The sequence below is a fragment of the Ovis aries genome, chromosome 1 (genome assembly GCF_016772045.2).
Source record: "Ovis aries strain OAR_USU_Benz2616 breed Rambouillet chromosome 1, ARS-UI_Ramb_v3.0, whole genome shotgun sequence".
Lineage (NCBI taxonomy): Eukaryota > Metazoa > Chordata > Mammalia > Artiodactyla > Bovidae > Ovis > Ovis aries.
In genome coordinates this window covers 96889982-96961268 of record NC_056054.1, presented here as the reverse complement: position 1 = coordinate 96961268, position 71287 = coordinate 96889982, and the positions used below count along the sequence as shown (strand labels likewise).

Sequence of the window (71287 nt, the reverse complement as noted above, 5' to 3'; positions counted from 1 at the left end):
TGCAGCCAGGTTCTTTACTGTCTGAACTACCAGGGAAGCCCCACCTTAGATTAGCCCATGAAATAAATGCCGCACAAAGAGCTTGGATAAGTACCCTGCACTTATTCTGTGCTATTTATTTCACACATGACTTTCAGCTTTCTAATTTTCTTTTCCAGCCATCTCATGAGACAGGGATTCCGATTTCCACTTTACAGGCAAGGACATCCAGGCTCAGAGGAATAGTCTTAAGTCATACTTCCAATGAAGGCTCCAGCCTGCCCACCTGCCTTCAAGCCTTGCTTGCTGTCCCATCACCCACTTGCAGGACTGCAGAGCAGTTCAGGATCAGTCAATTTAAATGAAATGGGCAGTGGAGGCCAGAGAACAGTGAGAGAGAAATCCAGAGTGAAAAATCTCCTGCATTGCAGTAGATTCTTTACCACTGAGCCACGAGGGGAGCCAGCCAGACAGCCTGGGTTCAAATCCAGTTTTGCCATTTTCCAGGTGTGGGACCTTGAACAAGTTAATTAACTTCTGCTACATCTGGTCCGTATGTTTGTGTCCCCTCAGATCCACTGTTGAAATCCTAATGTGATGTGTTAGGAGTTAGGGGCCTTTGGGAGGTTATTAGATAGTGAAGGTGGAGACCTCATAGACTGAATTTTCTTCTTAGGTTACAACTTGATAAAACCATCTGCGCTCCTTTAAGCCTCTTTGAGATTAGCTCCACCCCAGCCCCTTCCACTCCCAAAAGGCCACAGAGTGGGAGAAAGGCAGAGGAGTTAGCTGGAGGGCAGAATTTTCTGATTGTGTCTCCACCTCTGCCCTGCCTGTCCCTTCCTCTTCCTCTCTTTCAAGGCTGACTTCAGCAGACTGGCTCAAAGGCCAAGTGAGGAAAGACCGCTCACCCGTTAGTCTGCAGGGATGCAGAGTGACGAGCAGAGGGCGCTGTAGATGCCTCAGCGGGATCCCCTAGCTCCCTCCCAGTGTTTTGCATAGACTGAATATGTGATGTAAGCTACCCGTTGTGAGCGGGGTTGGAGGGAGGCCCAGAGAGAAGCTACTAGACAGACTAGCAGTTGAGAGCACAGATACTGCAGCCAGACCCTGCGTGACTCTTTGTAACCCTATGGACTGTTGCCTCCAGGCTCCTATGTCCGTGAGATTCTCCGGGCAAGAATACTGGATTGGGTTGCCATGACCTCCTCCAGGGGGCCTCCCTGACCCAGGGATGGAACCAGTGTCTCCTGAGGTGGGACCCTGAACAAGTCAGTCAACCCCTGCTATGTCTGCATGTTTCTGTTGAAATCCTAGTGTGATGGTGTTAGGAGTTGGGGCATTTGGGAGCTTATTAGATCATGAAGGTAGAACATGGAGAGGGTTAATGTTCTTATAGAAAAGACCCCAGAGAGACCCCTCATGCCTTCCACTGGGAGAGGGCACAGCAAGATGGTGCAGCCATGAACCAGGAAGATACCTCTGACAAGAACTTGACCTTGCCTTGATTCTGGACTTCCAGACTTCAGATGGCTCAGTGGATAAATAATTCATCTACAGTGCAGGAGACACGGGGAGTGCAGGTTCGATCCCCAGGTTGGAAAGGTCCCCTGGAGGAGGAAATGGCAACCCACTCCAGTATTCTTGCCTGGAAAATCCCACGGGACAGAGAAGCCTGGTGGGCTACAGTCCATGGGGTCACAAAGAGTTGGACATGACTGAGAGACTAAGCACACACCCACACACAGACTTCAGAACTGTGACCCATACATTTCAAAGTATAAGATTCCCAGCCTGCAGCATTTTGTTATAGCAGCCCCGAATCGACTGGATTCTTCTATGCCTGTATTCTCATTAAAAAAAAAAAAAAAGAAGAAAATAAACTGCAGACACTGTTACCCATCCCAGAGAGAGGGTTGTGATGAGGAGCGAATGAGTTGACACGCATAAAATGCTGGGCACAGCGCCTGGCACAAAAGGAACCTTGTGAGTATTCTCTATCATTATCTTGACGGAGGCCCCTGCCCACCCACAACAGCACCTGACTTATTCACCTTGGGAGCTGTTCTGCTAGGTTGAGTATCCCTCTCTCTGGGCATAAGTCATCAGCCTACATATAATGCTGGGATGTAGGGATTGGGATTGCCAAAGATTGGTGTTAATCATTTGTGAGTTTTGTGTTTTTTTTTTTTAATCAAAGACACTGTTGAAGCAGAGGGTAGAGGAAACAGGATGTTTGCAGAGGTCGGGGAGGGGAAAGGAGAAGAGAGTGATGGGCAGGGTCCAGGAGAGTGAGCTAGGGAGGGGGACTTTAAGTGGGGAGGGGGGTCCTGGGCAGGACCTTCCTCACAAGGTTATTTTGAGGATCCGGGAGCAAAGCAGGTTGGAAAATACACTATAAATCAAGCATTTGCCTTGGCACTATGGGCAGCAATCAGGAAAGAGAGCCATGAGCTGCTTTAGCAGATTCTGTAGTCACGTCCTTGTGATGTGAAAGTGAAGTCGCTCAGTTGTGCCTGACTCTTTGTGACCCCATGGATAGTAGCCTGCACCAAGCTCCTTCGTCCATGGGATTTTCAAGGCAAGAAGTACTGGAGTGGGTTGCCATTTCCTTCTCCAGGGAATCTTCCCAACCCAGGGATTGAACCCAGGTCTCTCACACTGTAGACAGATGCTTACCATCTGAGCCACCAGGGAAGTCCTGTGATGATGAGGAGAGACGCAAATAGTACAAAGAGACGCACAGGGAATCCCCTCGAGGCGTGTCTCCACTCACGCTGCCTCTGGTCCTATTGCTGGCTCCCTTGTTGCATGCCTGTGCGTCCTCTCCTCCCCCCTCTTTCTGGCTCCTTCTCTAATTCCCTTTCTCTCATTCACACACACACACTCACAGACACACACACTCACACACTTCACCCTCTCTTCCTTCTATTTCACCTGCAACAGAGATGCTCAGTGAAGCCACAGAAAGATAAGGGCAATCAAGAAGCTCTGGAACTCACTGGTGGCATCTCCAGGCTAACAGCCCTGGCTCACTCTTTGCAGACAGTACACAACAAGTACCAAGCTGAAACACTGAAGACTCGTGGACAGGGAGAAAACGGAAACATGAGTTTCTAGATGAGAAGAACAGACTCGAAGAGTTGGGGCCCCTGACCCATCTGGGACTGCACCATGTATTACCCTACCCCATTTTCTGACACTGTTTGGGATTACACCATGGTATTACCCCATCTGTGATCTTTCTTTCTGATAACAGGATTAGCCTTGATTTGGCTACAATTTTCCTTAAGCTGCTAGACAAGAACCCCCTCCCACACACCCACATAGGTCTTCAAAGGGAGCTACACATCCATGACTCGAGCTTACTTACTAGAAAATTCCTCCCGAACTTCTGGTCTGAAGACTTTGTCTAGCACCCGGATTTCCTGCAGATCCTTCTCCTCCACCAACAGGCAGATGATCCTCCGGCCCAGAAATCCTCCTCCTCCGGTTACGAGGCAGCTCCACCCCGCCATGGCCAAATCTGAGCCCTGAGAAACGCTCACCAGGAACCAGAAAGCACTGGGGGGCAGATTGGGCGAGAGGACGATGCTGGAGAGAGCCACAAAGAGAGTTCAAGTGATTCCATGCTCGTAAAGACACACTGTGTTCCTTCTATTCCATTTTTGCAAAAATCCCTTGTGCCCCCCTCCCAAGAATAGCAGAAAGAAAGTGAAAAAGCTCTAACCGGTCAGATTGTGGTAAGCCAGATGAAAGCTCCTGGGTTCTGATCTCCAGATCTCCAAAAGACGGGACTGGAGAGAGCTTTATAGAGCTGCTGCCTCTGACTCAGCCCACTCAGCCTTGAACTCTTACAGTGTACTCATTGCTCACATCTCCTCACTTCCCCTCCAAGCAATAGTGACCTTTACCTTGTAGCTCTCACTCCTCCAAGGCATAGGAAGAGAGAACAAGCTTCGAGGCCACAGCGCGATAAAGATTCTTGATTCTACCCTCAACAGGACTCCTGGCAGTCAGTGTCTGCTGCCTGGGATCCACAATCTGTGAACTTAAATTGGGCGGGGCGAAATCTCCAGCAATGGGAACTGTTTCCTTGTACAGCAAATACAGCTGGAGGGTGTGGGGGTGAGGTGGATCCACTGTAGCCCATTATCTCCTCTGTCAGAGTGTTTTTTGAAGTGTTGCTGTTTTGCAGAGTTTAGAGTTTAGAAATTTGCAGTGATGGAAGCTCCAATCACTAAATTCTGTGGAAGGCAATTTTCTTTCCCACCCAATATATCTGGATCCTCAGTTTCTTTCCCCCTGCAGAGGTCTGGGTTTCTGGAGGAAGAGCACCGTTGAAGGGAAGCTATCTGGTGATAACTGTCTAGTTCTATGACCTGTACAACTTGAGTAGGTGTATGGCTGTTAGCATAACTGTCTCTACCTTGGTCCCTTGCAGTTTCTCCTGCCCTTTCACTAAGCCTACCCAGGACTGTACAGTGAATCACTTCTCTGTCATCAAGGGTTTCTTTAAAAGGTATTAGTTGTTGTTGTTATTTGGTCGCTAAATGGTGTGCGACTCTTTGTGAACCCATGGACTATAGCCCAACAGGCTTCTCAGTCGATGAGATTCTCCAAGCAAGAATGCTGGACTGGGTTGCCATTTTCTTCTCCAGGGGATCTTCCTGACCCAGGGATAGAACCTGAGTTTCCTGTGTCTCCTTCACTGGCAGGAGGATTCTTTACCACTGAGTCACCTGGGAAGTGCAATAGATATTGCTTAATAACTGTTAGGGCCAAACAGCCTCTACGCTCTGTTAGTCCCAAACGACAATGAAACTATTTGTATTCTTGGCACCCATGAAACTAGTTACCCTTTCATAAATACTAATTTAGGAATGTATGTATGCAGGTGTTCCTAGCACCTAATCTCATACCCTAGGTTAGTTGTAAAATTGTCCCCAAGGCCCCTCAGCAATGCTGAGTACATGTGTGAATGCTTCTGGGTCATTATCCACCAAACCCTACTCTGTGAGTTACACTCTGATAAACTGATCCAATGATTACATGGAGCTACTTGCTTCATTTTTCCTTCCCAAGATGTCTTCTCAGTTTGATGGGCATGGCTCCAACAGTAGGGGTCTGAAGCTGTGGGCCATAGTAGCTTTTATTATGAATGTTTGCACTCAATCCACATTTTGTTTGCAAAAACACTCTCAGTAGATTCTTGAACAGAGGATGCTTATATGGTTCAGGAGCCTATACCCCAGGGATGTCCAAATACCACTGCCATCAGCATCTCAAGATACTGTCAAAAGATTGAGGTATAATTTATGTGCATTAAAATGTCCAGATCTTAAACGTTAGTTCAATGAACCATTGCAATTATGTACAGCTATGTAAGAAACCACTCAAAACAAGATCTAGAATTTTTTTCCCTGCAGAAAATTCTTTCGTGCCCATTTTCAGTCAATTCCCACCCTTCCAACCTACCCAGAAAACAGCTGCACTCTGATATTTAGTGGATAGATACTCTCCTAACTTTTCTTCTAAAGTCTTCATCATTCTGGATGTATATTTAAATATAGAATTCATCTAAAATCAAGTTTTATACACTGCAGACAGGAAATTTTACTATTGTATTCCTCTATTGTCTATCCATTTTCTCTCATTAATGTCTCTTGTTTTGATTATTTGCTTGCTTTTATGTACTTTGTGTTTAATTTATACTTTCTAAGTTTCTTGTGGTCAAAGATTAGATACTTGATTTCTTCTTTTTGACAATGGGCATTTGCATTTAAAGCTACATATTTCTGTCTAAGCACCATATTACCTGCAACCAGCAGTGTTTATTTTGTGGGAGGGGGCGGTGGGGGCATATTGAAGGCATGTGGGATCTTAGTTCCCCGACCAGAGGCTGAACCTGCAGACTACAGTGGAAGCACAGGGTCTTACCCCCTGGACCACCAGGGAAGTCCCTTAACAGTTTTGATACCATTCAGATAAAAATATTTTCTGACTCACCTGTGATTTCTTCCTTAATGCATGAGTTATTCATAAGCATGTTGTTAAATGTCAAAAACCAGAGGTTTTCTAGATAATGTCATCAATTTCTAATTTAACACGATAGTGGTCAGAGAATATAGTCTGTATGGTTTTGATTTTCAGATGTTTATTGAAAGTTGTTTGGTGGCTCAGTACAAATGGTCTGTCTTAGTGAAATGCCACATGCACTTGAAAAGGATTCTTTAAATTGCCAACAGTTGCTGAGAGTGATGCTTTATAAGAGTGGGTTTGACACCTTCCTTCAGGTCTCACCCTCCTCCTGTGTTGTGGAGGAGGGTGACTTGACTCTTGTCACTTGGGACTTGACTCCCAATTCCTCAAACGCCCTTGCTTGGGAAAGGCACTGAGCTACAGCATCTTGTTCTCTCAGCACTGACTAAAGGTCCTGGGTCTCACTGAGACCCATGGTGCCTATCTGAGATCATCAAAATGCATCGTACAGCTTTGCCTGCTGTAGGGATGCTGTAAGTGGGCATTTATACCTCCTATCCCCTCCAAGGCTGGGGTTGAAGAGCTAATTCCCCCAGCTCTTGGAAATGTTGGAGGCTGGTAGACTTTATCTAGTGTCTCTGAAGACTGCCTTCAGCCAAAGAAGTAGTAGAACAAGAGTTTAGAGTCGATGAGTGGAACTGATGAACCATGTAGACAGAGAAATAAAGGGGAAGGCAGATGGGGGCCAGAACATTACTTTTGTTTTATTTTCAAACATCTTTGCTGTAAAACAAATTTACGTGTCATAAAATTAACTTATTTTAAGTATACAATTCAACTATCTTAAGTAAAATTATGAACTTGTATAACCATCACCATAGTCCTATTTTGGAACATTTCTGTGTTTGTGTATGTACATGTGTGTTTGTGTTAAGTTCCTTCAATCGTGCCCAACTTTTTGCAACCCTGTGGTCTATAACCTGCCAGGCTCCTCTGTCCATGGGATTTCCCAGGAGAGAATGCCGGAGCGGGTTGTCCTGTCCTCTTCCAGGGGACCTTCCTGACCCAGGGATGGAAGGTGAGTTTCTTACATCCCCTGCATTGGCAGATGGGTTCTTTACCACTAGTGTTACCTGGGAAGCCCTGGGACATTTCCATTCCCACTAAAATATCTCCGGCACCCATTAGCAGCAACTCCTCATTCACGCTCGCCAGCTACGTCAAAGCCGCTCAGTCATGTCCAACTCTTTGTGACACCATGGACTATACGGTCCGTGGAATACATCAGTATTTCATTCCTTTTGGGTGTCGAATACTATTTCATTGTAGTGATCTCCCATTGTCTGTTTATTCTTTTACCAGCTGATAGTTGGGATGTTTCCACTTTTTGTACTATTGTGGATAAAGCTGTTAGGAAAATTCACATCCAAGTGTTCGTGTGGATGTATGTTTTCATTTCTTTTGGGTGGATAGCTAGGAGTGAAGCTGTTGGGTCATATGGTAAATTTATCTTTAACTTAAGAAATTGCCTAACTGTTTTCCAAAGTGGTTGTGCTCTCTACCAGTACTGAGTGAATATTTCAGTTTTCCCACATTATTGTTTCTTCATATTCTTCAACTGACATTCTCTATTTTTTAAAAAAATCATTTACTTTTGGTTGCGCTGGGTCTTCATTGCTCTGCACAGGCTTTTTCTGGTGGTGGCAAGTAGGGGTTACTCCTTCTGGTGCATGGGCATCTCGCTGCGGTGACTTCTCCTGTTGGAGAGCATGAGCTCTAGGCGCACAGGCTTCAGTAGTTGCAGCACGTGGGCTCCGAAGTTGGGGCTCATGGATTCTGGAGCATGGGCTCGGTAGTTGTAGACATGCGTTTAGTTGCTTCGCAGCACGCGGAGTCTTCCTAGACCAGGGGCTGAACCCAGGTTCCCCGCATCGGCAGATGGGCTTTTATCCACTGCACCACCAACGAAGTCCAGTGTTATCTATTTTTAAAACCATAGCCATTCTTGTGGGTAAGAAGTCGTATCTCATCTTGGTTTTGATTTGTATTTCACTAGTAATAAGTGATGCTAAGCATGTTTTCATATGCTTATTAAATATTCCTATAGCTTTTCGGTGAAAAATCTATGTGGTTCTTTGACCATTTTAAAACTGGGTTATTTATCTTTTTGTTTTGATTTGTAAAGTGTTTTATATTCTGTATCAAGTTCTTTCATAGATACACGATTTGAAAATATTTTTCCAAGCCTATAACCTGTCTTACCATTTTATTGATAATGTCTTTTGTTTTAATACTTAAAACATTTTTTTACAATGTTGTGTTTGTTTCTGCCATACAACAGTGCAAATCATGCCTAATGACACATACACCCCTCCCCTCCCTCGCCTCCCCCCTTCCCCCATCCCATCCCTCCAGGTCGTCACAGAGTGTCAGCCTGGGCTCCCTGTGCTGTGCAGAAACTTCTCGCCAGTTGTCCATCTTACACCCGATAGTGTGTATATGTTGATGCTGCTTTCTCCACTCTTCTCACTCTCTCCCTCCCCGCTGTGTCCACAGCCCATTCTCTATACCTATGTCTCCTTTCCTTCCCTGCAAATGCTGGAGAGAATATGGGGTAAAGGGAACCCTTCTGCACTGTCAGTGGGGATGTAAACTGATACAGCCATTATGGAGAAATGTATGGCGATTCCTTAAAAAACTAGAAATAAATCTACCGTATGACCCAGCAACTCCACTACTGGGCATATACTCTGAGAAAACCATGATCCAAAAAAACACACGTGCCCCAGTGTTTATAGCAGCACTGTTTGCAATAGCCAGGACACAGAAGCAACCTAGATGTCCACTGACTGATGAATGGATAAGGAAGATGTGGTGCATACATACAATGGAATATTACTCAGCCATAAAAAAGAATGCATTTTAGTCAGTTCTAGTGAGGTGGGTGAACCTAGAGCCTGTAATTCAGAGCGAAGTAAGTCAGAAAGAGAAAAGCAAATATAGTGTATTAATGCATATGTACAGAATCTAGAAAAATGATATTGATAATGTCTTTTGAAGAATAAATATTTTTAATTTAGTCTCACTTTTCAATTTTTTTTCTTTTACCACTTGTGTTTTTGTCTATCTCAATGTCAAGATGTCAGGAAGATTTTTAATCTATTTTCTCTTCTAAGGAAGTGTATGGTTTTAGCCTTTACATTTATGTCTATGATTAATTTTGAGGGGATTTTTGCATGTGATGTGAGTTAATGGTCTAGTTCAGATGGTCAGTTGAAAAGATGTTGAGTAACTTCAGTGGGAGAAAATGATAGCCTTTAAACAAATGCCAATGGGATAACTGGATTGTCCTCTGTCCCCTTCAAGACTGAGATTTTTACCTGTTCGGGGAAGGTCAGAGCATGTTAAGTAAGGCCGGGCCCAACTGGGTTACCACCTGTTGGCACTGGAGATTGGGAAGAACTCCTCAATATGACACAACATGGGCTGAATAATATGCTGCATCAGGGACACTCACAAAGGCCAAAGGTCAGCAAAGGAACAGAGGGCATGATTCCCCCATCCTTCTATCCTACACTGACTGATGCGTAAATATTCAGGAAACTGCTAGGCCTACAGTATGGGTCTGTATTCTAGTGTAGGGACACAAGCTTCCTTTATTCTTTTTTTTTTTTTATATCCTGTTAGTATAAGAAAGTAGGCTAATCAATAGAGGAACATGCATACTGTTGGTGCTAAGCAGTCTGGATTTGGAGTGCCAGCTATTTATAAGTTATATGAGGGGACTTCCCTGATGGTCCAGTGGCTAAGACTCTGTGCTCCCAATACAGGGGACCTGGGTTTGGTCCCTGATCAGGAAACTAGATCCCACATGCTGCTACTAAAGATCCTGCATGCCACAAGGAAGACAGAAGATCCCTTTTGCTGCAACTAAGATATGGTGTAGACAAATAAGTAAATATTTTAAAAATAAAAAGTACTAATTAAAAATAATTAATTTTGAAAAAGAGTTGTATGGGAAAGTCAACTGCCCAGCACCTAGAGTCCATGGGGCTCATAGGAAGTGTTTTCCTCTCTTCGGAAAGAAGCCACTGTTTCCATGGGATCTATTCATGGTACAGTCTCTCATGCTGGGAAGGGGGAATTCCTTTACTTGGATAAGTTGTGAAAGTCCTGGGCCACTTAGGACAATTAAGTTCCTTGTGCCACAGTTCTAGAGAGGCAAATTTGGAAAGAGAAAGCCGATGATAATTTTTTAAGCCACAGGATTAGGTGAGATGCTATACGGAAAGAATGCTTGTGGATAAAAGGAAAAGCCTCAGAACCGAAACCCAGGAAAAACTTAACAACATATAGAGGTTGAGCAGAGGAGGAAGAGCCAGCTAAGGTGATTGAGCAGGAGTGGTGTAAGGCAGGAGGAAAATCAGGAGAGTATGACGTTAGGAAGATCACACGAGGGGAGTACTTAAAGAAGGAAAAAGTGGCCAACTGTTTTGGATGTTGCTGAAGCATCAAGTGCGACGAGGAAAACAATTGACCATTGGTTTCGACAACATGGAGTTCATACGTAACTTGGTAAGAGCGATTTCCATGGATTTCGAGATTCTAATTGGAGTATATTGAGGAATAGATGAAAAGAAGTCAACAGAGTGACTACAAAAACACACTGGGTCTTGTTTTTTGACCCACTCTGACAGTCTCTGTTTTTTAAATCTTATTTGGTGTATTTAGACCATTGATGCTTAAAGGAAGTATTTATATAGCTGGGTTAATATCTATCATATCATAAGAAATAACAAGTGTTGGTAAGGATATGGAGAAGAGGGAACACCTCCATTGTGTATTATTTGTGGGCATGTAAATTGCACCCACTACAGAAAATAGTATGGAGGCTCCTTGAAAAAATAAAAATAGAACTACCATATGATCCATCAGTTCCACTTTTGAGTGTTTATCCAAAGAGAATGAAAACACTAACTTGAAAAGCTTTATGCATCTCCCATGTTCATTGCAGCATTCTATACAATAAACAAGACATGCAAATAACCTAAATGTCCATCAGTGGGTAAACAGAAAAAGAAATGGAGAGTTAGTGTATACGGAGAGTTAGTTCAAGGAACTGAACAATGCAAGTGTGTGTCTGAAACACAAGAATCTGGGAGAGGGTGGGATTAGATGAGGTTGTCAAGGTGAGCTGGGCCTTGACATGCATAGTCTTGAAGTCGTGATAATGATTTTGGCTTTCTCCTAAGAGCAATGTGAAGTCAAAGAATTTGAGTCATGCAGTGGCATGAGGAGAATTACATTTTTGAAAGATCACTTTGGCTCCTGTGTGTAGAACAGAGGAGTGAGAGCTAAGAAGACTCAGAGAAATCCACTGGGAAAGGAGCTTGGAAGTGTAAGACAAAGGATGGTAACTCACTCTCAAGTAGTGATATGGAGACAGAGAAAAGGTGACAGGCTCATTAGAAATAGAAGGAAACACTGCGGTCCTTCTAAAGCACATGCCAGGTACACATGTTATGGTCTGTCTGAGTACAGCCACCGGCTGGTATGTGATACTCCCTGGAAATCCACGATTATTAGCTTTAAGTAGAATGTGCTAGTTCAGATTCATACCCCATGTTCTATGCTGTGTTAGTTGATTTTGTAAGAGGCAGGAGATGGACAGTTTGTAATAATGTCACAAGGTATGTGTTTTGCCTCCTGGAGCCAGCAGATGACAGGCAGCGTAAGGGGTGTAAGCAGGTCAAGAATGCAGGGGAAAGGCTCACCCACTCCCTGCGGGCCCATTGATTTCAAAGGTTAAACGTCAGTCAAACCTGTAGCCTTATCTAGTCTAGCTGAGCCATTCTTTCTACTCACTTGACAGGACTGTTAACCGTCATTAAACATATTTGTTTAGTGAAAACTTTCCTCTAAACAGTCCCATGAAATGTACCACATTATTGAAAGAATGCATTAATCCTTCTAAATTCAGTACCAATAGCTCAACACAGAACCCAGTGTAAATATACCCCAAGTATATGATAACAAGGAGGGTTACCAGATAGGCAAAAGGAGAAGCAGTATGAGAACAAACAGTTTGTCTGCTCTACTTAAGCCTGATGTCATAGCATGAAAGCTACGAGTATCAAAAATTAAGTAGATGCCACAGACTGTGTGGTCTGCAGTGCCTAAAATTTTACCGTCTGGCCCTTTAGAGAGAAAAGCGGTCTGTCTCAAAACAGAATCTGTTTAAGAGAGTAGTAGGCTTCTTTTTTATTAGTAGTTTATTTATTTTTGGCTGTGCTGGGTCTTCCTTCCTGCGCAGGCTTCTCATTGCAGTGGCTTCTCTTGTGGAACACAGGCTCTAGGGCACGTGGGTGTCTGTAGTTGTAAGACGGGGGCTCAGTAGTTTCGGCTCTAGGGCTTTACAGCACAGGCTTGGTAGTTGGGGCATATGGGCTTAGTTGCTCCGAGGCATGTGGAACCTTCCTGAACCCGGCATTAAACTGGCATCCCTTGCACTGCAAAGAAGATTCTTATCCATTGGACCACCAATGGGAAGCCCTGCAAGTTCTTGATGTCCATGCATATATGTAGTTACTACTGTTTACAGAAACCTTTGAATAGAAATTCTATTTGGCATTAGTGACAAATGGAAATGGAATTGTTCATTGTTATTGAAGTGTAAAGCCAGACATGATGTACTGGGTAAGAGGAACTCCAGTCAACAGGCCTGTAGTGATGTGGTGGTAAGGTCTGTGTTAGGGAAAGTGTTTTCTAGTCCTGTGGTTAGTCTTGGTCTTTTGATGAGCCTGTAACCATGGACTGTGAATTTTACCAGTGCTTCTTGGTCTCGCCTTGCCCCCTTGAGTGGGACCAGGTGACTAGAGGGGGCTGGAGTTGGGTATTTCCCATCTCCCAAGTTGGTTTCGAAAAACTAAGATCATGGCATCTGGTCCCATCACTTCATGGCAAATATATGAGAAAACAATGGAAACAGTGACACACTTTATTTTCTTGGGCTCCAAAATCACTGCAGATGGTGACTACAGCCATGAAATTAAGACACTTGCTCCTTGGAAGAAAAGCTATGGCAAACCTAGATAGCATATTAAAAAGCAGAGACATTACTTTGCCACTAAAGGTCCACCTTTAGTGGACCATAGTCAAAGCTATGGTTTTTCCAGTAATCCTGTATGGGTATGAGAGTTGGACCATAAAGAAGACTGAGGGCCAAAGAATTGATGCTTTTGAGCTGTGTTGTTGGAGAAGACTCTTGAGAGTCCCTTGCACTGCAAGGAGATCAAACCAGTTAATCCTAAAGGAGATCATCCCTGAATATTCATTGGAAGGACTGATGCTGAAGCTGAAGCTCCAATGATTTGGCCACCTGATGAGAAGAGCTGATTCATTAGAAAAGACCCTGATGCTGGGAAAGGTTGAAGGCAGGAGAAGAAGGGGATGACAGAGAATGAGATGGTTGGATGGTACCACCAATTCAATGGACATGAGTTTGAGCAAGCTCTGAGAGATGGTGATGGACAGGGAAGTCTGGTGTGCTGCAGTCCATGGGATCTCAAAGAATCAGACATGACCGAGAGACTGAACAATAACAAGTTGGTTCAGTTCAGTTCAGTCGCTCAGTCGTGTCTGACTCTTTGCGACCCCATGAATTGCAACACGTCAGGCCTCCCTGTCCATCACCAACTCCCAGAGTTCACTCAAACTCATGTCCATTGAGTCGGTGATGCCATTCAGCCATCTCATCCTCTGTCATCCCCTTCTCCTCCTGCCCCCAATCCCTCCCAGCATCAGAGTCTTTTCCAATGAGTCAGTTCTTTTCATGAGGTGGCCAAAGTACTGGAGCTTCAGCTTTAGCATCATTCCTTCCAAAGAATTCCCAGGGCTGATCTCCTTTAGGATGGACTGGTTGGATCTCCTTGCAGTCCAAGGGACTCTCATTAGTCTTCTCCAACACCACAGTTCAAAAGCATCAATTCTTCGGCGCTCAGCTTTCTTCACAGTCCAAATCTCACATCCATACATGACTACTGGAAAAACCATAGCCTTGACTAGATGGACCTTTGTTGGCAAAGTAATGTCTCTGCTTTTGAATATGCTATCTAGGTTGGTCATAACTTTCTAGGTTGTGATAAAATCCTAGTATGTGAGGGTCTGGTAAAGTGGTTTCTCTTGAGGGCATGCTCATGTTCAGTCACTCAGTCATGTCTGACTCTTTGCGACCCCCATGGACTATAGTCTGCCAGGCTCTTCTGTCCATGGGATTAAATCAGCAAGAATACTGGAGTGTCTTGCCATTTCCTCCTCCAGGGTATCTCCCTGACCTAGGGATCCAACTCGCATCTCCTGGGCTCCTGCATTGGCAGGCTCTTTACCACTGCACCATCTGGGAAGTCCCTCTTGAGGGCAGGCCTAGTTAAGAACAGAACATACTAGTGGGACTTCCCTGCTGGTCTAGTGGCTAAAACTCCAGGCTCCCAATGAAAGGGGTTCGGGTTTGATCCCTGGTCAGGGAACTAGATCCTACATGCTACAACTACGACCCACTGCAGCCAAATAAATAAATAATAAATATTTTTTTTAAAAAAGAACAGAATTCACTGGAGTGCTTCAAAATGGTTACTTTCCCCTCCCAGTGGAAGCTCTGTGGGATTTTTCTGATATTCACTGTGAGAACCTAGTAGAGCTCCTGTTGGTAAAACTAAAGTATGGGGCAGAGTCTCCTCTGACTGTTTCCTCCTGGAATTTTTAATTCTCAGATTTGTCCACACTGAGCCTCCAGCTATTCATCAGTTACAGTTAAGGTTTTCTAACGTCAGGGCTGGTTTTCATGGAGGCTTCTGCTCATGGATTTCTGCTCAGACAAATTATAGTTCTCTGTATCTGCTAGTTCTTCCAATCTGAGGGGCAGTGGTGTGCCCCATGACCTCACTTTTCTGGAGGAACTAGAGGAGCTGTCGATTTTTCAGTTTGTTCAACATTTTGCTTGTTTTGGGGATGGACTGGCAACTTCCAGGCTCCCTATATCTTATATTGGGAATCAGAAGTCCCCTATAGTGTTTAATTTTCACAGTGAGAATCCAAGGAGATTGGTATTATTTAGTAGAAGAAGCAAAAGATGTTTTGGGTCTTGCTAAGTGTCTTGAAGATAGTGGAGTCAGAATCTGAATCCAGATAGCCTGACCCTGGAGTGACTCAAAAGCTGATCCTCTTTATCAGAACACATTTCTTTTACATACTCAGTGTTCTATTCAATTGTTGAAACTTTCTAGTGGGGAGGATTTCTCTGCCTTCTTTACAAATGTATTCTAGTGGCGCTAGTGGGAAAGAACCCATGTGCAATGCAGGAGACATAAAAGCTGCAGATTCAGTCCCTGGGTTGGGAAGATCCCCTGAAGGAGGGCATGGCAACCCACTCCAATTTTCTTGCCTGGAGAATCCCATGGACAGAGGAGTCTGCTGGGCTACGTCTGTAGGGTCACAAAGAGTTGGACACAACTGAAGAGAGTGAATATGGAGGCACATAGGACATCTTTAGAGGCCAAGAAGTCCCTTCTGATGTTTCATATGTATCCCTCCATGTAACTGAGGACGTTCTGTTTTCCACACTTTTGATTCATTGGACACTCTATAACATCTTTGCCCATTTCCCTTTGAATCTTAGATCCATCCCTCTGAGTCCAGAAGGAAAAGCAACTAAAAAAATAACACACACATGTGTCCAGGAACAAAAAAAAAAAAAAAAAAAAGAGTAGGGTTATCACCCAAGTAGATGTGCCCAGGGAGAACTTATATCAGATTCTCTCCTAAAGTAAGCTAACTCCATTATCTGCACACCAAGTTACCTTCATGCCATATGCTATTATGATTTATTTCTCTTTTACCCCAAACCAGTCTGGACGACTCGGTCAAGATTTCAGCTGGTGATTTCAGGACTGAAGAGAATTCCTGGCCATCATGCCTACTTAGAAGGTGCAGTAGGCAGTGTACCCTGTAATAAGTACAGTTATTACAGAGAAACTTGGTCAATTTTACTGCATGTTCATCAGCCATCAAGATAATCTTAGTATGAAAATAAAAAATCTGATTTATGAGATTGTGGTGAGGTGGCTAGCGGCGTGGATGTTCTCTTACCAGTGATTTCTCTGGTTTCAAACCTTACTGTCAAGGCTGCCTATTTATTCTTTTGGACCACAAAGGACAATGTGGTACTGCGATACTCTCATCTGGTTTCTGACATAAGAGAATCATGAGACCAGAGTCACAGACTTAACACAAATTGGAAGAGACTTCAACAAGTGGTATCTGAGGCACAGTTCTGTGATCCAGAAGTGGAATTCTAGAGAGTGAATTTCTACAAAGTGCACTAAGCCCCAGGGGATGCGATGCTGAGTTGTAATGGGCAACGGGGATATGGGGGCTGAGGAACAGGGCAGAGAAGAGCAAAGTCCATCTAGACATGATGTGGCTGGGCTATCCAGTTCTCTCAGGAGTCTGCCCAAAGCCTATCGACTGTCAGAGTCCATGTTCTTGGGGACCCCTGTGTAAGAGATTACTTTTTAGACTTTAATCTGTTTAGTTGGTTGAGCACTCTGTGGAGAAAGCCTACATCTATCCAGTAAAACTAAAATATGAGTGCAATAAAGGCCTCTCCTTTCTCATGTACTGGTCAAGAAGTGATGCCTGTGTGCATGCTCAGTTTCCCAGTCATGTGTGATACTTTGCAACCCCAGGCTCCTCTGTCCATGGGATTATCCCGGCAAGAATACTGGAGTGGGTTGCCATTTCCCCCTCCTGGGGATATTCCCAACCCAGGGATCTAACCCTCATCTCCTGCATTGGCAGGTGGATTCTTTACAACTGAGCCACCCCGGGAAGCTCTCCAAGGACTGATACAGTCAATTTTAATTCGTGTCCAGAGTCCCCGAAGCTCTTGTCTGAAAACTCCTTACTACCTCTCCTGGAGGTCAGTGTGCTACACAGAACAGGTATACTTAATGGGCCATTAGGTCCTGTAGCATCCTAGGTCACAAGCACAGATGTTTTATGCTTTCTCTTGCCTTTCTGTTCTCTCATGTGTTTGGCCTTGGCTCTGTGAATTAAAGTAAAAAACATTCTGGAAGATTCCCACAGCAGTGTGTGAATTAGTCTACGCTGTGACCACCCCTGCACCATAACCCTTTTAGATCCTGTGAACCTTCCACATGTTTCTTCTCCAATCTGTGTGTTGAGGGCCTTCTTCAAACCCATGGTCATTTAGGCCTCCTGTCCCACAGCTGTGCAACTGTGATTGCACTGTCAGCCAGGCAGGTGCCCTTGGACATGGCACTTCCTTGGTATGTCCGTAAGCTTTGGGCACAAGCACCTATTCTTGCTGCCAAATTAAGACCCCCTCCTTGGCTTCAAACTGACCATGAGCCTGACAATGAAGGAACCAATTTTAACTTTTAATTGAATAAAAAGATAGGGTCTAGCACAAGGGTCACAGTCAATTACCTTTTTCCTTTTAAAACCCATTAACAGTGCCATCTAACTCACTCTCCTGGGCCTCTTTTCAAAGACCACAATTCTATAAAGAGGCTACTGCTCTTTAAGTATTCTAGCTGCAGTAACTTTCCTTTCCTTCTTTCTTCTGGTTCATCTGTTTTTCCCTGTCTGATAGATAGGGAGTATGATGCTTGTTGGGGAATATTTTATGTGGATAGCTCTCTGTCCAAGAGTTTTTCATAATTTCCACGGTTACGTCATAAAGATATAGCAGATGTACAAAAAATAGAGCTATTTCCGTCATTGCTGATCTGCCCTTTAAAGATCTTTTATTCAGAGAGGAATCAAAGGAATTGATGATTTGGGAGTCTGGGTGTTCACATCTCCTATATTCTGGGTTCTGAATATACCCCAGTATAGGCAAACAAGATTCTCTAATGCCACCATAGTTTAATTTCTCTTTACAAATACGTAGGTGGCATATACTCCATACCTTTGGGTAGGCAGATGGTTAGAGTGTTAAGAGTTATGATCAGGGAGGCTACCACAGGACTGCTTTCTCTTTCCGTCTTTCCCACGCTATCTAATGTTCCCTTGATCTTGGTTATATGCAATAAGCTGGGCAACAGAGTGAAGGGTTAATAGGGTAGCAGAGATGTGCCTGCAAACGGGTCTCTCTGCTCAGGCTGAGCGTCCTTGCATACGAGACGTTCTGCCAAAGAGTCTGGACACAGCCTTGAGTTTAATGGTCCCTTGCAAACGAGGGAGCATTCCCTTCTTGAGATAAGAGGGAGATGAGGGCTTTGGGCAGACTCTGCAGTAGACGGAGATTTCACTCCCCTTTGCTGTACGATAACATGTATGCACCTGCACTGTACTGAAAAGGCTTATTCTTACAGTCTGGAATTCTGCCTAAGGAGGGCTTTATAATAATAAACGGCAGTTAGTTTGCCCAGTTGTTCCTCTGGCCAGAGTGGTGTCCTGTCTGTCTTTTGTATGTCTTGTATGTTTTATGTCATTTCACTTGTAATCTCCAGAAATCTCCTACACAGAGGACCTTTGTTACAGCAGGAGTTCGTGCAGAAAAGTGTTGGCCTAGTACTGATAGGAGACTTTCTGTGTCTGTTGGCTTAGATAGTGATTGATCCAGCTTCTTTCTGTTGGGAACTAACTGTGTTCCCTCTGGGACCACTGTATTTCTCCATATGTGGCAACGCAGTTTGATCCAGCTTTGTCTTTTTGGATTAATTCATTTAACACATATTTACTGAAAGCCTTCCATGGAGCTGGGCCTGGTTCATGCTCTGGGAATGAAGAGGTGACTACAGCTGATAAAGGGTGCTGTGCTAGTTCAGATGAGCAATAAATAAAGGATAAGTTAATTGCCAATGTATCAAGTGCTGGGAGGCGAAAACACAGGGTGATCTGGTGAGTAAAGGAGAGACTATTCTAGATGGGATGGTCAGGGAACTCTCATCTGATTGGGGTGGTGGCATTTAAGTGTAGTTAGTCGCTCAGTCTTGTTCGACTCTTTACAACCCCATGGACTGTAACCTGCCTGACTCCCCCTGTCCATGGGATTCTCCAGGCAAAAATACTGGAGTGGGTTGCCATTCCCTTCTGCAGGGAAATCTTCCCAACCCAAGGATTGAACTCAGGTCTCCTGCATTGAAGGCAGATTCTTTACCATCTGAGCTAAGCTGAGATCTAACTATAGGGAAAGAGCCATTCATGGGAAGAGGATGGGGAAGGACATTTTATGTAGAGGGAATAATAAGGATGAAAGTCCAGAGGCAAGAGTTTTACTTATTTAAGAAACAGGGATGCAGATGTAGAGAACGGACTTGTGGGCACAGAGGGGGAAGAAGGTGGGAAGAACTGAGAGAGCACCATTGAAATACATACATTACCATGTGTAAAATAGATAGCTAGTGGGAAGCTGCTATATAGCACAAGGAGCTCAGCCTTGTGCTCAGTGATGACCTAGATGGGTGGGATGGGGTGGGAGTGGGTGGGAAGGAGGTTCAAGAGGGAGGGGACATGAGTATATTTATAGCTGATCCACTTTGTCATACAGCAGAAACCAACAATCGTAAAGTGATTATCCTCCAATTAGAAATAAAAATGAATTTAAAAAAAAGGAATAGAAAGGATGCATTTTGGCTAAGGCATGATGAGGGAAGGGGAGAATGAAGGCTGAGGGAAGAATCAGGAAGAACCAGATCATGCAATCTCCTGGACAGCTGATGCTCAGTGTAGAATTGATACTGAATGGAATAGGAAACAATAGAAAAGGCTTAAACAGGTAAGGTATAGGATTTGCCTATCAGAGATCATGGCATCCAGTCCCATCACTTCATGACAAATAGATGGGGAAACAATGGAAACAGTGACACACTTTATTTTCTTGGGCTCCAAAATCACTGCAGATGGTGACTGCAGCCATGAAATTAAAAGACGCTTGCTCCTTGAAAGAAAAGCTATGACAAACCTAGACAGCATATTAAAAAACAGAGACATTACTTTGCCAACAAAGGTTTGTCTAGTCAAAGCTATGGTTTTTCCAGTAATCCTGTATGGGTGTGAGAGATGGACCATGAAGAAAGCTGAGCACTGAAGAATTGATGCTTTCAAACTGTGTTGTTGGAGAAGACTCTTGAGTGTCCCTTGGACTGCAAGGAAATCAAACCAGTCCATCCTAAAGGAAATCAGTCCTGAATAATCATTGGAGGGACTGATGCTGAAGCTGAAGCTCCAATACTCTGGCCACCTGATGCGAAAAACCCACTCATTAGAAAGGACCCTGATGCTGGGAAAGGTTGAAGGCATGAGAAAGGGACAACAGAGAAGGAGATGGTTGGATGGCATCACCAACTCAATGGACATGAGTTTGAGCAAGCTCTGGGAGTTGGTGATGGACAAGAAAGGCTGGCATGCTACAGTCCATGGGGTTGCAAAGAGTAGGACATGACTGAGCAACTGAATTAAGCACTAAACTAGTAGGATTTGCTTGCACTTAAAAACGTCAATGACTGTTGTATAGAAAACAGACTAAAACAAGGACCAAGACAGAACATGAACACCAGTTATGAAATTATCAATATTTATTTAGGATATCGGGAATTTATCCTTAACTTCCTTAATGTCTTCAAGTGTCAGATCTTATTCAGCCAAGTGCCCCTGCCCTAGAAGTCTGTTCTTGCTGACTGCTGGTCTGGGGAGTTTTTACTCTGATAGGGCATTTATTCATTTTCCCATCTCCCTTTTCACCCTTTCCAGTCCATCTACCCATCTATCCATCCTACAAATGTTTCTTGAGATGCTGCTATATGCCAAACCCAGTACCAAGCATATAGTTTCTTGCTCAGGGACATGTAAAGTCTATTTATGGAGAGAGACAAATAAACATAACACATTATAATAAGGATTGTAATAGTGTAATGTGCAAAGCACAATAGGAAACCTTTAGCAAGTAGCCAGGTAAGAATAGGTGATATTTGAACAAGATACTAAAAGATAAATAGGAATTTGCCAAATAATAATCATAAAAGCTACTAGCTCTTTATTTTTTAAGAGGAATTTTACAAGTTTTATTTCTGTATTTTAATTTTTGGCCACATCCTGCAGCATGTGGTAACTTAATTCCCCCACCATAGCTTGAACCCACACCCCCTACATTAGAAGGTGAAGTCTTAACCACTGGACCACTAGGGAAGTCCAAAAGCTACTCTTTCTTAAACTTGGCGGCTAAGCATTGTGCTCTGAATGTTATGTATGTTATCTCTCTTAATCTTTCTCCCAACCTAATAGGCTAGGTATTATAAACCTCATTTTATACACAAAGACATGGAAGAACAGAGATCAAAAAACATTCTCAAGTCTCAGTAACAGTCCTGGAAATCCTATGTCTGTAGGACTCCAAAGCTTATGTTTTTACCTATATAATTTCTCTGTTGTCTACAGATAGGAGTATGATTTTTGTTGAGGAATATTTTATAGGTATAGCTCTTCTGTTTCTGGGTACAGATTTCCATAGTTATTTCATAAAAACATAGTATATTCAAATAGTTTTCATCACTAGCTATTTCAGCCATTGCTGATCTGCTCTTTCAAGATCTCTGCTTTCAGAGGAGGATTTCGGGCAAGAGAGCAACATATACAAGGCAGTGAGGCAAAGAAGAGCATTGGCGTATTTGAGGAAGATGAGGGATTTGGGGTGGAGTGATTTAGGGTGCAGGAATAAGCTGCTGGCCAGGAAGGGACTCAGGCAAGAGGGCATCACACACCCTACTGTGATTTTGTCTTCCTCCTATGGGCAAACTCTGCAGTCAGGCCATCGGCTCTTTCTTTACAACCTGGAGAACTGGATCAGGTCCTGATTGATCTCAGCAACCGATCGGCAACCTAAAAATTTAAAAAAAAAATGTAGTTTAAAAGCTCATTTCTCTGAAACCCCAGTCACCACCCCACCATGGGGATAGAAACAAGCCTTGACCCTTGTCCTCACCCTGATAAAATGTTACATATACAGAATTCATATCACGTAATTCTGATTACACTGGGAATTGTTTTGTAAACCTGTGGTTGCGTCCTCTTTTAAAACATCCATGGCAAAATGGCACGGTAAAAAACTTAAAAGCAGTATTTCAGCCTTTTGAAAAGTCAGTTTGTGTGCACCTGACTACTGAACCACTGGGGAAGCCCCTGGTGTTGATGATAGGTGACAGGAATGACAGGTGAGGGATGCATAAATAACTCATAAATGAACTAAGTCAGCAGAAGCAGGAATTTGGAGGCAGAGGTGCTCTCATCAGAAGTGACAATGGTTTTGACAGCTCTGGGTTTCCACGGGGCAGACAGAATAGTGCAGCTTTGGAGAGGGTAGACTTCCTCAAGGAGCACAGAGATGCCAGAATAGAAACTGCTGATACATTGTAGTAGAAATAAATATTTAAACTATGCAAAAATATCTCAGTAGTTGCATCAAAGTGTGTGATACCATTCTGAGACACTTTGAAGCATCTGTTCCCATTTAAGCCCTGGTGCTATTTGTGTACTTGTTCTGCTTATCAGTATAAGCTCATCAGATGGAGTCTTGGTCCACATGGTACCAGGGACACTGCCTTGTTCTTGGTAGAGGTTCACTAAAGGTTTAACAACGAATTCATGATTACAATGTATTCCTGTTTTTTCATTACTGTAAATTAGGTGGATATTCACACTAAAACACTTTGGCCAAATTAAAACAAAGTGAGTAATTTCGAGCAATAAAACTCAAGAAGATTCAGCCCCTGTTGAATCTTCTGTTTCAGCCCCTGTCCCTTACAAGAGATGAGACTTAAGTGAGGTCTGTGCACACATGATTTGTATGGGCACAGTTTCGTCTTCCAAGACAAACTGGGATTGTAACATTCCTATATACAGTTTTGGCGTATGGTCTCACAATTAGGAAAAGATGATTTCTAAGCTTATTTTCATTTCACAATAGTGCAAATAGGGTACTCTTCTCAGGGCTGCGATGTCACCAGGTTACAGAGGAAAAATGTCACACATCTCCAGGAGGTTTAGGATAGAGAAGTCATACTGACTGATCACCTCCTGGGTGCTGGTTTTGTGTCAAGCATCTTACATGCATTGTGCAGGGAAGGGCTAATCTTGGACTGCAAGGAGATCCAACCAGTCCATCCTAAAGGAGATCAGTCCTGGGTGTTCATTGGAAGGACTGATGTTGAAGCTGAAACTCCAATACTTTGACCACCTGATGCGAAGAGCTGACTCATTGGAAAAGACCCTGATGCTGGAAAAGATTGAGGGCAGGAGGAGAAGGGGCCGACAGAGGATGAGATGGTTGGATGGCATCACTGACTCAATGGACATGGGTCTGGGTGGACTGTGGGAGTTGGTGATGGACAGGGAGGCCTGGCGTGCTGCGGTTCATGGGGTTGCAAAGAGTCAGACTTGACTGAGCGACTGAACTGAATTGAACTGAATGTGAAACTCTGTGGGGTTTCACATTATGGTTTTCTACTTGAGTGAGTTCCACCGAAAACACAGCCCTCCTCACCTGAGACCCCTTTCTCCCCAGGGATCAGCTTGGGGAGTCTTTCCTGCGGGACCGATGCCCACAGAGAATGCTGAGGGGTGCCCTTCAGCCTGGGTTTTCTCTTCTTTCCCTTCTTCCCCAAACCCTCCTGCCCATCCCACATTTGGTTGTTGATTAGTCATTTTTCTCTGCATTTAAACAACACATTCTCATTGGAGAACAATTAGAAGGAAAGGAATATAAAAAGTTAGGCACAAAAGTATTCGTCATCCTGTTTTCTCTTTCTTTTTTTCCTGACCCCATTTAAAAAGAGTGCTCTCTACCCTTTGTTTCAGAAAAAGATTTTCCAGTCTCTATTTCCATTCCAATGGTTGTTAAGTATAAACTTTTGGTGGAATGAAAAACCTTTGTTATTGTGAATCCCCCCACCAGGCTTCTGTTTTAAAAGTTCAGACATAATGTCACAAAGACAGGAGAAAATATTTGGGGGAGCAAGAGAAGTCACCTCAATCTCTTGGAACCTGCAGAACTCATAGATCTTTCCATCTCTCTCCCTCCCAAGGGCAAAAGACATCAACACGATATCTATTCACACTTGTGCCTTCCTTGCCCTCATGGGAGAGACTTAGTAACCTTGGGTTATTTATTGACTTATCTTCATAGGCATTGGCCTCAAATGGACAGTCCTGGTCCTTGATGCCTTAATCCACTCCCCAAGGTTTTTTTTTTCCCCTATTAATCTACTCAGTTGAAAGGGACTGGCATTAATTCTGGTCTAAGTTTTCTAGCTTAAACTACTTAAGCCCAAAAGGCTGAGTTCACAGCCCCAGTGAACACTATGTAGCTTGGATGCTGAGTACAAGATACTTGTCTAAATAGCTGGTGAAAACCAGGCTAGGAAAGACCTGGACACCTTGCCTTGTGCCTGGCAGATGGCAGACACTTGGTAGCATCATCTGTGGAAATAAGTCAATGCCACAAAAATGGTCTTGACTCCACTTCAGAGCTCTTGATTCATTATTTTGTTACTTCTGGAGGAAGTGTCTGTTATTACCAAATTTTAGAGTTGAGGCCTGAATGGAGGTCTTATTTGGGTTTATCTTGTCTGCCTCTCACATTACAATCTGTTACCATCTACAGCAGACAAAGGCAAGCAGAGACAGAGCTACCGGTGACTGACTTTGGGCAGGCCAATTTTCTAGGAGACAGCTCCAAGCATTTTAGGACATTTAACATCCTTGATCCCTGAGTACTGAACACCTCCAATACCAACCCTGCATCACTGTGCCAATGAGAAAAAAAAGATAAGCCCCCCCCCCCACCCCCAAACCAAAGGATTCGGAAGAAGGAAGTTCCCATCATTAGCCGAGAATCACTATTTCACAGGATCCCTGGATTCCAGCGATCACATGGATTTGCTGAACACATACAAGTTTTTCTGAGCGCTGCTTTACAGTTACCTCATTTTTGCCTGATACCTGCCTGTGTGTAACTCTGAGACATTCAGGCCTGTCTTGCTGCCTGTGGTTACGCAGGATGATGTTTCTCCTTCTCTCTGTTCTGTCATCCTGCTTGCTCCCACCTCCCCAGTTCCTCCATGCTTTCCTGGTGACTTAATTTCTCTACTCTTCACAATCCATGAATCTTACTTAAAGATCACCCCTAGAACTACATCTGACAAGTCTGATGGGATCTGAGCAGGCCAAAGTGAAATGGGACCCTCTTTACCACCATCTGCAATTACATCTGCTTTTGTATCACATTCGGAGTTTGTGCTTGACTGGCTCAGATGGTAGAGAATCCGCCTGTAATGCAGGAGACCCAGCCTCAATCCCTGGGTCAGGAAGATCCCTTGGAGAAGGAAATGGTGCCCACTCCAATGCTCTTGCCTGCGAAATCCCACGGACAGAGGAACCTGGCGGGTTTACAGTCCAGGCGGTCACGAAGAGTCAGACATGACTGAGCGACTAACACCTTCATTCCACTTTTGTGTCGGGCATTTCCTCTGTGCTCTCTCTGGGTTTGGGGGAGGCAAGTGAGAAGGAAGGGCCTGAGCTTCTCTTCTTCAGACAGCCTGCTTTCAGCTCTGAGTTAGGAAAAGCATGGTAAAAACTTACCTGCCAGCGTCATGGAAGTGTGGAATTCATTTTTTAAAATGTCCAAAACTTCCTTAACACCATGTTCACCCTGCTCACAAGACAGAGAAAAGAGGAGACACAAAGCGGCGTGAAGGAACATCCGGACCACAGGCTGAGTTTCAATACTAAGTGCGGGGACTTCCCTGGTGGTCCAGGGGTGAAGACTCCATGCTGTCAATGCAGGGGCCTGGGTTTCATCCTTGGTCAGGAAACTAGATCCCATACACCTTGACTAAGAGTTCGTGTGCCTCCACTAAAGAACCCATATGCCACAACAAAACTGAAGATCCTGTGTGATGCAGCTAAGATCTGGCACAGCAAAGTAAATAAACATTAAAAAATATTTCTAAGTGAGCTCAGAGCTGTGGTGGGGAGGATGGGGGCAATCTGTGAAATCTGAACTATGTTGGGAATAAGAGGAAAAAGGTGGGGCTGAGAGCTCTTGAAAATTTACAACATGCTATGGAAGAAGTGTGGAGGGGCAGGTGAGGTGTCACTGTCCTTCAGGATCTGTGGCACCTCCAAAAACAGCACATGGAAACAAATGAGAGGTGGGGTGCCTTCCGGTTGGTTTTCATTTTAGCACTCTCACCTTGCAGGCAAGACCCCACAGGATGGGTCTCCCCACAAAAACGCACTTAGCCCCGAGGGCTAGAGCCTTCAGCACATCGTTGCCAGTCCGGATCCCACCATCCAGGTACACTTCAACCTTCCCTTTCACAGCGGCCACCACTTCTGTCAGGGCATCGATCTGAAAGCAAGAGACAAGTGTGGCTCAGAGACTTCCCTCTGGACTCTCAGGGCGTCACGGGACGGCACTGCCCCCCAGGTTTGGCCGGCTCCAGAAGGTCTAAGCTGGGGGCAACGCCTCGTGGTTCTACGCTTGAGGCTGCAGGTGCTGTCAAAGCAGGGTAGCTACATTCCCAAGGCCCAGGGACTCTTTCCAGGCTACCCTCTCCTGCTGTTTCGTGCTCCGACAGAGTTCAGGTGTTTACAACTTGGAAGAAATTCTTGGTATCTCTTAACATCCCCACGGGGGCATTTTCCATTTGTAGTGTTCGATTTTGTATGCTGAGTCACTCACTTGTGTCTGACTCTTTTCTGCCCTGTGACTGTAGCCCTCCAGGCTCCTCTGTCCAGGGGATTCTCCAGGCAAGAATTCTGGAGCAGGTTGCCATGCCCTCCTCCAGGGGATCTTCCCAAGCCAGGGACTGAACCCAGGTTTCTTGTTTCTCCTGCATTGGCAGGGAGATTCTTCAGCACTAGTGCCGCCTGTTCTTTCTATTTCATTTTATTTTTTTACAAACATTTTATATTGGGGTACAGCCAATTAGCAATGTGATAGTTTCAAGGAGACAGCAAAAGGATTCAGGCATACATATACATGTATCCATTCACCCCCAAACTCCCCTCCCATCCAGGCTGCACACAACATTTTAATGTTCTTCTTTTTAAAGGACATTTTGACTTTTGATTCTCTTCCACCTTCTCTGCTTCCAAGGTGGCACAATTAGAAATGTTCTCCATTGCTAAGGCCCTAAGTCTTTTTGGCCAAACAAATGTGATCAACTGTGACCCTCGTGTCTGAACCACAGCCTGTTCCATATACCTGGGCTGTAACTTATTTCTGACACAACACATCTGAGCAACTTCTTCCTGACTCGCTTACGAGTTATCTGAGATGTGGGAGAGAAAGACAGCGGTGACATTGTAAGAGCGGGGTTGAAGCCTTAGAAAGACAGAACAAAAACACCTGATCACTCTGGCTGCCTCTCTCCAGCGGATCTTTTCTCCCGCCTTTTCTCTTTCATTCCCAGCTGTGTGGTCAACAGCCCTGTGGACTTAAGGTGCCCCAGACAGAGCCATGTTCCTGAGCACTTCCAAGTCTGTAAGGAGGGGTGAGGGCAGAGTCTGGGGGGAGGGTCCTGCAGGAAACGTTTCTGGAACTGCCTCAGGGCTCCTGTTCTGTCTCTTTGAGGAATGACTGAAAAGGAGGAGTAGAATCTGCCACGGAAGGAGTCGATTGAATTCTGCCTGAATGAGATCCTTTGGTGAGACCGAGCAGAGTATGAAATCAGGGAGGAAAGAGCTTTGTACTTTCCAAGTGGGTGGGGGAGAATTGAACATTTTGTTAACCTACATGTAAAGACTGGAGAGAATGTGCATTTAAATCAGGGTATTTTTACAGTCCCACCATGGTATTATGAGAAACATTTCTACAAAAGGCTCAATAGCTGTGGCACTTGGGCTTAGTTGGTATGTGGCCTGTGGGATCTTCCTGATCCAGGGATCGAACCTGTCTCCTGTACTGGCATGCTGTGAGAAAGAAAGAAATGTACTTGTGCAAACTCTTCGGCCCTGTGCACTTAGTTGCTCAGTCATGTCCAACTCTTTGCAACCCCATAAACTGCACCCTGCCAGCCTCCTCTGTCCATGGGGATTCTCCAAGCAAGTATCCTGGAATGGGTAGCCATGCCCTCCTCCAGGGGATTTTCCCAACCCAGGGATTCAACCCAGGTCTCCCGCATTGCAGGGGGATTCCTTACTGTCTGGGCTGCCAGGAAAGCCCTTCTAGTGAGCCATATTGGACGATGGAACTGACAGTAGTTTAAGAAGCACGATAGGGGGTGAATTTCAGCCTAGGGTTCATGCAGTACGGCTTGAGAGTTAACGTTTGATAAGCCACAATAGGGCATTCATTAGAGCTTTCTGGGGCCAAAGCTAGCTCTCCCCTGGTTCTGGAAGGAAGCACAGGAGTGTTAGATATGGGACATTACAGAGATGGACTATCACTGAGACAGTCACACCCCTCACAAGGAGGGACTGGGTAGAGAAGAGTGAGCAACTTACCCCAGGCACAAAATTTAAAGGGTGTCAAAAATATAAAGAATATTTGAATACAACGTTTACAAAAATCAAATGGCAAACTTTGACCTGCAAGCTGGGGGCTTGTTTTTATAAATAAAACTTCATTGGAACCAGGGCCAGGGTTACAGTGAAATGAGTGAGGCAACGTTATGCAAGTGCAGGATCAGATCCTATCTTTATTAAAACTGTTGCTATTGACTGTGGGTTTTTCTGCATTAATTTTCATTTTTCAAACAGTGCATGAAACTATTATTCCTAATTCAGTTTTTTTAGCATCTTCTTGAATTTTGAGCCAAGTGTGGGTCTCTCACTAGCCTCCCACTAATCTTGGTACTGTCCCTGGGTGATCTTGGGTTTGGCTATTAGGTCAGATGGCTTGGGAGAACAGTGTGTTGATCAGTGTGATGGGGCAGAAGAAACTCTTTTTGTTCTGGTACCTTCCTTCATCACTGCTCATTCTTTATTGAGGAAGTGCAATTGGAAAATTAGTGGGCTACTCATCCCCACTCCTCTCTAAGAACTCCGTGAGGGAGCAAGACTAGCTAAACTGATTAATGAGAGACAGCCGATTATATACTGTTTTATTAGAGTTATTCCAAAAGTCAGTATTCTACCCTGTTTGCTGCTGGTTGGTGAGGGGCTCTTTGCTTTCTGTTCTTATTGTCAGCACAGTTGGGTCAGGTCAGGACATGCTATGCTCTGCACCCTCTATTATGTCAATTACTGGATGCGTGAGAGATGGCTTTATGGGTATCCTTGAAGGACTTGGGTGAGAGAGCTCAGCGCATGTTCTGAAGACCTGCTACTGCTAAGTCACTTCAGTCGTGTCCGACTCTATGTGACCCCATAGATGGCAGCCCACCAGGCTCTCTCGTCCCTGGGATTCTCCAGGCAAGAACACTGAAGTGGCTTGCCGTTTCCTTCTCCAATGTACGAAAGTGAAAAGTGAAAGCGAAGTCGCTCAGTCCTGTCCGACCCTTAGCGACCCCATGGACTGCAGCCCACCAGGCTCCTCCATCCATGGGATTTTCCAGGCAAGAGTACTGGAGTGGGGTGCCATTGCCATCTCCGTCTGAAGACCTACATTCTCCTAAAGTCTTAGGTCAAGAGTTGGGATGGGAAGTAGGAGGCTTGATCATTCCCTGTAGTTCAATCCATGCTTATTTGCTATGAGGTAGAACCTGGTAGAGAGGAGGAGGCCAGTGATTGGCATTTGAAACCTCCAAGTTTCATAAGCCTTGAAATGTATAAACTGGCTGGTGTAGCTTTTTCTGTTTCCTGTAGTTCTTTTTAAAGGAGAAATTGAGAATGTGCTAAAGATTTCAGGATGGTCACTGATGTATTGTTTAAAAGAGTGAACCCTTGGAAGCAATCCAGATGTTAAACAATAGGAAGTTGGTCATATAAATTGTCCATTCATACTATATACCATTAAAAAGAAAAGCGAATTTATTGAAGTAAAATGATGCTCTTGATATATTGATAAATGAAGAGAAGAAAATTGCACAATATCATATATAGTTTTCAAACCTAAAATGTTACATTTACATTAAGTTGATTACCAAATTATTGTCATTAATGATTTTTATCTTAATTCTTTTTGTTTAGGTATATTTTACAGTTTACTTGCAGTGAATATGTCCTACTTAAAAGACAAAAAAAAAAAAAGACACAAAACCTTAAGAGGAAAAAAACTCACTTGCATTTCTCAGAATGAGTCAAGCAGCACAGAAGAATCCCTTGAAAAATACAAGCTATCAATCTCCATGAACATCAGTGAACTTCCTTTAAAAATTATTTCCCTGCCTCCCTCCTTTTCATTTTCTTTCCCCAGAGTCCATCTCTAATGGACAAATTCATAAGTTAGGGGAAAATTTAGACTGTCTTGGATTTTTAGCAAAGGATTCATAAGGCATTTTGAAGTTTTACTGTGAAAGTTATTTATTAGCTTAAGTGAGGCACCATTTCTTCCTGGGATGTGTCATATGAGAAAATATTAGGTTCCAATCCATGCAGACAGGCAAGCTTCCAGCTGAATGCTTCTTCCAGAAGGCAGGTGACCTTTATGCCTTGGGAACAACTCTTCTATCAAATTTCACCTTAACCACTTATTAACTGTGTGAACTCACAAGTTACTGAACATCTCTACATCTTACACCATCCTCATCTGTTAAGTAGGGATAATAATGCAGGACTGTTGTGTGCTTTAGAGATGACATATGTTGAGTTTGTAAAAATAGCCTGGCACACACTAGACTATTATTAATGATTAGAAGTCCTCCATATATATGTATACACACATACACACATACACAGACATATAACCAACATAGTCGGTTAGGGAGAGGGGAATGAGCACCAAATATTACAGAGTGCCTTGCTGTGGACACACACGTACAAACGCATGGGCACGTACACAGCACTTACAAACACACCCACTCTGAAGTCATCCTACTTACAGAAGCAGGAACCTCATCAAGCTGCCTCCCTCCGTGGTTGGAAACAATGATGCCCTGGACGTTGTGCTTCACAGCTAACTCTGCGTCCTCTTTTGTCAAGATCCCCTTAAGGATGATGGGCAATCGAGTCATGCTTTGAAACCAGGAGAGATCTTCCCAGCAGATGGATGGGTCAATTGGAGACATTTGGAAATAAGGCATTACATTTCCCTGTGGGGAAAAAGAGAACCTTAGCCTTGAATTCCTTTGAGACTCTCATTCCAAAGATGAGGCACATTTGAAAAGCTGCCATTTGTAAGCTTGAAAAGAGGAACCATACAAGCCAATACTACTTCTAGGTCCTTTCCAAACACAACTTTTGTTAAAGAATTTCTACTCCCATTGCTTATTTGTTAACCATTACTTGTGTCACGGCTCAATAATTTTGCTAAGACCTGGGAACACAAAAACAAATGAGACACAGTCCTTACTTTCAAAAAAACCCCCAAAATCTCAGAGTTCATTAAGTGAGATAGATAAGCAAAAACATTTATAGGCCCATGTGATTGTTGTGACTGAGATATGTACAAGGTAGCAATAACTAAGCAAAACTTCAATAATCTTAAGTCAGATATTGTGTGCCTGCTCAGTCATGTCGACTCTTTGTGACCCTCTGAACCATAGCCTGCCAGGCTCCTCTCTCCATGGAATTTCCCAGGCAAGAATACTGGAGTGGGTTTTCATTCCCTTTTCCAGTGGCTCTTCCCCATCCAAGTATCAAACTCACATCTCCTGTGTCTCCTGCATTGGCAGGCAGATTCTTTACCAATGGGAAGAATGGGAAGAATGGGAAGCCCAAGTCAGATATTACCCAATATTTATCTTGGCTTACCACGTGAAGCAAATATCTATAGGCCCCAAGGTGTCCCTGGAGTCTGAGCTAAGATTCCAGAAACCCTCAAGGCCAGTTTGTGGCTAAAGGGTAGAACTATTGAGTCACTTGGCTGGATATCACAGCTGCTCATTGGCTGAAAAGGCTGGTATCATTATTTCTAATGCAGTCAAGGGATTCCAACTTTACCACAGCTTTCTCTCTCTGGGACACTTCATCCCATTGGACTAAAGGATTTTAATGGAGGAAGTGCCCTTGTAGTCACCTTGTTCAAAAAACTACGCTGTGGCTCTCTGGTGCCCCATGGATGAGTTCTAGGTGTGCAGAGATATTGCTGCCCAGTTTTCAAGGCAGTCCTGCTCCATAGGCATTCACCTTGAATAGGAGCGTCTTCTTCAGATGGTCCATTTATCTATGTGTGATCTTTTTCTAAGTGTGCGATAAAGTAGAAAATGTTGGAAGGAACTTTTACTCTCCTGTCTCATGAAAAACAAAAAAAACAAAAAAAACAAAAACAAAAAAACTGCTTTCCCTAGCTTTCTTGTTTCCTAACACCCAGCCCTGCCCAGAACTCTTCTGGGGACAGACTGGCCAGCTCCAGAGGTGAGAACAATTTGTCTTATATTCTGCTTGTCTGGAAGTTCTGAGCAGCAGGAACTCCATCTGCTTTTTGAACTGTGGCATCCCTAGTGCCTGGCATAGAACAGGTACAGAACAATGACTTCTTGAGGAAAGAAAGAAGAGAGGAAAGAGGGATGGAAATCTGCCTCCTGTTACACCTGCCCTCCCTGGAGTATCTTTCCTACCATCTCAGGTGATCCAAGATCTTTCAACAATAAATTCTTCATCAAGTCCACTTGGTTTTTAAAGTCATGTCGTCTGTTGCCAACTTTGGGTACGTCCACAGTGATGACCAGAGCTTTGAAACCCAGGGATTCCACCTTTTGGATCATCTGTTTGTTTATCTGCCGGTTTAGGTGTACATACAGTTGGAACCACCGCAGGCCCCTGGGGGCAGCTGCAACGATATCTTCAAGGCTACAGCTGGCGTACGTGCTGGTGATGTAGCAGATACTGGCTGCTTGTGCAGCTGTAAAGAAAATGAGCTCAGGTTGGAGGACAGTGACATTCTGAACTGGGGTGAAATGCCTTATAAGTCTGTGTCCCCTCTGGCCAGTTTGCCTGTGAGTGAAGATAAAGCTTGACTTCATTCTTCTTCCCTATCAGGCAGGCATCAGAGGTATTTGATCAGACTTCCTGGGTCCTCCACTGTATAACTGGTCTTATAAACTCTGTATTCCATTAAAATATTTCAGGCTAGAGATGACATTGAGTCCCCAGAACCATTTCCCCAAACCATTTGAACATGTTGCAGCTTTCAGATAGGAAACGGACATCTTATCAACCCATTAATGAAGCAGAAAGGAGCTAAAGAAGGCGAAGGTTGAGAACATAATTCCAAGGAGAAGACTGAGCTTTGCAGTAGAAAAAGCATGCTCTCTGGAGTTAGAAGAAAACTAGTTCTACCACTTCTTAGCTGTGTGGCCTTGAGTCTCTTTTTCTTTATCTGTAAAGGGGGAAAATGATAATATCACTCTTATAGGGTTGTTGCAAGATTAAATAGGATACCAGCTAGGGAAGTATTTTTTTTTTAAAGCTATGAAGTGAGGTACTGTACAAATGCTAGTAATAATGTTGTTGGTGATGGTGACGATGATGATGATGGTGACAATGATGTGCCAATTGCATCTTTCTCATTTCCCACTTTAATCATTTTCAGGGGATTCCCTAAGAGGTTAATGTCACTACCCTTCTACAACTCACGGGTAAAGAATTTGACCTAATCACAGTTAATATTTTCAGTTCCTAACATCAACAGGAGATATCGCTTTCTCCTGCCCCAAACAACCCAACACCCTCAACCATGAAGATTTAGTAAAGCAGTCATATTCATACAGGGTATTCATATTTCAACTCAGCCAAATTTGTTCCTAACCAGATGGATGTCACTTTAGCTCTGGAATTCTTGGATTCATCACTTCCTATATCACAGGGTCAAAGGAAAAGACCCCAGGGAAGCCTTGGGCAACTTGAGAAAAAAAGATTTGGTTTCAGTTGAAGATGGCAAATGAATCCCAGGAATATTTTTGCCCCCTGCCCTTCCCATCTCCTCTCTTCTTATTTTTTGGTGGTGGCAAATGAGGGAAGAGACTGAGATGGGACTAGGAAGAAGACAAATCCCAGCGGAAAACTTTTTGTCAAATAAGATGATCAAATCAACTGTGGTTTTTCGGTCATTAAGTTGTGTCCAGTTCTTTGCAACCCATGGACTGCAGCACACCAGGTTTCCCTATTCTTCATTATCACCTTGAGTTTGCTCAAACTCATGTCCACTGAATCAGTGATACCATCCAACCATCTCATCCTCTGTCATTCCCTTCTTTTCCTGCCCTCAACCTTTCCCAGAAGATAAGAGAAATGGAACATTTGGACAAGAGCACCTGCCAGGACCTTGTGTTAGAAGTAATGTCATGACTTTCTCCTCGACCTGAATTCAGAGACTCGGCATTTAGCCCCAGCCCTGGCCCACGAGGGTTCAAAGAAAGGCCTCCCACTTCTGGCCACACTAAGCAGTCCTTACCCCACAGGACCAGTGCCCCTTTCTTGGCATGGCTTGGTGGGGTTTTCATACTCTGCTATTCATCTGTAGCTCCCTCCCACCCTAACCATTCTTTATAATGGAAAACTGGTATTTCCTCAATCTTAGGTGAAATGTCAGGCAAATGTAGCTTTAACCATTCCTTTTCCTACCCTTGATTCCAACCAGGTTCATGTCCCTAAGCCCCTTCCATAGAGAAGCTGGTTGCCCCTGCCCTGAAGGACATGTCTGCACGCCTAAAGGGCCTTGGGAGGGGAGCCTCAGGGTGGGGGCAGCTCACACCTCTGGCTGTGCTCATTTCTCCATCAGGCCAGGCGAGGCGGTGGAAACCTGTGGGTGCGATACAAATGGGAGCGCTGATCTCTGCTCCTTGGATGGTGGTCCGCATGTCCACCTTAGACACATCTTTCAGGTACCGAGGACGGAGGCGGATTCTGTGCTGGACAACAAAGAGATGTTCTGTTGGTGGGATCATTCTCCAGCATGAAGATGCTGCTGGGACCTCCAGGTTCCTGGCACAGGTCTAGGACCTCACTGGGTCCCAAGAAATCACTCGTGGAGTCAGTTGGCTGGTGAGGCAGTATAGAAAACCAGGAGGCTCCTTTATTCTGGAAAGCCTCTCCCAACCCCCCATTCCACATTAACCTGGCCTTCCCTGAACTCCCACTGCACATATGATTTTTCTGTTCCCTGCCTGCTCAATCAGAGGTCTGTGTCTTGGAGCCATGCCTCCATGACCAGACTCTCAGCATGTGGAGGCTTTGATTGATGCATCACAACAAGAACTAGAATGGATATAAATGAGCAGGGCATAGTTCTAGGCTCTTCTCTCTTAGGTTAAACACAAGTCTCTGTGTGTGTGTGTGTGTGTGTGTTGCTCAAATGTCCGACTCTGTGTGACCCTGTGGATGCAGCATGCCAAGCTCCTCTGGAAATCTTGCCAAGATTTCCCAGGCAAGAATACTGGAGGGGGTTGCCATTTCCTCCTTCAGGGATCATCATGACCCAGGAAACAAACCCAGGTCTCCTGCATTACAGGCAGATTCTTTACTATCTGAGCCACTAGAGAAGCCCAGACACAAGTCTCTTTAAGGCAAGGAAAAGTCATTGCAAGAGGACAAATCCCAGAGAATGATCACAGGTTTTTTTTTTTTTTTTTTTTCCGGTTAGAGGCTAATTCATTGAAGATCTGACTTAAACACTACTTTAGAAGAAGGAAGGAAAATTAACAAGTATTAATTATATGAAACACATTTGTAAGCCCCAACAGAGACTTAGTTAGCTTCAGGGTCCAAAAGTGCTTGTTTTCCGCAAAATACTATTATTCCTGTACATAAACTCAGAAAAATTTTTCTGGAAATGTTGACCATGCAAACTTGAGTCAGAGAGCCCCAGTTACTTTATCTTTTAAATAGGAGTAATAATTCGACTTTGCTAATAGTCTTGTGAAGACACATGAGAGGAAGCAATTAAAGTGCTTAGTATAGTGTTCAATAAGCATGAAAACACAGAAGACAGTGTTCACCTTGCATCCCATTTTCCAGTTTTTTCTGGCCTCAGTATCACAGAGGTCAGCAAACAATTTCTGTAAAGGGTTAGATGGTATATGTTTTAGGCTTAGTGCCATGAGGTCTTTGTCACAGTTACGTGGCTCTGCTGTTGTAACATCACAGCAACCACTGATAAGATGTAGATGACTGAGCATGGCTGTGTTCCAATAAAATTTTATTTATGGAAATTGAAATTGAAATTTCATAGAATTTTGACATATTGCAATTCCTCTTTTGATTTTTGTCAATGATTTAAAAGTGAAAAAAAGCCCAGCCTTAGCTTGTGGACCATCCACAAACAGTGGGCCTGACCTGACCATCCAGAAATTGGCAGTGGGCCTGACCTGACCTGACCTGTTTACTGACCCCTACTTTACCACTGTTGTGCCAGCCCAGCTCTTCTCTCTTGAATCAATCTCCTGTTCTCCCCAAGACTCCTTGGGTCTCCATATTTCCTCCCTCTCTCCTGTTATACCTCCAAGCCAGAGGTTCAGGCATTCAGGAGATTTAGGCTTACCCAGCTGGCTTCTCCTCCCTGCCCAGGATGCTGGAGACCCTGAGACTGTTGTGCTATCTTTTCAAGCGGCGGAGTCACCATGTTTAGCAGAGGGTGACTCACTTGCGCTAGTTGTGCAGAGGCACTGAGATTAAAGGTCTCTCCACCCATCTTATCCCCATTTACCCACTCACCTGTGGAGAAAAACCCCCCAAATCCCCACCACCACCAAAATCCCATTATGATGTTTTGAATACTCTCTTCTTTGGAGGCAGAAACCAGGACTGCTACCTTCCCAGGAGCTTTCAACCTGGGCACCTTAGCTTAGCAATAGAAAGGATACGGAAGACCAGACTTTTTAAACGCTGCCATGTTGTCATCCCGCGTGCAGCAGTCATCAGCTCCTCCTTCGATAAAATCCCAGGTTGACTTAGATAGGTGCTCCCGTGCATGCGCCTGAAAGTCTGTCAAACACACCAAGGGCATTTCTGGACCTTTAAAGGAAAAACCAAAACCAACCAAACAGAACTCAATGAGAATTCTTCAGATAGTTGAGGCGGGTGAAGGGGTAAGGGTGGACTATAGCACATCCCCTCATGTTTGGATTCAACATGAACCCCCGTGTAATCTTCATCTCCAAGGAGGGGCTGCCAGAGATGCTGATTCCCAGACTGAGAGCAGGGAGTCATGCTGCCCTCCTCTGCTCTCCCAACCCCAGCTCCCACTCCAGGTTGTTGGGTCTCCTAACTGTCCCTCAGGTCTGTCCCCTGTTTCTAGGCCTGCTGCCTCAGATCTTATTGAGGCCCACCGCCTCTTATAAGATTATTGTGAAAATTTCTTATCTTATCTCTTAGTCTCCATCTTGTCTCCCTCCAGCTGCCTGGGACCTTTCTAAAATGCAAGTCTGGTCGTGGCTATTGGCTTTCAAGTGCCCATAGTGTGGCATTTGCACCTTTCTAGGACCTGGCTCCTGACACACCAGCTTAATTTCTTGGTGGCTTTTTCTTGTCAGCTGAGTCACTATAAACAGCTTCTGAACATTCTGGAAGGTTCTTTCTATCTCTGCCTGTCAGGAAGGAGATCCCTCAGGGCAAGAAAACTGGGTCTGAACAGAAATCAATATGTGGGAGATCCTAGGAGCCTCTGAGTGTGTGAAGACATGGAGTAGTTAGTTCACTATCTGGTAGGAAGCTGACTCTTTTCAACTCTTTGGCTGGGTCATTGAACATGGTGCCAATTTTGAGCCAAAGAAAATGATACCTGCTCTCTCCATTCACTCCTATCCCCTTATTTGAACCTCGTAAATACCTGGAGCTTGGTACTTCTGCTATGACCATCCCTGAAAGAGGAAAGAGGGCAGGATTAGGGGACAAATCTCTCTAGTAGGAGCAAGTATCTACAGAGATGCTGAAGGCACTGGTTATGATCAGTCTCAGCATGTAGAGCTTCTACATAAGAAGGTTCCACTCTGAAGGGTGATGAAATCTGTAGTACATAGCTCGGCACATCTCCCCAGCAGTTGGCCATGGAGTGAAAGTTACCCAAAGGCTGTGGGTAGAAACTAAGTGCCTACCAAGTTATCATCTGAAGGATGAGGCTAAGACCCAGGGACTAGGGCTTTCAACACTAATGAGGCAACTCCCTTAATGAATGATGGGACCAGAGAGGCCAGATGAAATGTGGGGTGTTGGGAATCTCGGTGGAGGTGGGGCTGTGCCAGAATCCAGTTAAGTCAAAGAGGAAAGTAGCCTAAACACCAGCCGGAAAGGCTAAGCAGAAAGAAGTTATACAACAGGCAGGAAGCACACCTGGGATGTGCCGTGAGTTCTGCAAGGAGGCCTGGAGGTGGACTTTGGTGCACAATCACAGAGCTTTTTGTGGACGGCACAACCTGTCATGGGCAGAGAGCAATTGGGTGCTGAGTTGAGTTTGGCAAAGTGCAGCAACAATGTCTAATTGATCTCATTCCTATCTGACCCTTGAAGGCTCAGTGACTTTCAGTGAATGAATTCATCATTGTATTTATCCAACTGTATTGCAATCAATTATTTAAACCTCTCTGTGCATAAAAGGGTTAATTAAGCAGACCCGAGAATGCTAGGCCTCGAAAAGCTTGCATAAAGTTTGGACCTTGGCTGAAGTCTGGGAACTTGGATTTCAAGCGGGTTCCCACCATTTCCTGATAAGAATGTCTCTCTGTGTCTAAACTATTTGTGCAAACAATGTGCTCTATGCTGAACATCTGCTTTCCCTCTGAAAGTCCAGAATTTTGGTACGGGTTAGGCAGACAGGGTCCCTATGACCAGCTCCCAGCAAAAAGCCTTGGGCATCAACTTTCTAAACAAGCTTCTCAGGTAGTCAACATCTCACAAAGTGCCGTCACAGCTCATTTTGGGAGGAATTAACTACATCGTGTGTGATTCTACCGAGAGAGGACTCATGGGAGCTTATGCCTGTTTTCCTCTAGATTTTGCCCTTTGTCCCTCGCTGATTTTGCTTTGCATTCTTTCACTGTAATGAATCATAGCCTCAACTGTCTACTGTGTCCTGTAGATCTTCCTCGTGAATCACTGAACCTGAGACCTCCAACACACTTTGCCTCCCCAAGCAGTGGGACACTATGTGATGCTGAGTTGCTGTTCATAAGTGTTCATTCCTTGAATTTACCGTTCCCCTGTGTATCATCTCTCTGCTTTGTGGGCTGAGAATTCATCATCAAGTTTCAGCTCCCAGTGTCTCAACAAATCCCCACATCCTACACATTACCCGCTCACAGAAATGTTCTGCAGACTTTTAGCATTAAAATGTAACAGGATTTGCTTCTAATCTAAAGGAAATGGTACAGCCTCACTCAGAATCACTTGCCTGGAATAATGTGAATAAAGCTGCTTGGAAATAAATAACGCAGCATCTTTACATATAGCAAACACAATTTAATCGAACGTCTATCTACTGTTTCCTTTCTCACCTACTATTTCCTTTTTGCTTCCTAGTGAAGTGGATGGAGAAGGTATTAGTTTCCTCTGAAGAGAATGGAGCCTGGGAAACAAAATACCTTGTGAAGGTTTAGACAGTAAATTATTACAGAGGAAGGCTCAGAATCATATCTTCTGGTAGTTTCTAAAGGTAGACAGTTTCCATTTTCAATTTCATGGTACGGAGCAAAGTAGTTGGTTTACCTAAATTACTTGTTATACTGAATTTGGAAGAGTTTTGTAGCGTGAAAGTATAATGATGATGCTTCTTTATTTTCTTTTCATAGCATATGTACAGGTTAGTAGAGTCCTGAGCCCGTAATTTTTAGTAGAGATCCAACATAAGGTTTATAATTGAAGAGAAGGACAACTGTGTTGTTTCAGCATTTTTTTCTTCTTTTCGTCTCTACCCCAGTTATGCAAGAGGAAGAGAAAATGGAGAAAAGGATGAAAGTCTTTTGCTCGCTGATCAGCAGCTTAGCTCATTTTAGCTCATTTCATCTGTTTAGCTTTTTTTGTCTAGGGTAAAAAAAAGATGAGGTGCAACTTACATACCAGTAATAAGGAAACTAAAACCTAAGAGTAAGGATGCTCAATGGTACCTGTTATTAATGATCTGAAGTTCAAATCTTCCCGAGTGAGGGAAAGGGGAAGGTCATAGACTGGGGCTGGTTGGCATTTCAAGGCAGATTTTGCTGTCTTCAAAATTGCCAAGTCCCTACCAGATTAGGCTAGATAACAACCTGTCTTCCTCTGGAGTCTCATATGCCTCATATGTTGCTGTCTCTTCAGGAATACTTCGACTTATATGCACTCCGTAAGAAATCTCGGGGTGGGGGGACATCGTGGTTATAGGTAGCTGAGATTCAAGGGAGAATCTCAGGGCTATCTCAGATGACCTGCCTCCAGGATCAAATGCTTGGTGTCCTTTAAGACCATGTGGCCTTGTCCCCTAGGCGCTTAGGCTCCCCAGTTTCCCAATGGAGTGGTAGAGATAACATCAAGGCTACATGTTGGGAGCCTTGTTTGAGACATTACTCTGTTCAAGGTTGGCTGAGAGTGCTTTAATCTCTTTGTGAGTGACTGTCTTAAGGACAGTGGCTGCAAAGCCTGGAACCATTGCCATAGCAACAGTGGCCTTGGAACCAGAGAAGCTGTAGCAGGAGGAGGCCCTGGGAGTGGAAGGTGTGGGCAGGGGAAGGAGGGGTCCTGGTGTTGCTGGAGCCACAGGCAGTGTCAGGACCAGGAGATGGGAGTCAACAACACCCATAACTGAGGCAGGCGAGCCCCCAGGGAACCCTGAAGTGAGGAGGAAAGGTCAAGGTCAGGGACTCAGATTCCTCTGTTGATGGACATCAGATGAATGGATAAGTAAGTTGTGGTAAATGGAATATTACTTGTCATAAAAAAAAGAGGAACGGAACTGGGTCATTTGCAGAGATGTGGGTGGACCTTGAGATTATCATACAGAATGAAGTCAGAAAGAGAAAAACAAGTACCATATATTAACGCATGTATGTGGAATCTAGAAATATGGCATAGATGATAGTATTTGCAAAACAGAAATAGAGACACAGACATAGAGAGCAAACATATGGACGCCAAGGGGGAAAGTGGGGGTGGGATGAATTGGGAGATTGGGATTAACATATATACTCTATTAATACTATGTATAAAATAGATAACTGAAGAGAACCTACTGTATAGCTCAGGGAACCCTATGCAGTGCTCTGTGGTAACCTAAATGGGAAGGAAATCCAAAAAGGAGAGGGTATATGTATGCGAATAGCAGATTCACTTTGCTGTACAGCAGAAATTAGCACAACACTGTAGAGCAACTAAACTCCGATAAACTGTAAAAACAAAAACAAAAACAGGACTGGGACTCTCAGGAATATAAGGTCAGATATCAGAGTAAAGATGGCATGGAAGTGTCCCTAACATTGGAGTGCCTTGAGGAACCAAGGATGGCATTTATATGGCGGCCTGGAGGCAGAGGGCCCAGTGTGGGTCTGACGGGTGCCGGGAGTCTAATGCTCCAAGAATGTACCCAGGGTTCTGTCAGCCCAGGGTCAGCTCTGGCCTTTTCCCTGAGGCTTCCCACACTGAACCGAGGACTCAGAACCCCTTCCAGGACAAGAGGGCCGTGGTTTTGTTTAATTCTGTTTGTGCAATAATAATCTGTCCTCTCCAGCCACCACCCCACCATCCTTTCTCATTAGCTCGTTTTTCTTCCCAGTCATTAAAACTCTGCTCTTGACCTGTGGGCATATCCTCCTATGAAAAGTCATACATGTGGGCTCTTCAGAACCTATTCTGCCATTAACTATGGAGACTGTCTTTGTTTTACTCTAGGATCTCTGTTTAAGGAGATTGTGAGGTTGTGAGGGGAGGTACATTTATATTAATGCTCATTCTGGAGCTGTGGTGACCTAGCTAGGTCATTAGTGACCCAGTGTCCCACCTCTGCTGATGGTAATGATTGCAAATCCTGCCTGGTGAGAATGAGAAGACAGAGCGGCTGTGCCTGATGGAGCTGAGAGGGACTTTAGAGAGATGGAGGGACGTCCACAAGTTCACAGCGCAGCAGAATTAAAAAATGAGCCTGGGTCTCCTGTCTCCATGCCCAGTGCTCTTTCTGACGTAGTATGTGACTCAGAATTTCCCTGAAGAGCCTGGCGAAATTACCTGGAATTTGCTTCTTCTTACACGGGCATTAGTTTCTAGCACAGACCTGAGGTTTCTAGAGACTGAACTTATCTACACTGGATTTTATCACTCCAACTCCTTCTGACCCTGCTTGGTTAGCTAATATCAGCAAAAAGGGGTGAAGCTGGAGGAATAGAATAGACTCTTGCTTGTGTAGTCAGTGGACCCACACTTGTGGGGGATGGAGAAGGAGGCCGCTTCAGAGGAGGTTACTGACACTTAGCTCTATGAGCAGAGGTAAGTTACTTCCCCTCTTTGGACCTCAGTTCCTCATTGGAGAAACTACGGGTTTTATATATTTAGGTATAATCTCTACCAGATTTGGGGGGCTTCCCAGATGGCACTGGGGCTTCCCAGGTGGTGCTAGTGGTAAAGAACCCTGCCATACAGGTGACGTAAGAGATGCAGGTTCCATCCCTGGTTTGGGAAGATTCCCTGGAGTAGGAAACAGCAACCCACTCCAGTATTCTTGCCTGGACAATCTCATGGACCAAGGAGCCTGGCAGGCTACAGTTCATGGGGTTGCAAAGAGTTGGACATGACTGGGTGACTGAACAACAGTAATACCAGATTGAAGCCACTAGAAATTAAAGGTTGGGCTCATGTTCATGAGGTCCTCATTCTGTGCTTCCTTTGCCCATAAAAATGCAAAGACTTCTGTTTAGATGGATCACGTTAGCATTCTTGTTCAGCACTTCTTCACGGTGATAAAGCGCAGAACAGGGAACAGCCTTGTTTCCTGCAGAACAGCCCTTATCTGGGCTGGTTCCTGACACCAATCAGCTGGAAGCTCACAGACCTCCTTTGCTCTTCCTCACCAGCCTTGAGGCTGGTTTTTACAATCTCTTCTGACCCTGTGGTGCAACCAGAGGCTTCAGCGGGAACACTTTCACCAGTCAGGGCACCGTTTCCCTTTTGCAGGCGGGTTCTCACCTCACCTGGGTTCCCAGACGGCCCACCAGCTAATCCATCATTCTACACACGTATCCTCTTGTTTCCCTGATTACTCCAAACTATTGGTTGATTTTTCTTTCAGGAAACCTTTCTCACTTTTTTCCTTTCCCTAGTTTCTCCCGTCTCCTTCCCTTTTCCATTTGCAAACCAAAAATAACCCCCTCGAGGTGGATGAGACTGGTGTGGAGTTCCTTGGATTATGAACAAAGTGAAAAAGTTCTGAAGTCATGTTAGACTTGGTTAAAGAAAACCTCCAAAGCCTTTGAATATACCCTCAGGGGCACAAGATTTCTACCCTCTGTCACCACAGAGTTCTTTCTTTGTCTAATTAAGCCTGCTTGTCCTCTTCATCAGCATTTATAAAAACAAAAGAAACTATTTAGTACCCAACTTCTTCCTTTTCAGTTTTAGCCTATTAGTAGCCCTACAGGACTCTATACTCATTTGCATTGCAAATATGCTAATTTTCTGCTACTCTGGAAATCACGTGGGTATTTTCAGTAACCTAGGAATCCAGCCACTATCTTAAGAGCTTTCTTTCTATGGGAAAATATGCACTGAGTTCCAAACAAATGACCTAGTAGAGCTTTGGAGCGCAAGCCTCGTGAATAGTGTGCTTTCTATGGGGTGTTGGCTATCATTTAGGACATACTGGGAGACCTTGATCCAAGGGTTCACAGAGTGTTTGCAGAGACTGGGAATTTTCTTCTCTTGAGCAGTGGAATCATTTGATTACACAAAGACCTTTGGAGACAGTGTGGTGGCTCCTTAATAACAAGAATAGTGACAATAAATGCGCAACAATTTATGGAATGCTTCATAACGTGCCATGTGCTGTGTAACTTATTTTAGGTGCATTAATGTGTAATCTCCAAACACAAATATTATTATCCTCATTTTGCAGATGAGAAACTGGAGGTTCAGAGAGATTAAAATATTTTGCCCAGCATCACATATCTAGTCGTATACTCTGACTCCTGTGGCTTGGCTCTTAAGCATCATGAAAAGAAGCAAATATCTGCAGCCAAGTGTGGTTTGTAGGGTGAGAGCTGGCATCGAAAATGGTGAGAGTCCCATTTTATAGATGAAAAAATTAAAACTCAGAAAATTCCAATAAGTTGTCTCTATTCACACAATGAGGATGGCAGGGCCTGACTAGGAATTCCTCTGGTTTGCTCTGAATATTGTTTAGTTGGCCAGTACATGGTGTTAGTGGTTTGCTAGGCTTCCCGGATGGCGCTAGTTGCAAAGAAGCTGTCTGCCAATGCAGGAGACATAAGAGACGTGGATTCAATCAGGAAGATTCCCTGGTGGAGGGAATGGCAAATGGCAAACCTACTCCAGTATTCTTGCCTGGAGAATCCCATGGATAGAGGAGCCTGACGGGCTATAGTCCATGGGGTGCCAAAAGAGCTGGACACGACTGAAGCGAATTAGCACAGACGCACAAGATCAGTTCAGGTCTCTGCTCTACAGGGTCAGAAGAGTTGCACAGGGACTTGCCTGTTGATCCAGTGGTTAAGACTCTGGGCTTCCAACACACGGGTTGTGGGTTCAATCCCTGGTCAGGGAATTAAGATCCCACATGCCTTGTGGCATGGCAGAAAATAAAAGAGCTGCACAAAGTGAGCTTGATCAGTTCCACAAAATTGAGGCCACTGGGAAAGGTGTCCTGTGTGGAGATCACGGCCCTGCACCTTCATTTGCTCAGAAAGGGTGAAGGGCACTAAACAGATGTCAGAAACGACACAAAGGTTCAGAACAAGCTCTGAACTCTATTTTCACTCCTGACTTGAGGTCTTGTAGGCGTAGCTCTACGCAGGAGTGGCAGCTCCTGAGAGGTGGCAGGAGAGGAGTGAGAAGACAGAGAAGCTGCTCACGATACGCCATGAGACATTAGTAAGTAGCTGAGGGAGTGCATGGAGCGGGGAGGACAGGACCTCATAAGTGTTATGTCTTGGGAAACATGGGCTCAAACTCAGCTCTGCTGCTTGTTCACCAGGTGCCATGAACAGGTTCTTTGTAAAAGAAGATTATTAATGCCTGTCCCACAGGGCCTCATGAGGACTACAGTCCACATAACGTTCCTAGAGCAGTGCCTTGTATAGACTAAAGTGAAAGTGGAAGTGTTAGTCGCTCAGCCATGTCTGACTCTTTGTGACTTCCTGGACTGTGGTCCATCCTTCAGAGGACCAGGCTCCTCTGTCCATGGGATTCTCCAGGCAAGAATACTGGAGTGGGTTGCCGTGCTCTTCACCAGGGGATCTTCCTGACCCAGGGATTGAACCCAGGCCTCTGCGTTGCAGGCAGATTTTTTACTGTCTGAGCCACCAGGGAAGCTCTTGTATAGACTAGACTATCCTTAAATGGTAGAACCATTGGCATTCTTTCTCTTGTTGATGACATTCTCCTCTGAGGCTCTGGAGGTTGAAAGTGGATTTCACCTTCGAGTAATTCTGTGATGGTATAATTTATTTCTTTCCCTCTTTATTGGAATATAATTGCCTTACAATGTTATGTTAGTTTCTGCTGTACAAGAAAGTGAATCGGCTGTATGCATAAATATATACCCTCCCTCTTGGACCTCTTCCTTCTATCCCCTTACCATCCCACCCATCTAGGTCATCACAGAACACCGAGCTGAGCTTCCTGCGCAATGCAGCAGCTTCCCACTAGCTAGCTATTTTACAAATGGTAGTTTGTATTTGTCAGTCCCAATTTCCCGATTTGTCCCACCCTCCCCTTCCCCTCCTGTGTCTGCATGTCCATTCTCTAAGTCTGCCTCTCTATTCCTGCCTTGGAAGTTGGTTCATCTGTACCATTTTTCTAGATTCCATGTATATGCATTAACATACAATATTTGTTTTTCTCTTTCTGACTTACTTTACCCTGTGTGACAGACTCCAGGTCCTTGTGATGGTATAATTCAAACCGTGTTGGAATTACTCATTGGTTAATCCCACAAGGCTTGTTTAGTGCACAGTGTCAGCTAGGACGAGCAGAGGCAGTCACTGTTCCGCACGTGCTCCTCGGTGGTTCCCAGCTGCTTATAGGTAGGCAGGCTTTATATGACTACTTCTGGTCAATGGGCTAGGAGCGGAAGTGACATGTGTTCATTTTGGGCCAAGAATTTAAGAACTTCTATGTGACTCTCCATCTTTTTTTTTTTTTTTCCTCCTGTTACAATACTCCAGGGGCCATGTCCATCGGGAGGTATTGCTATAGGATAAAGGTAGCTTCGATCCCTGAATCATCACCTGAAAAGAAGGAACCCTGGAGATCAGCTGATTTTTTGTGAGTAAGAAATAGATGTTTGAATGTTAAACCACAAAGAATTCAGGGTTTATTCCTTACCACAGCAAAGCCAAACCCAACCTATTATATCTAGGCATCGTGCCAAACACTGCAGGTTTTTAACACTACAGGTTTTTAACACTATAGGTTAAAAAAAGAGCTACATGATGTTAGTCTCCATTCCCAAGAAGCTTACAGTCAAAAGAGAAGATGTATTTCAACAGCTAATTCTCTTTTAGTCGATACGATGTTGCCTATAACAGAAATCCTTTTCTAGGAAGGGTTACCCAGGAATGTGGGAATATTCCCATTGCTTCTCAAATGGTAGCTGATAAGTGATGTTCCACTCCATCTAGTCTAGACAAGCTCCAATTTTCATCTATCTATAAAGTTAGGTTATGGCTGTCTATCCCACAGAGCTCTTGTGAGAATCAAAGGATCTTGTCAAATGCAGAATAGCCTAATGATAATAGTAAGCTATCATTTAAATAATAGTAATGAAGAGTTCCAAAGAATAGCAAGAAGAGATAAGAAAGCCTTCCTCAGAGATCAATGCAAAGAAATAGAGGAAAACAACAGAATGGGAAAGACTAGAGATCTCTTCAAGAAAATTAGAGATACCAAGGGAACATGTCATGCAAAGATGGGCTCAATAAAGGACAGAAATGGTATGGACCTAACAGAAGCAGAAGATATTAAGAAGAGGTGGAAAGAATACATGGAAGAACTGTACAAAAAGATCTTCACGACCCAGATAATCATGATGATGTGATCACTAATCTAGAGCCAGATATCTTGGAATGTGAAGTCAAGTGAGCCTTAGAAAGCATCACTACGAACAAAGCTAGTGGAGGTGATAGAATTCCAGTTGAGCTATTTCAAATCCTGAAAGATGATGCTGTGAAAGTGCTGCACTCAATATGCCAGCAAATTTGGAAAGCTCAGCAGTGGCCACAGGACTGGAAAAGGTCAGTTTTCATTCCAATCCCAAAGAAAGGCAATGCCAAAGAATGCTCAAACTACCACACAATTACACTCATCTCACACGCTAGTAAAGTAATGCTCAAAATTCTCCAAGCCAGGCTTCAGCAATATGTGAACTGTGAACTTCCAGATGTTCAAGCTGGTTTTAGAAAAGGCAGAGGAGCCAGAGATCAAATTGCCAACATCCACTGGATCATGGAAAAAGCAAGAGAGTTCCAGAAAAACATCTATTTCTGCTTTATTGATTATGCCAAAGCTTTTGACTGTGTGGATCAGAATAAACTGTGGAAAATTCTGAAAGAGATGGGAATACCAGACCACTTGACCTTCTTCTTGAGAAATCTATATGCAGGTCAGGAAGCAACAGTTAGAACAGGACATAGAACAACAGACTGGTTCCAAATAGGAAAAGGAGTACATCAAGCCTGTATATTGTCACCCTGCTCATTTAACTTCTATGCAGAGTACATCATGAGAAACGCTGGGCTGGAAGAAGCACAAGCTGGAATCAAGACTGCTGGGAGAAATATCAATAACGTCAGATATGCAGATGACACCACCCTTATGGCAGAGAGTGAAGAGGAACTCAAAAGCCTCTTGAAAGTGAAAGAGAAGAGTGAAAAAGTTGGCTTAAAGCTCAACATTCAGAAAACAAAGATCATGGCATCTGGTCTCATCACTTCAAGGCAAATAGATGGGGAAACAGTGAAAACAGTGTCAGACTTTATTTTTTTGGGCTCCAAAATCACTGCAGATGGTGATTGCAGCCATGAAATTAAAAGATGCTTACTCCTTGGAAGTTATGACCAACCTAGATAGCATATTCAAAAGCAGAGACATTACTTTGCCAACAAAGGTCCATCTAGTCAAGGCTAAGGTTTTTCCAGTGGTCATGTATGGATGTGAGAGTTGGACTGTGAAAAAGGCTGAGCACCAAAGAATTGATGCTTTTGAGCTGTGGTGTTGGAGAAGACTCTTGAGAGTCCCTTGGACTGCAAGGAGATCCAACCAGTCCATTCTGAAGGAGATCAGCCCTGGGATTTCTTTGGAAGGAATGATGTTGAAGCTGAAACTCCAGTACTTTGGCCACCTCATGACAAGAGTTGACTCATTGGAAAAGACTCTGATGCTGGGAAGGATTGGGGGCAGGAGCGAAGGGGGCGACAGAGGATGAGATGGCTGGATGGCATCACGGACTCGATGGATGTGAGTCTGAGTGAACTCCGGGAGTTGGTGATGGACAGGGAGGCCTGGCGTGCTGCGATTCATGGGGTCGCAAAGAGTTGGACACAACTGAGTAACTGAACTGAGCTGAATGATAATAGTAAATTATCATAGTAAATTATTACTATTACTTCAATAGTAAAGACTTTGGAGTTTTGCCTCCTGTTAGGAGGTAGGATTTCACAAAAAGCAATTTCTCCCTTGATCCTGTTTCCAGACTCTCTACTACAATCCACTGATCTGGGTATCTTTCTACCAATACCACCCTGACTTGATCACTGTTGAGGGCAGTTCTTCCCAGACTGATCCATCGATTCAACTTGCGTGCATGCATGCTCAGTCTTTGGAAACTTATGAATTATAGCCCGCTAGGCTCCTCTGTTCATGGGATTCTCCAAGCAAGAATACTAGAGTGGGTTGCCATGCTCTTCTCCAGGGGATCTTCCTGACCCAGGGATCAAACCTGCGTCCCCTGCGTTGCAAGCAGATTTTTTTTACTGCTGAGCCACTGGGGAAGCCAGACTCAGCTTGACCCAATCATAATTTCAAGAGGCTATACACTAGAGGGAATTGTTACCCAGTTCCAAGCAAACTTACTCCCCAAAGAAACTACACCAGCCCGACTGTCTGACAAACATTAACTTTTATGCTTTTTAGAAGCAGTCGCTGCATCACTTATCCTCTGTCTGTGGCCACGAAGCAGTGGTCAAGCGACAAAGCAGACCCCCGAGGGCAGAAACTGTGACTTTTAGATTTTCCAGAACCCTTTCAAGTGGACATCTGTTAAGCTATCTCCCCTCCTAAAGACATCCATAAATACTCCCTCGGGGCTGTTCCTTGGTGGCCTAGCAGTTAGGGTTTCAGGCTTTCATTGCTAGGGCCAGGGTTCAATCCCAGGCCTGAGAACTGAGATCCTGCAAGTTGCTTGGTATGGCCAAAAAAAAAAAACAAACAAAAAAAAAACACAACTCCCTCAGGTGGTTCTAAAACTTAACTTCCCTAGACATAGCCTCTCTATCTATAGTTTTTTTTTTTTTTGAGTATAATTGTATCACAATGTTGTGTCAGTTTCTGTTGTACAGCATAGTGAATCAGCTATTTATGTACATATATCCCTTCTTTTTTGATTTGCTTCCCATTTAGGTCATGACACAGCATTGGGTGCATTAGGTTCTCATGAGTTACCTAGTTTATATACACTACTATGTATGAAATGGGACTTCCCTGTTGGCTCAGGGGTAAAGAATCTGCCTGCAATGCAGGAGACATGGGTTGGATCCCAGGGTCAGGAAGATCCCCTGCAGAAGGGAATGGCTACCTCCTCCAGTATTCTAGCCTGGAGAATTCCATGGACAGAGGAGCCTGGTGGGCTAAAGTCCATGGGGTCGCAAAGAGCTGGACACGACTGAATGACTAACACTTTCACTTTTTTACTTTTTTGTATATAATAGATAACTCATGGGAACCGACGGAGTGACTTTGCAGCAAAGCCTTCCTTTGCTAGGCCCCTCAGTGTCCTACTCCCTGCATCCACATGGCATCTTTCTGCCAAGACTCTTCCTTTGAAGACTCACATTTGAGCACCTCCAGTGCCTCCTGAAGTCTCTAGCCTCTCTTCTCGTCCCACCTGCCACCTGCTCTCCCACCCCAGTTCCAAGCACACGGGAGACAACCAGCAACACACCTGGTATTAGCCTCTTCCAGTACCTGGGATAGTGGTGTCCGGCGGCAGTCACCCCGATCTTGGCTCACAGCTGGCTGTGGTGGGAATAGCAGATCTCCATCCACAGCCCCCTGAAGACAGAAGAGGTTCAAAGTTACAGGTTAATCTTTAATGGGAACAACATCTAGCTTGAAAGCCAGTGAGCAAGTGGGCCAAAGCATGTTAACCAGGAAATGAACTTTGCCAAGTTACATCACATTCAAGTGACATTCGTTACCAAATTCAACCTCAAAATAAAATAGTTGCTAATTTGCTCAAGCCATATATTTCTCCCCTTGGGCAGCAAGGAGATCAAACCAGTCAATCCTAAGAGAAATCAACCCAGCATATTCATTGGAAGGACTGGGGCTGAAGCTGAAGCTCCAATACTTAGGCCACCTGATGTAAAGAGCTAACTCAATGGAAGACAGTTGACTGGGAAAGATTGAGGGCAGGAGGAGAAGGGGATGAGAGGATGAGATGGTTCGATGGTATCATGGATGCCATGGACATGAGTTTGAGCAAACTCCTGGAGATGCTGAAGGGCAGGGAAGCTTGGCGTGCTGCAGTCATGGGGTTGCAAAGAGTAGGACACGACTTAGTGACTGAACAGCAACAATTTATTTTCCCAGTACTTCAAAGATGGTTAAAGGAAGAGAATCGGTGATTTCAGGAGAGAATTACAAAACCCCCCATGTTGTAAAGGAAAGGCTTGTCTGGGGAAGTGCTGAGGGGATGGATAAGGAACAGTCACGCCTGGTAACTGGAACACAGGCAGCTGTCACCCAGCCAGGATGGACTGAAGGCTGTGCTGTCGAGCCCTCCAGGCCTGACCAGAGACGAATAAGGGAAGCAGGGAGAACCACCGACACTTCTGAGTGGGAGAATGACTCCAGTAATCAGGTGGAAGGCTGAGGAAGCCAACACAAGTGTTGTTGTTCAATCGCTCAGACTCTTTGCAACCCCATGGACTGCAGCACCCTAGGCTTCCCTGTCCTTCACCATCTCCCAGAGCTTCCTCAAACCCACCTCCATTGAGTCGGTGATGCCATCCAACCGTCTTATTCTCTGTCGCCTCCTTCTCCTCCTACCCTCCATCTTTCCCAGCATCAGGGTCTTTTCCAATGAGCTGGCTCTTCGAATCAGGTGGCCAATGTATTTCACAACAGCACATGTTAAAAAAAGAAGAATCCCCCAAGAGCAGTCCTGTGGGGCTCACTAATGTCACTAATTAATGTCCAATTTGTCCAGGCCCTTCCCGCTGTGCTCCTGAGCCAGCCCCTCATTCTGCACCGACCACCAGTTATGAAGTGCTGACAATAGGCCTCACATGTTACACACATTATTTCACTTGATCTTCACAGCAACCATATGGGTCAATATTATTTTCCCATTTTTCAGAAGAGAAAATGAAGTTAACTGGCTGAAGCTTTCCATCAGTAATGAGAAGAGTTGGGATTTGCATCTAGCCTGTAGCCACCATTCAATGGCAGGGGAAAATTCTAGGCTATTTCAAGGACCATGGCAGCGGGATTTCCCTATCTTTCAGAATCTGCAGCTAAACTGAAAAACAAGTTTGCTGCTGATGTATTTACCTTCCCCATTCAAGGCTCATTCTACATTCGCTTGAGGGTAATTGCTACCTGCTATATTACCACTAGATGGCAGGCTTACCTCAGAAATACTTTCAAAGTGAGCAGCCGGCAGGATCTGAAAACCGCTTTGCCACAGTGATTTTCACGCCTCCATAGTCAGTCTCCAGGCCATGCCCACAGTCAGCTCTCACACCACCGGGCCTCCTAGCTATCCAGGAGACATTATGTTATGGTCAGGAACACAGGCCCTGGAGCCTTGAGAGCGCCTGAGTGCCAGTCTTTTGCCTCTTCTGACTTCTGAGTGCCGCAGTTTTCTCCCAACATCTCCCACACTCTGATGAGAAGTAAATGAGTTAATACTTTTAACATTCGGGTAGTCGGTAGAACAGTGGAGGTTCTATAGCTCTTATAGCCAGATTCATAGTTTGAATCAACTTCAAACTAGGTTCTCAAGTTTGAATCTAATGTGAAGTCCTGGGGATCTTTCAAATCTGGTCACTGAGCTAAGGAATATTTTCTCTTCTTTAGTATCAGCCTTCACTGCTGTAGCCTAAGTGAATTAATCCCCACAGGGGCACAGAGGGACACAAGCAGAGCTGTTTGAGGTGGTCTGTAGCATCTCTCGAATTCCAGAGACTGTGTTCATGATGGGTTCAACGTTGGATTTGACACTGGGTTGGACAGGACAGCACCGGTGGGTTTGGAGCATGTTTCAGGAAAAGGCTGTAAAGAGATGCTGTTTTTCAGGTGGCCCTGGGGCTCCCCAGCTGGCGCTTGTGGTAAAGAACCACAATGCAGGAGAGAAAGGAGAAGTGAATTTGATCCCTGGATGGGGAAGATCCCCTGGAGGAGGTCATGGCAGCCCACTCCAGTATTCTTGTCTGGAGAATCCTATGGACAGAAGAGTCTGGCGGGCTACAGTCCATAGGGTCACTAAGAGTTGGACATGACTAAAAAGCGACCTAGCATGCACGCACGCACGGGGTACCTACTAAACAATGTGTGTGTATGTGCTAAGTCACTTCAGTCGTGTCCGACTCTGTGCAACCCTATGGGCTGTAGCCCCCGAGGTTCATCTGTCAATGGGATTCTCCAGGCAAGAATACTGGAGTGGGTTGCTATTTCCTTCTCCTGGAGATCTTCCCAACCCAGGAACTGAACCCATGTCTTTTATGTCTCCTGTACTGGCAGGCAGGTTCTTTACCACTAGCACCACCCGGGAATGTGCCTGCTTAATTTGGGTGAAGAGAAATGATAGGTTATTCTTGAACAGTCATGGCCCAGCTCTCAGAGAACATAGTTCTGCGAGCATAAAGGCACCCCACAATCCCCTATGATGGGGGGCATCTGGGCCCTCCTGGTCCCAGCTGTGCCACACAGCCATCTGTCTTGCTTAAGCTAAGTACAGAAATCAGATGAACCTGGAACTTTGAGGTCTGGGCTCAAGCCCACCACATGCCTGACCCTAAGGAGCTGCAGGCAAATTAATATTAACCTTGAATTATTGAAGCCTGAAGCCAACCAGTTGTGGATGGGGTCAAACGAGGGGCAGTTTGATCTTTCTGCAGCTACTGAACCTCTCAGAGGCTAAGAGGCCAGCAGTGTGGTTGTTCCCCTGGGTGGGGGCAACTGTGCAGTGAGTCACAGGGAATGATGGGGACACAGCCTGAAAAAGGGCTTTTTGTGGGGGGATATGGTTATATGCCAGTGACTTTTGTCACAGGGCTACATTGTCTGTCCTGGTTTTACAGGGTCTGAAGGAGGAAGGAAAATTCTTTCTCCATTTGCTAAGTTTGCTACATAGAACAGGTCTGATAGGAAGTAGAGAGAGCTTCTGAATGTGGAGGTGAGCTAGGCAGCAAGAGCTGGGATTATAAAGCTTCCCAAGATCGTGGAGAAATTTGGGTGCTGGGTGCAGACAAGAGTTCAGGATCTCAGATTCTGCTGGGTGTCTGGAGTCACAGGCATGGCTATCCCCATGGGAGACAATGAGGGAGCTGCCATCAACAGCCCACTGACATGAGAGCCACTGGCATCTTGGAGATGATTTGTATCCTTCAGAAGGCTTATGCTGATCCAGGATCAAACACAGTTTATTTATAAGTTAGGTGACAGGGAGGGACAGTTGGTACAGGAGAGGAAGCAGTGGTTTCCTCCCTAAAGACACCTCATTTGTGACTTGGTCTTGCACAGACACCAGGGTGTCTTACAGCTGCCCCACGATGAGGTGTGTAAAAGTCCTCACACTGTGCTCAATAAATGGTAGTGTTATCCTTAACAATAACACTTAAAGGACATTTACAATGTGCCAGGCAGTGTTCTAAGGGCTTTGCATGTATTAATTCATAGGGATCAACTTTATCCCCATTTTATAGATAAGGAAACTGAAGCACACAGCAGAAAAGTAACTTGTTCCAGATCACACAGCTGGCAAGCACAGAGCTGGGATTCAAAGCCAGAAAATCTGGCTCCAGAGTCTACACTGTTAGACAAAGTAACAAAGTGTTAGTTGCTTAGTCTTGTCCAACTCTTTGCCACCCCATGGATTGTAGCCCGCCAGGCTCCTCTGTCCATGGAATTCTCCAAGCAAGAATACTGGAGTGGGTTGCCATGCCCTCCTTCGGGGGGATCTTCCTGACCCAGGGATTGAACCCTGGTTGCCCACATTGCAGGCAGATTTTTTACTGTCTGAGCCACTAGGGAAGCCCCACACTGTTAACTATTATGCTATTAATTCATATTTCAGAGAAGCTTATGGGAGACCAGAGGAGGAAGAGGTTGCTTCTGGCTGGGGTGACCAACAAAGTGGGGGCCTAAACTAACAGATGTTCATCTGGCACTTTCACATAAATTTGATTCTATTTCCTGCTCTCAATCCCAGTCTGTGGGTCTGAAGTTGAGCCTACAAGTCCTGCTCCTATGGGGACGGAGCTAGGGTGTTCAGCTGAGGCCCCAGACCTGCTAAACCCAGAGCCAGTGGGCCAGTTAATGAAGGACTCCTAGAGATCAGGGACTCTGGAAGACTCAGCGAGGGCCTCGCTGGCTGACTCTTGTCCCCGCTTGCAACTGAAACATGATGTTTCCATGTCTCTGCCTGTACTTGCCATTCCTTCTTCCTCAAATATTCCTTTTTTTTTTTTTTTAAGTTTTTAAAATTAAACTTAAAAAAATGTTTTTCAGATAATTGTAGATTCACATGAATGGTTCCTGGAATATTCTTATCACTCCTACTTGTCCTTATGGTCCAGTTGATGTGTCTTCCCAACCATGAAGCCCTCCCCCATGCTGTCAGGCAGAGCTGGCACTGTGTGTGCATGTGTGTGAGTGAGTGAGTGTGTGTGAAACATGTCACACGGTATTCCAATTGGTCCATCATGGCTTTGCAGGATTTGGAGTTCCCTGAGGCCAGGAACCCTGTTGTATTCATTCTTGAAACTCAGCCCACCAGAGCCTGACATGTGATGAGTATTTGTTGTAGAATTAGAGAATAGATGAAGAAGCAAGCATAGATGCTGTCAGCATCTTCCTTTACATTTCTACCCAGCCTCTCTCTCCTCTCTCCTTTTGATCATCTGTCTTACTGGAAGAGCACAGCCCGTTTAATGCAAAGGTCAGGATAACTTTGGTTTTGTGGACTGTTGACTGATGTTCACATTCCTGAACATGCAATGCCCTCAGCAGATCTAGGGCCAAACTCCACATAAACACGCTGGGTCATGTAGGGACAATCAGCTTCGTGAGGTGGTAGCTTTATTAAAGTCCTTAGATTCTGATCAGCCCCAGCCCCTTGCCCACAAACACCACCACTGACTCCCATTGGAACCCAGTCCTGTGGTTGTTGAATGAGCTGCACCAGGCCTCAGTGGGCTAACTAGCCTGCGATGTCACTACGGATAAGAGGAGGCCTTAGAGTCTCTGAAAGCAGATGCTAGAATCTGCCTTCTCCTTCCCTCTTCATACACTGATTTTGCATGGTCTCCTTCCCTGAAAGTCTCCTGCGTGTGCTCAGGGCTCATTCCTTAAACAAGGCGTATTCAGGACAGGCATATTCAAGTTGCATGAACAGGCTGCCTAGCTATTCTTATATTTTGCAGGGAGGTGACAGCAACCATTTAATGTGCTTCAGTAATATTTGATCTGTGAATTGATAAAGAAGATGGGGTGCATACATACAGGGGAATATTACTCAGCCATAAAAAAGACCATTTGCAGCAACATGGAGGCAACTAGAGATTATCATACTAAGTGAAGTAAATAAGAAAAAGACAAATGTCATATGATATCAGGTAAGTGTGGAGTCTAAAAAATGATACAAACAAACTTATTTACAAAAAAGAAGAAGACTCCCAGACATGAGAAACAAACTTGCGATTGATTACCAAAGGGGAAAGTTGGGGGAGGGATAAATTAGGAGTTTGGGATTAACACATACACACTGCTGTATATAAAATGGTGGCTTAGATGATAATGAATTCGCCTGCAATGTGGGAGACCCAGGTTCAGTCCCTGGGTCAGGAAGATCCCCTGGGGGAGGGCATGGCAACCTACTCCAGTATTCTTGCCTGGAGAATCCCATAGAGAGAGGAACTTGGTGGGCTACAGTCCACACAGTCGCAAAGAGTCGGACATGACTGAGCGACTACTGTACATAAAATAGATAACCAATAAAGACCTACTGTATAGCAGTATACTCAATATTTTGTAATAACCTATAAGGGAAAAGAATCTGAAAAAGGATATCATACATAATATAAAAGGATATTATATATGTGTGTGTGTGTGCTGCTGTTGCTGCCTCTTAGTCACTTCAGTCGTGTCAGACTCTGTGCAACCCTATGGACTGTAGCCCACCAGGCTCCTCTGTCCATGGAATTCTCCAGGCAAGAGTGCTGGAGTGAGTTGCCATGCTCTCCCCCAGGGGATCTTCCCAACTCCGGGATCAAACCCACGTCTCCTGCACTGCAGGCAAATTCTTTACCACTGAGCTACCAGGGAAGCCCTAGATATGTATATATGGAAGTCATATTCCAATATATATATTGAAATATATATATTCAGATATATATATAAATCACTCTGTTGAAACTAACACCTGAAACTAACACAAGATTAAAATCAACTATACTCTAATAAAAAAAATCTGGGGACTTCCCAGATGGTGGGGCAATGGTTAAGACTCTGCACTCCCAATGCAGGAAACCCAGGTTGGATCCCTTGTCAGGGAACTAGATCCTGCATACCATAACTAAGACCCAGCTGAGTCAAAAAAACAAACAAAAAGATCTATAAGCTGCTGAATCTAATTTCTAGAACCGTGGGTTGACTATCATTTAACTACTAGACTACAATTGACCCTACTGTCCCAGCCCCAACTCCCAGTTATTTTCACTAAGGATTGACTGTAAGATTCTTGACGGTTTAAGGCCTAAGGCATGGAAAACAAAGTGGAAGAGAAGGCAGAAATAGAAACAGAACAGTTATGTTCCCCCAGTAGCAGAAACAATCTTAGGTTTCATTTTTAAAATTAGAGTGTAATTTTTATACAATAAAACAAACTCATTTTAAGTGTACAGTCTGATGAATTTTGGCATAACTGGTATAACCACTGCCAGTGTCAAGATACTGAACATTTTCATCACCACAGAAAATATCCTTGTTTCTTTCTGGTCAGTGGCTTTCCACCCACAGCAGAGATCACTGTTCTGATTCCTATCACTATAACTTAGTTCTGCCTGTCCTAGAATTTACATTATTGGAGTTAATTAGATGGTTATTTATGTATGGATAGGTCCTTTTACTCAACAAATGCTGTAGAGATACATTTCTGTTGTTACTGGTATAAGTAGTTTATTTCTTTTTTTTAACTGTTGAGTATTGCTCTATGGAAGAGGGTGAGATGGTTGGGTAGCATCACTGGTTCAGTGGACATGAACTTGGGCAAACTCTGGGATATAGTGAGGGACAGGGAGGCCTGGTGTGCTGCAGTCCATGGGGTTGCGAAGAGTCGGACGTGACTTAGTGACTGAACAACAGCAACATCATTGCTCTATCATATTAATATAACACAAATATGTTTCTCCATTCACCTGTTGGTAGGCATTCAAGTTGCTCCCAGTTTGGGGGTTATTATGAAAGTTTATTATGAAGCTTGGGGAAGCATTTCATAATTTCTGTGACATTTCTTTTACAATTCTTTTTGTGAATGTGTTTTCTTTTCTCTTGGATAGATGCCCAAGAGTAAAGTTGCTGAGTAACAGAGTGAGTACATTTTTAACTTTGTAAGAAAAGTGCTCCAGAACTTTGAAATGATTGTGCCATCTCACACTCTGAACCGTCAGAGTACTCCCACCATTCTCACAGTAGGAGAATTTGGTTACCACCGAGGCTTCATTGTATTATCTCATAGTCGCTACTTGGAGAAACAGGTCAAAGAACTTTAACATTGGTTCTTATAGATTTCAGAGAGTGATTTGTCCCTATGAAATGCCTCATTCTTGAGTATCCTTGATAGGAAAAAGATTTTCCATTCCTTGGGACCTTAGACCCGGCGTGCAAACTTAGGAAGGATGCTTGAGGACTGGTGAAGGGGGATGGCACTATAGCTCAGCCCACCATGCAGGATCAAACCCAGCTATCAATTTGATGACAGATGTTCAAGCCAGATCACCCTCATCTCCAAGAGTGGCTTTGTAACAAGTCACTATCCCAGGCCTAAGTAATCAGAGAATTTATTTGCAGTCTGTTAGCTAATTGTTCCCATACTGAGCACAGATCTTAACTAAATGCCAAAGTGACATTTACATTTCTGGTCTCCATTATGAAACAGCTGATGAATTACCATGCTTATATCCTGCCAGTAGAGTTTAATTTGCTTAAGATTGCAGCTGATTTCTGAGATTCCTAAACAAGATAGGATAAATATCCCAGGATATGATGGAAAAGTTAGAGAAGACACAGATTTGCAGCCAGGACAGGGACATTGCACTCCAGCAGCAGCACATTTAGCAAGTCACGTCACTGCTCTCAGCTTCAGGTCCCTGAAAAGCAAAGTGGAAACAATTCCTATTTCTATCCACCTACCTGCTAGGGTGGGTATGAGATTCAAATCAGATGCAGCTGCATTCAAATGCTGGCTCTGCCACATTCTACCAAAAGTTTGACTGTGTTACTTATTTAATTCCCCAAATCTGGGGTTTCACCCCTGTTAGGTGAAGATCATAAATGAATGCTTTGTGTGTGTGTTAGTAGCCCAGTTGTGTCCAACTCTGTGTGACCCCATGGACTATAGCCCACCAGGCTTCTCTGTCCATGGGCTTCTCCAGGCAGGAATGCTGGAGTGCCATTCCCTCCTCCAGAGGACCTTCCTGACCCAGGGACTGAACGTGGGTCTCGATTGCAGGTAGATTCTTTACTGTCTGAACCGCCAGGGAAGCCCAAATGAATTCCTTGCACAGTTATAAGAATTAAGTAATGTACATAAAGCACCTACTGGTAATGAGAACCTCAATATTAAGCAGACTACTTGAGTTATACATCAACCAGATGGCAGTTTTCTCAATCAAATGGCAGATTTACTTACTTGCCAACCAACCGTTGTTGAACTAGGCACCATGTCCTGCTGATAAAGCTCACACAGCGACAGCAACACTGCCTGAGGGGTGTTTTGCAACCCAAATTTCAACTGTTTTTCTTGTTTTTATTCCTCATTGACCCAAATGTAAAACACATCTTTCCTCTTTCAGTAAAGTCATTTCCTCTTTTCTCCTATCATGTACTAATAACTCGGGTGGTCTGTTATTATTTATTCAAATAAAAGGATTTATTATAGCCCCTACCCATATTTCTCCCCTTTTATTTTCCTGCACTTCATGTATAGAATGGCTTCTGACAGTTATACTTTTCTTAAACTCAGACTTAATCATTTTGTGTAAGTGCAAACATGTGACCCAACTACCTGTCCTAATTTGTTCATGTGTGAATATCTACATATTGAAACACATTTTTAAAAAACCGTATGCTACTATATGTTCACCTTTGTACTATATACATAGTTACGAAATTATATTAATTTTCATAATAATGTGCATAACTGATTTTATTGTCAGTGAATTTAATTTTAGAGTGGTAGAGGGGACAAAAGGCTTCCCAGATGGTGCTAGTGGTAAAGAACCTGCATGCCAATGCAAGAGATGTAAGAGATGCAGGCTTGATCCCTGGGTTGGGAAGATACCCTGGAAGAGGGCATGGCAACCCACTCCATAATTCTTGTCTGGAGAATCCCATGGATGTAGGAGCCTGGTGGGCTACAGTCCATAGGGTCGCAAACAGTCGGACATGACTGAAGCGTCTTAGCACAGCATGACACAAAGGGGACAAAAGCTAAGTATACATAGTACAAAGAGAGTGTTGGGGCCGATGGTGCTGAGAATGATTCTTATGGGTGAGTTGGAGCAGCATCTTTCCATTTCTTGCTCCTCTTTTTGCTAGCACCACTCTTGTTAGAGCACGGGCTGTTGAATGTAAACCTGCAGTAGAGTTTGGGGTCTCCTTGGGACCCTCCTTTGTCTGTGAGTGCTATATCTGTGTGCCATCTGCTCCCCTGTCTTTCCACTAGATGCCAGCAATGTCCCAGGAGACTGCCTGGCTGTGCTGGGCCTCCCTGATGGTGATGGTTATGGTTTAGTCGCTAAGTCATGTTCAAGTTTTGTGACCCCTATGGACTGTAGCCTGCCAGACTCTTCTGTCCTTGGGATTTCCCAGGGAAGAATACTGGAGTGGGTTGCCGTTTCCTTCTCCAGGAGATCTTCCTGACCCAGGGATCGAACCCACATCTCCTGTGTCTCCTGAATTGCAGATGGATTCTTTACCCACTGAGTCATCAGGGAAGACCTGGGAATTTTCAAAACAGCACAAGGGAGTTGCTCCAGCTCCAAACATACAGCAGTCCTCCTGGAGTTGGAAGGTTGCTGATGGTATCTTGAGCGCATGGTTTCCTACCTGCTCTGGTGTCAGAACAAAAGGGTCAAGTTTAGGCACACAGCAACGTATCGGGTGAGATCCATGGCATAACCATGGATAAGATCCCAGCTCCTGTGCTGCTGCCCTCGCTGACCCGCTCACTCACCCACTGACCCACCCACCCACAGAAAACATCTGCTGGAGACTGACCATAAATATTTACCTTTCATTAAATATGTCATCACTGCCGTTCATCCAAAGTCTCAAGAGTACCAGCTCAGAAGCCAGGGGGGCTGGCGCTCAAGGCGGCCAAGAGCGAGCCTGTGATTTTTCCAACCCCTGGAAAACAGTGCTGTGCATTCTGCCCTGGTCCAGGAGCCTAGGATAAGGCTCTGTCTGTGCTGAGAACTATCTAGCTCTTAGATTTTGCTGAACAGAATTGAAAATGAATGACAGCCCTCTCAAAGGAAACCTATGTCTTCTCTGGATGATTTTATAAAGCTGAATTTTTGGTTAATTTGCTTTCAGCCAATAATAGGTTTTTGTGAATTTCCTTTTGGCAAGCTGGTTTTGCTTCCAGGTTCCTAACAGTTTTCCTATTCCCTTAAAAATCTCCTTGCTTCCCCTCAACCTAACCATCCCTTTACCCCTTATGCCACCACCAGACATAAGCTGTATCTGGAAATATGCATTCCTTGTTCTTCTCCAGGGATGCCCCTTCCAGCCTGAGGAGGAAGCATTTCATTTCAGACTAGCTGTCTCGGACTGTGACAGTGGTGGGCTGCCATTGGTGTCATCCTGGTGAGGCTAGACCAAAGATTTGGCTTCAGTTCTGATTGGCTGGGGCTTGCATCATAATATCTATCAAATATTTTGATTATCATCTCTGGCAACTATTATGTGGATAGCACATCTGTTTTAAAGAGAGATAATCCCTGATGTTGGTAAAGGGATACTATGTCCAGAAGCTTCCTACGTTTTGCTCTTATCAGCCTATGAGAGCCTTAGGGCAAACCCCATGTCTGTATTTTTCTTGTTTGCATCTCTAATGACTGACCTGTGTCAGACGCACAGAGGCCTAGTGGTTAAAAGCGAATGAGGACTGGTCTGGATTCAGAGCCCGCTAGGTATGTGACACTGGTGAGTCCTTCCACCTCTCGGAGGTGTCTGTCCACTAGGGAAAAACGACAACAGCCATCTGTCTCATCAGGATGCAGGGAGGAAGGGATGTCAAGGGCTTTGAACAGAGTGTGACACGTAGTGAGCACCCAGGAAGTGCTAAGGATCACTGATGAATGAGTGAGTGAATGAATGAGAGAGAGTTGGTTTGATGCTCACAGCAGTCCTGCCAGTTCGGCATTATTATATGCAGATAGCCCACATGTCCCTTGGGCCTCCATGCCCTTTGGGGAGGCGCTAGTGGTAAAGAACACACTTGCCAATGCAGGAGATGTAAGAGATGAGGGTTCGATCCCTGGGTCTGGAAGATCTCCTGGAGAAGGGCACGGCAACCCACTCTAGTATTCTTGCTTGGAAAATTCCATGGACAGAGGAGCCTGGCAGGTTTCAGTCCATAGAGTCACAAAAAGTCAGACACGACTGAAGCAACTTAGTACACACAGGCCCTTTGGAGATTTAAGTAAAATATACTCACACCTCAATTCCAGGACTGAGTAAGCCTGACTTCTCCATAGGAATCCTCGCTTCTTACCCTTATGTTCTTACTGTTTTCTCTTCCTGACCCTCTTGATTCTCCTCTAAGAACCTCATATCAGATCCATATTTCCACAAGAATCCAACTATACATAGCCTTTTCTGAAGTGGGTCATTTTACTGAAATTTTTACAGCAGGTCAATAGCACCCATTCATCTCTACCCCCCAACCCCCCAAACAAGCCTCCACCATGCTCCCTGGACTTTTGAGCTCTAACTCTTTCTTCATTTGACCTTCCTCCTGACCCCATAACCCTGCAAAGTGCTGTCCAGTTCTGGTTCTCTGGCTGTGTCATTTCTCATGAGGAGGGGTCTTGCTGGGCCCGTTTGCTACTCCTCAGCCTTCCTCTCCCCAGTGTCTTACCTTCCACCCAGAATTCTGGCCCAAAACATCCTCAATATCAAGTACATCTTGTTTGGAGAAAAAGATTTCTAGCTTGTTTCAAATCATGCAGACAATCTCCTCATGCAGAGCTTAGCGAGAGGAAAGTATCTGGCTTTATCATATCTGTTTGTTAGTTTTTAATTTTTTATTGAAGTATAGTTGATTTATTGGGTTGGCCAAAAAGTTTGTTCACGTTTTTCCATAAGATCTTATGAATTTTTTGGCCAACCCAATAAAATGTTGTATTAGTTTCTGCCGTACAGCAATGTGAGTCAGTTATACATATACATCTATCCATTCTTTTTAGGTGCTTTGTGGATACAGGTCATTATAGGGTATTGGATAGAGTTCCCTGTGCTACACAGTAGATCCAGTCAGTTATCTATTTTATAGCTATATATGTGTGTGCATGCTCAGTCGCTTCAGTCGTGTCCAATTCTGCAGCCCTATGGACTGAAGCCCGCCAGGTTCCTCTGTCTGTGGGATTCCCCAGGCAAGAATACCAGAGTGAGTAGCCATGCCCTCCTCCAGCTTCCTGATCTAGGGACTGAACCTGCGCCTCCTGGGTCTCCTACATTGCAGGGGGATTCTTTACCGCTGAGCCACCGGGGAAGCCCTTATAATATATATAGTAATGTGTATATGTCATTTCCAATCTCTCCATTTATCCCTGCCCCACACTCTCCCCACCACCCCTGCCCTGGGTGGGTAAGTTTGTTTTCTACATCAGTGATGCTATTTCTGTGTTGTAAATAAGTTCATTCATACCATTATTTTAGATTCCATGTATAAATGATATCATATGATATTTGTCTTTCTTATTATCTGTTTACTTGTGGCATCCAGCTTGTCAACCCATTCCTCCAGAGAGGTTGCTGATATGGAGAGGGTCCCTTTCACTGCTGGCTAAGACGACCTCATTCCCCACTGGCTTCATCCATGCCAGTGAAGCAGCCATCCCAGGAGGATCAAAAGTGGCAGCATAGAGGAGAAAGGTGGCCTGGATGGTGGGCAGAATTCTCAGCCACATCTGCTGCTCGTCCTATCTCCCCATAGATAGATAGATAGATAGATAGTGAAGTCACTCAGTCGTGTCCGACTCTTTGCGACCCCATGGACAGTAGCCAACCAGGCTCCTCCATCCATGGGATTTTCCAGGCAAGAATACTGGAGTGGATTGCCATTTCCTTCTCCAGGGGATCTTCCCGACCCAGGGATGGGGAACCCAATTAGGTAGAGTGGCATGTTCTCTCTTCCCCACTTCACAATTTTTCTGTATTTTGTACATTTCAAGTTGTTTTGCTCTAGGCTCAGACAGTCCCTCACTCTGGCTTATTTTCCACCTGTAACTTGGGAAGGCTCCTGGAGGCAGGCAGTCAGTCACAAGGAGCCCATCTTACTGCAACTAAAACCAACGGGTAGACATTTCCACTCAGAGTTTTGAGCAATTTTTTGCTTTTCTGGAATCCACCCACCTCTACCAGGGCTAGGTAGTGAGGCTGGGGGGTGTGTGGGCCTATTTGAATGGTCACATGCAGACTGAGGGCCCTCCTGGCCAGAGCTGAGCAACCTGGACAGACTCCAGGTCAGATAGACTTTGAGGAGGAGAGGGAAGACAACGTGGAGGAAGGCCTAGCGGGAGCCCCAGAACTCAGTCTCTGGAGGCTCAGCCCTGCAGGCCGGTGGCTGTCGAGTCTTCCCTGGTCTCTCTCTGGTCTCCATTCATTCTCATACTGACAACTTCTCCTTTCTTCTAGTCGCTGGTGAAGACTGAACCACTTCCAGAAGCTCACGCCCCACTAGATCTTGCTCTAGTAGGCCCAGTTTTCCAAGGTGATCTCTTATGCCGTGGCTTACTCTTTTAGCTTGTTCACGAAAATCTCTTCTTTCTAGTATTGCTTCTGTTCTGCATTTTCTCCTTTTCTGAAGTTGAGTCTGGCTGAGGAGGCTGCTCTCGCTCTTTGCCCCAGGAAGTCATAGGCCAGTTAGCGGTGAGGTGGAGGGGAGCTTTCCAGGATCTTCCCCAGCCTTGCTGACTTGCAGAAGCCTGCTCTGTATCAGCACAGATCTCTTGCGATTATAGCCCTAACCTGTGTCCCCCTTCTCTGCCATTGGACATACCTCAGTAGAAACATTTGAGAAGCGCTGGCTCTGGACAAAGGGGCTCACCTGGGCTGCTTTTCTCCTAAGCCTTAGGCTAGAAGCACGAACAAGCCTTTGGGGCTCACACATGGTCTACCTCACCAGGAAACTTCACAGAGATGTGGGTTCCAAAGCCTCAGATCATAACAAGGTATTTGCTCACCTGGGGCTCTGTCCTTATAAATCCCTTGGAGACTTGAGCCTTGTGGGAATGTTACAGCCATAACCAGCAGCCAACAGAATACTCTCTCTGCTAGTCACAAGCCAAGGAACCCATGACAAGTTACCCAAGTTCTCTGAGCCTTGATTAATTTATCTGTAATAGGAGAGCTATAGTTTGTATTTTATGAAGGACTTTGATGAGAATTAAATAGGATGATGAGTGTGGGAACCTAATATGATGCTTGCTATGTGGTGGGTCTTCTGGACTGGCTTCTTGTTCATCACTTGTTAGACATCATACTGCGTTGTAGGCAGCAGGGCAATGCCTCATGCTCCCAACTTCCACACGTTCCCTTCCGTTTCATCATCAGAGTCTATCTGACCTGAGTCCTATCCCCTCACCACTCTGTTCCCAGAACTGATGAAACAAGTCAAGCTAAGGTGGGATGAAATTCAATAGGCATCACTATCGTGTGTTATTTTATCAGACACTGTAGGCTGCACACATCAAATCGATCCTCACACTTCCCCCACTCCCAACTTCTTTCGTGCTAGTAGAATCTGATTTTTTCCCAGGTGTATACCCTCTTTCATGTAGCAGTGTCCCCAGAAAACTCCATCCAATTTCCAGCTCAAGGGTAAAACCTGAGTAGTCTAATCATGGGAAGTCCATTCTCTAAGCCAGTACTTAGTTTGGAAGTGGGCATATAGACCTGTTTCTGTCAAGGATGGGGAGGGGGTGTTTGCTCTGGGAGCTTTCGATAAAGGTTTCCTCATTTTTTCAGGGTTGCCCCTGGAGGCTGCCGTGTCTGTGTGTGTCATGTACAGTTTCTGTGCGTGCTTGTCACCTTGAGGAGGGTCATGTGTCTGTGAGTAATAGCATGCCTGTCACCTTGAGGAGGGTCAACCCTGGTTGTGAGCCAACATGCTGAGGCTGGCAGAGGACAGAGACAGAGAGACCTTGGGACATTGCCGATGTCCTCGAGCTGTGCCATTCCTCAGTCCTGAGACATTCTAACTTCCTGTTATGGGAAGAAAACAAGCTGTCCATTAGGTTAGATCTACTTGAGTGATTTTCTGTTACTTTGGCTGAGACATTCTGAATGATACAGTGTATGGGTATGGAAGATGGAGAGAGGAACATGGCAGGATGTTAATTCCCAGGGAGTGTAAGATCTACTGGGAAAGGCAGTGTGTGTGTGTGTGTGTGTGTGTGTGTGTGTGTGTGCTTAGTTGCTCAGTGGTCTCCTACTCTGCAACCCCATGGACTATAGTTGGCTAGGCTCCTCTGACTATGGGGATTCTCTAGGCAAGAATACTGGAGTGGATTTTCATGCCCTCCTCCAGGGCATCTTCCCGGCCCAGGGATTGAACCCAGGTCTCCCACATTGCAGGCAGATTCTTTACTGTCTGAGCCACCAGGGAAGCCCATGGACACTGGAGTGGGTAGCCTCCACTCCCTTCTCCAGGGGATCTTCCCAACACAGGAATCAAACCAAGGTCTCTTGCATTGCAGGTGGATTCTTTACCAGCTGAGCTATCAGGGAAGTCCCAGGGAAGGCAGAGGAGGACACAAAAATTTCTGAGAAGGGCTTAAGTAAAGGCATGGAAAACAGAGTGGGAGGAGAAAGGAGGGCTGGTTGTAATTCAACCACAAAAACAATCTAGATCCACAGTCCTCTTTCTCAAAGTGAGACAACTTGGCTTGTTTTTCTGACCAGCTAAGCAATGGCATGATAGCATGAATCTTTAAGTGTTTTTATTTGTTTGTTTGTTTGTTTGTTTTCGCTGTGCTGGGTCTTTGTTGCTGTGTGAGGGCTTTCTCTAGTTGTGAGCGGGGCTCCTCTCTAGTTGCGGTGCACGGCTTCTTGCGGTGGCGTCTCTTGTGGAGCACAGGCTCTAGGGTGCATGGGCTTCAGGAGTTGTGGTGTGTGGGCTTAGTTGCTCTGCAGCCTGTGGGATCCTAGTTCTGAAACCAGGGATTGAACCTGTGTCCTCTGGACTGGCAGGCAGATTCCTAACCGCTAGACCACCAGGGAAGTCCCAGTATTTAAACTCTTAAACAGGCAGGTGGTCAGTGGTGGGGCAGGTGGAGCAGGATGAAGGTAAGACAAACTTTTCTAGAGGGGTTTTTCTAGCCAGTTCATGCTAGGCAGAACCCACTTCATGCTCTCAAAGACCTTCCCAGACCCCAAGACCTAGGTCTTCTCTTCCTGGTTCAGTTTTATCCTGGTGTAGGTAAAGCAGGAAGAGCAGGAGGAATAGTGGGCTTGGAGCCTAGGCCCAGTTCCAACAAAGGGCTTTGTTGCTAGAAACATGAGGCTCAAGAGACATTGCCTGTTTTCTTCCAACAGCCTGACTCTGCCTCAGGCCTTCCCCGGCTCCTCTTATCTTGCCCACTACCATCACTCCAGCTTTCCACCCATCACAGGTGGTGGTGGCTGTGGTCTAGGAAGTTCAGTGGAAGAGATGGACAGCAGGAGAATCCTGAGCGCTGAGGGCAAGGTAAAGTGGGGCTCTGGCCAGCTTCCTGCTCCCTTGTCCTGGAATGCTGAGTGCTGGAATTGAGTGGTGGCCAGCAAAACAGACACTGGAAGAAAGAGCCCAGGGTTTCAAATTCTGGTGCTACCCAAGGACCGAGTCTGGCAACAGGGTAACACATGGGCTACAACTTGGGCTCCAGAGCTGGTCCAGCTGCATTGAGTTCTAGGTCCACCTCTTCCCAGCTATACTACCAAAGCTCCCTGTGCTCCCATTTCCTCATCTGTGTAAGGCTTTATTGATTAGCAGTTACTTAAACTTAAAGGGTGTCAACTGAAAAAAGATGCCCAGTGTGAGAGTTGTGAGTTACATTTTATTTGGAGCAAAATGAGGACTGCAGCCTGGAAGACAGCATCTCAGCTCTGAGAGACTGCTCCAAAGAGGTGGTGGTGGGAGGTCAATATATAAAATTTGGTGAAGGGGGAGTTCAGTGCAATCAAGCACTTATTTTATGAAAGGTTTTCTGCTACTCACGAGAAGCTGATGTCACCATGCAAGGATATACTGCTTTTCAAGATAAGAGATGCAAGGACTGGGGTCATGAAATCAGGGTCTGAGAATATTTAACTATGTAAAGACCTGTTCCATCAGTTTCCCTGGAGCACAGACTGCCTCACTCTCCACCCTGAACTCTCTTCAGGGTGGGTTGAAGGTCAACAGCTGTGGCAGCACAGGGTTCAATCTCCAGCGAGGTAGATGGCAAATGCCTTTGGCGAGTGCTAGTTTGTAGTTGACAAGGGCTAGAAGGATTCAATAAATGAAAAAAAATGTGGATACAAGGTTATAAGGGTGCCTGTCCCTGAGCTGAAGTGCAACCAATGTTAACCACTGTTGTTCTAGAAAACTGCAAACCTGTAGGCCTGGAGGGAGGCGATTATTCTGTGGCATTAAAATGATCAGGAAATTAGAAATTAACCTTTCACACAATGAATGTCTTCTTTATGTTGAAAGATTTCTTTTCAAAAGGGATGTCTGTAATCATTGTCTCTACTTTCTTTTATTTTCCAGTCAGGCTTTGGTTTCTTGCTTTAACGTTTGAATCCAAGCTTGAATTCTCAGGTCTCCTCTTGAGCTATCAGCGCTGTTAAGGTGGTGGTGGTGGTTTAGTCGCTCAGCCCTGTCCTACTTTTGTGACCCCCGGGACTGTAACCCACCAGGCTCCTCTGTCCATGGGATTTCCCAGGTAAAAACACTGGAGTGCTCTGCTGTCTCCTTCTCCAGGAGATCTGCCTGACCCTGGGACTGAACCTGTATCTCCTGCAATTCAGGTTGCCTCCTGCCTTGTGGGTAGATTCTTTACTGACTGAGCCACCCAGGGACGCTGGCGTTAAGCTAGGAGGTCACTATTTCTTTCAACTCTTTCTTCCTTTGGCCTTTAGGACATAATTCTATCACGTATTTCCTCTCACCTCTTGCTGGTTCATCCCCATTTTCCTGCTTTTTCATGGTGAAGCATCCCAGGACTCAACCTCCCAAATTTCTTCATCCCAGAGATGGGAGCTCCATGTTTCCAGTGTCTCAGGCCACTTTCATCAGGTCTCTTCCAACACTCAGTCCAAACAAGAGGAACTGACCACTGAACCATGTCTACACGCCCTCCAGATCCGTGGGGACTTTTTGTGGCTCTTCATTCTGATAGTGCTTCATCTGGCTACAGTGCTAAAGGAGAGATAGCTAGGAATTATGACAACGTGTGAGGAAAGAGTCAAGTAAACCAAAGACAATGAGATCAACATCACAAAGCTCAGTTCAGTTCAGTCGCTCAGTCGTGTCTGACTCCTTGCAACCCCATGAACTGCAGCACGCCAGGCCTCCCTGTCCATCACCAACTGCCGGAGTCCACCCAAACCCATGTCCACTGAGTCAGTGAGGCCATCCAACCATCTCATCCTCTGTCGTCCCCTTCTTCTCCTGCCCTCAGTCTTTCCCAGCATCAGGTTCTTTTCAAATGCGTCAGCTCTTCACATCATGTGGCCCAAGTATTGGAGTTTCAGCTTCAACATCAGTCCTTCCAATGAACACCCAGGACTGATCTGCTTTAGGATGGACTGGTTGGATCTCCTTGCAGTCCAAGGGACTCTCAAGAGTCTTCTCCAACACCACAGTTCAAAAGCATCAATTCTTCGGCACTCAGCTTTCTTTAGAGTCCAATTCTAACATCCATACATGACATCCATACTAGACAGACCTTTGTGGACACAGTAACATCACAAAAAGATAGGTTTAATCTCCCTTCTTCTCCTGCTTTTTCTACTACTTTTTCCGTTTTATATCTATCTAGTCAAAGCTATGGTTTTTCCAGTAGTCATGTACAGATGTGAGAGGTGGACCATGAAGAAGGCTGAGTGCCTAAGAATTGATGCTTTCAAATTGTGATGCTGAAGACTCTTCAGAGTCCACTGGACAACAAGGAGATCAAACCAGTCAACCCTAAAGGAAATCAACCCTGAATATTCATTGGAAGGACTGATGCTAAAGCTGAAGTTCCAATACTTTGGCCACCTGATGCAAAGAGCTGACTCATTGAAAAAGATCCTGATGCTGGGAAAGATCGTGGGTGAGAAGAGAAGGGGACAACAGAGGATGAGATAGTCAATTGCTCAGTGACTCAGTGGACATGAGTTTGAGCAAACAATTGGAGGACAGAGGAGCCTGCATGCTGCAGTCCATGGGGTCACAGAGTCGGGTGTGACTTAGTGACTGAACAACAATCTGTCCTTTCCTGTCCCGTGGATGGACACCTTACATATGCACTGTGAGCTCATCTCTGAATCCCTACAACACTCTCACACACTGCCTTGAGCAGAACAGTGTCTGCTGAATAAACAGGTGGAGAATTTTCTTCAAGGATCCATTCTTAGCTAGGGAATCTGGCCTGAAAGTTTTATTTTGGTGGGAATAAAAAAAGAGGCTTGGGTAGAATGACTAAACCACTTGGTTTTCTTTCAAGAAGGCGTACATGGCGGCTCGGTGGTAAAGAATCCGTCTGCCAGTGCAGATGACATGGGTTCAGTCCCTGGTCTGGGAAGATCCCTCCTGCCACGGAGCAGCTAAGCCCATGAGCCGCACTACTGAGGCTGTGCGCTAGAGCATAGGGGCAGCAACTCCTGTCCTCATGTTCTAGAGCCTACGCTCCATAACAAGAGGAATCTGCACCAAAACTAGCGAGGAGCCCCTGCTTGCCACAGCTAGAGAAAAAAAAAAATCCTGTATAGCAACAAAGACCCAGCACAGCCAAACATAAAATAATATTTTTTAAAAAAGAAGGCATACATGTGAAATGGAAAGGAGATTTGAGAAGGCAGACATACGGCTTCTCTTCCTGACTCTCTCAGGTTCCACATTCTGGAAAATAACCCCAAAGTTCCCTGCCTTTATTTTTGTTTATCATGAAAAATGAGACTGAGT

General features: G+C 44.8%; 2 protein-coding genes and 1 long non-coding RNA gene across 13 annotated transcripts in view; 1 reads left to right on the top strand and 2 right to left on the bottom strand.

The window, feature by feature from the left end:
- The window catches only part of HSD3B1 (hydroxy-delta-5-steroid dehydrogenase, 3 beta- and steroid delta-isomerase 1), a 9668-nt gene extending 5904 nt beyond the window's left edge, over nucleotides 1–3764 (bottom strand). The window contains exons 1-2 of one of the 2 annotated variants that reach the window (XM_012183658.4): nucleotides 3710–3764; nucleotides 3353–3573 (exon numbers count right to left, since the gene is read on the bottom strand). In XM_012183658.4, the coding sequence (XP_012039048.1) occupies nucleotides 3353–3497 (145 nt within the window). In that variant the 5' untranslated portion in view covers nucleotides 3498–3573; nucleotides 3710–3764. 2 annotated transcript variants of the gene reach the window in all.
- A 16779-nt stretch (nucleotides 3765–20543) lies between these two features.
- On the bottom strand, nucleotides 20544–50452 carry HAO2 (hydroxyacid oxidase 2). 10 transcript variants are annotated; one of them, XM_042253139.2, is made up of 10 exons: nucleotides 50366–50452; nucleotides 38350–38432; nucleotides 37850–37880; nucleotides 36897–37035; nucleotides 34778–34929; nucleotides 32643–32926; nucleotides 30966–31175; nucleotides 26231–26389; nucleotides 25618–25687; nucleotides 20544–21861 (listed from the first exon to the last, which is right to left on the bottom strand). In XM_042253139.2, exons 4-10 carry the CDS (start codon nucleotides 37025–37027, stop codon nucleotides 21806–21808), a joined length of 1062 nt encoding a protein of 353 aa, XP_042109073.1. In that variant the 5' UTR covers nucleotides 37028–37035; nucleotides 37850–37880; nucleotides 38350–38432; nucleotides 50366–50452; the 3' UTR covers nucleotides 20544–21805. The 10 variants fall into 10 exon arrangements, with proteins under 10 accessions (XP_042109073.1, XP_042109075.1, XP_012034969.2 ...); XM_042253141.2 differs by having other exon boundaries at nucleotides 50389–50452; XM_012179579.5 differs by lacking the exon at nucleotides 37850–37880.
- LOC114116621 (uncharacterized) lies at nucleotides 42198–50662 on the top strand. Its single transcript, XR_003590484.3, has 3 exons — nucleotides 42198–42462; nucleotides 46374–46473; nucleotides 50133–50662. It is a non-coding gene; the product is annotated as an uncharacterized LOC114116621 (long non-coding RNA).
- The last annotated feature ends 20625 nt before the right edge of the window (nucleotides 50663–71287 follow it).

Bases quoted from the DNA above. Each gene is read 5' to 3' on its own strand.
- HAO2 (XM_042253139.2), bottom strand. From the start codon at position 37,027: ATGCCCTTGGTGTGTTTGACAGACTTTCAGGCGCATGCACGGGAGCAC. The intron at 26,390-30,965 runs GTAAGTAGGATG...TCTTGCTTTCAG, and splicing joins TTGATGAGGTTCCTGCTTCT to ATCGATGCCCTGACAGAAGT. The intron at 21,862-25,617 runs GTAAGTTTTTAC...TTAAATTTTTAG, and splicing joins CACTTCCATGACGCTGGCAG to GTTGCCGATCGGTTGCTGAG.